General features: G+C 44.1%; 2 protein-coding genes and 2 long non-coding RNA genes across 4 annotated transcripts; all 4 read left to right on the top strand.

Annotated features, from left to right (window-relative positions):
* The first annotated feature begins 24,396 nt into the window (after positions 1 to 24,396).
* Positions 24,397 to 27,207, top strand: LOC134619422 (uncharacterized). The gene is made up of 3 exons (XR_010091975.1): positions 24,397 to 24,549; positions 26,906 to 26,993; positions 27,160 to 27,207. It is a non-coding gene; the product is annotated as an uncharacterized LOC134619422 (long non-coding RNA).
* Positions 27,208 to 38,046: 10,839 nt separating this feature from the next.
* Positions 38,047 to 41,750, top strand: LOC134619416 (focadhesin-like). Its single transcript, XM_063465260.1, has 4 exons — positions 38,047 to 38,317; positions 38,414 to 38,541; positions 41,087 to 41,213; positions 41,325 to 41,750. The coding sequence occupies exons 1-4, from the start codon at positions 38,249 to 38,251 to the stop codon at positions 41,490 to 41,492; spliced, it is 492 nt and encodes a 163-aa protein (XP_063321330.1). The 5' UTR covers positions 38,047 to 38,248; the 3' UTR covers positions 41,493 to 41,750.
* A 14,329-nt stretch (positions 41,751 to 56,079) lies between these two features.
* On the top strand, positions 56,080 to 57,413 carry LOC134618441 (protein NLRC3-like). The gene is made up of 3 exons (XM_063463828.2): positions 56,080 to 56,287; positions 56,428 to 56,579; positions 56,718 to 57,413. The coding sequence occupies exons 1-3, from the start codon at positions 56,080 to 56,082 to the stop codon at positions 57,411 to 57,413; spliced, it is 1,056 nt and encodes a 351-aa protein (XP_063319898.2).
* Positions 57,414 to 68,229: 10,816 nt separating this feature from the next.
* On the top strand, positions 68,230 to 70,458 carry LOC135932271 (uncharacterized). Its single transcript, XR_010573384.1, has 3 exons — positions 68,230 to 68,286; positions 70,033 to 70,079; positions 70,241 to 70,458. It is a non-coding gene; the product is annotated as an uncharacterized LOC135932271 (long non-coding RNA).
* Positions 70,459 to 71,818: the final 1,360 nt, after the last annotated feature.

Genomic DNA, 71,818 nt, shown 5'->3' with positions numbered 1-71,818 from the left:
GTAGTGCTGGAGCGGAGACTTCTATATCTTTTTCCGGAGGGCAGGAGGCTGAACAGACAGTGCGCGGGGTGGGTTGCATCGTTGACAATTGTGATGGCTTTGCGGGTAAGGCGGGTGGTGTAGATGTCTTGCAGGGAGGGGAGTGGTACACCAGCTATCCTCTCAGCTGTTCTCACAATGCGCTGTAGAGCTTTTCTGTTATAGTCAGTGCAGCTACCGCCCCACACAGTGATGCAGCTGGAAAGGATGCTTTCAATGGTTCCTCTGTAGAATGTGGTCAGGATGGGTGGTGGAGCACTTGCCCGCTTGAGTTTGCGCAGGAAGTAGAGGCGCTGTTGTGCTTTCTTGGCCAGTGATGCTGTGTTGGTGGTCCAGGAGAGGTCCTCACTGATGTGCACCCCCAGGAACTTGGTGCTGCTCACCCTCTCCACCGCAGCGCCGTCGATGGTCAATGGGGGGTGACAGGTGTGGCCTCTCTGGAAGTTGACAATAACCTCCTTGGTCTTGCTAACATTTAGCAGGAGGTTGTTGTCTCTGCACCACGTGGTCAGGAGCTCAACCTCTTTCCTGTAGTGGGTCTCATCGCCCTTGGTGATGAGCCCCACCAGCGTTGTGTCGTCTGCAAACTTCACAAGGTGGTTGGAGCTGTAGGTTGGTGTGCAGTCATGTGTCAGCAGGGTGAAGAGCAGAGGACTGAGCACAAAGCCTTGTGGAGCCCCCGTGCTCAGGGTGATGCTGTTTGAGACCTTGTTGCCCACACGCACCGCTTGAGGCCTCTGGCTGAGGAAATCCAGCAGCCAGTTGCAGAGGGAGGTGCTGAGGCCCAGTCTGTCCAGTTTACAGATGAGTTGTTGTGGTATTATGGTGTTGAATGCTGAGCTGAAGTCTATGAATAGCATTCTCACATATGAGTCTTTCTTGTCCAGGTGAGTGAGGGCTGGGTGGAGGGCAGAGCAGATTGCATCTTCTGTGGATCGTTTCGCTCTGTATGCGAACTGGTATGGGTCCAGGGTGGGAGGCAGGGTGGATTTGATGTGTGACATGACTAGTCGTTCAAAGCACTTCATGATAATGGGTGTCAGTGCCACGGGGTGGTAGTCGTTGAAACAGGCTGGGGATGGTTTCTTTGGCACAGGTATGATGGTGGCAGTCTTGAAGCATGATGGGACAGTGGCTTGCCTCAGGGAGATGTTAAAGATGTCTGTGAAGACATCCTTCAGCTCCTCTGCGCAGTCTTTCAGCACACTACCAGGGATGTTATCTGGACCCGCTGCTTTCCGGGCGTTGATGGTGATGAGTGTCCTCTTCACGCTGTCAGCAGACAGGCACAGAGGCTGGTCGTGTGGAGGTGGTGGTGTTTTCTGTGGGCGTGTGTTGTTCTGTGCTTCAAATCGTGCAAAGAAGCTGTTCAGGTTGTTGTGGTGTCGCTCTCACAGCTACGCGCTGCAGGCTTGTAGTCTGTAATAGCCTGGATGCCTTGCCATAGGCTTCTTGCGTCCTTGCTATCATTGAAGTGGGAGGTTATCTTGTGTGTGTAGTCCTGTTTCGCTTTCCTGATGCCACGGGACAGGTTGGCTCTCGCTGTTCTCAGGCCTATTTCATCCCCAGCTCTGAAGGCCTTGTCTCTGGCCTTCAGCAGCCTGTGGACATCTCCTGTTAGCCATGGCTTCCGGTTGGCTCGGGTTGTGATACTTTTCATTTGTGTAACATCATCAATGCATTTGGTGATGTATGAGCTCACCGTGTCTGTGTACTCCTCAATGTCTATGATGTTATTGTAGGTGGCTGCTTCCTTGAATATGTTCCAGTCAGTTGACCCAAAGCAGTCTTGAAGAGCAGAGGTGGCCTCCTGTGGCCACACTCTTACCTCTTTCATAACAGGTTTGATGACCTTCACTCTCTGTCTGTATGCTGGCATTAGCATAACAGTGAGGTGATCAGAGGTGCCGATGTGGGGGAGGGGGATGGCTTTGTATGCTCCTTTTTCCTGTGTGTAGACCAGGTCCAATGTGTTGTCTCCCCTTGTTGGAAAATGTACATGCTGATGAAACTTTGGGAGAACAGTTTTAAGATCAGCATGATTAAAGCCTCCTGCGAGGATGATGAAACCGTCTGGGTGTGCTGTTTGTTGCTCACTGATGGCCTGATACAGTTCGTTCAGCGCCGCATTTCTATCGCTGTTGTTGCTAGATGGAGGTATATAAGTAGCGACCAACAGGATCGAACTTATCTCCCTGGGCAAGTAGAAAGGGCGACACTTCACGATCATGAACTCCGCCAATGATGAGCAGTGTTTGTGTACTACAGTGGCATCACGACACCATTCGTCACGGATGTAAACACAGACCCCGCCACCTCGGGTCTTGCCTCCGTCTACGAGAGCCCTGTCGGCTCTGTAGCATGCTAGCTGCTCCAGTTGTATGGCCGAGTCCGGAATGTTGTCATTAAGCCATGTCTCAGTGAAAACTAGCACACAACAGTCACTTACTCTGCGATTCGCTGATCTCAGAAGTCGAATGTTATCCATTTTATTGTCCAGAGATCGTACGTTGGCCAAGAGGATCGATGGTATGGCTGGGCGAGTTGGCTTAGCCTCGAGCCTGACTCGGACACCGCCGCGCTTGCCCCGCTTCCTTGTCCTAGCGCACCGCCTTCGACGCCTCCTTGCCCGGGGAGGGGTAGCAGGCGAGTCCGGTGAGTTGCTAGGCCAGCTAGCAGGCTGTCGCAGGAGTCCTATCTCCCTTAGCATCTCAACGTTCGTGTTCAAAACTTGGCAAATCTTGCTTCTCCGAATGTGTAAGAGAGCCTGACGACTGTACACATATTCCGACGTGGACTGACGAAAAACACTTGCAGAAAGACACTTACTTGACGAACAAAACACCGCATTTTCAGGAGACCGTGAGGTCGCTGCGTCTACACGCGCCGCCATCTTTTCAATCATCAATAGCCAATAGTTACAAAAAATGTGCTTAAGCATTTAGAAAAAACTTAGAAAAAACTGTATATAAACTGTATATAAAGTAGACTAGTGTGTTCCCCCTGATCTGAAAGTGTTTGCATATGATGCAAGTATGTGTCATTTTGTCAACAGAGTTACATTTTGACAAAGGCATGTTAGGTTTTGATAGCAGAGTTTAGGTTTTGAGAGTAGAGTTTCAATTTGGCACAAATGTGAATGGTATATTTCCCAGTGTTGTGTCATGTTTACTTGTGTTTAGAGTTTTGGCACAATGAGCGAAGTTTTGCAAAATGTGTTCAAGCAACGGGCAAAAACTGTAACAACGTGGTGTTTGCTGTACAGTGCAGCGAGGAATGCCCAGACCTCTACATCGGAGAGACCAAACAGCCACTTCACAAGCGCATGGCACAACATAGAAGAGCCACCTCCACGGGACAAGACTCAGCAGTCCATCTGCATCTAAAGGTCAGAGGTCACTCTTTCGAGGATGCCAACGTTCACATTTTGGACAGAGAGGACAGATGGTTTGAAAGAGGAGTGAAAGAGGCCATCTATGTCCACTGTGAGCGACCATCTTTGAACAGAGGCGATGGTTTACGACACCAACTGTCTGCCATCTATAATCCAGTTTTGAGATCCCTCCCCAGACGCCTTAACACCCACTCACATTCTGGGCCATCTGACCTCAGGAAATCACATGATAGGGTGGGGCCAGGTTTAACAATGAGCTCACCCGAAACTCTGGCTGATTAGGACCCACACCCAATTTCACACCTTGGCTCATGTGATTAGGTAGAGGATCATCAGGGGGTCCTTTGTCCCTCTTTGGGGTGGAAACTCCCACTAGGTTTAAATCTGGGACTCTCCACCATTTGACCCTTAGAACTGAAGAAGCTTCTCGGATGAGAGGTGAAACGTCTTCAAGCAACTTAAAGAAGTCCAGACGCTTTTCTTTCCAAGCTCCTTAGAGTACGATGACCTGGATGACTGAGAACCTTCACAGACATAAGCTGGTCTTCGTTGCCTCGATGTGTTTTTATAATCAGATTTAATTCCTGCATCTTTGCACTGAGCTGTGGATTCAAACTGTCTCACTTCTGATTCTCTCCAAAAATAATTTCACATGTGACAGTTTCTACATGTGTGTTTTCTATTTTTCTATTCATTTATGTATTATTAGTTTTTTTATTTCTTTATCTCTCTCTCTCTTTTTTTATTTACCTTTCTGTTGCGATGCTCTGGATGTTTCTAAACCCCACAAATTCAGCCTCAATGTTCAACCCAATTTTCCTGCTGTCACTTTAACACGTCCAGCCTTCACCTCTCACCGGTCCTCGTCCCCTCTTCTCTCAACTTCCTGTGTGGCCTCCAAATCAAACACAGGCCCAAATCAGCCTTTTCTTCTTCTCTCTTCATCCTCTCTTCCTCTTTTCAGTCTTTTCTTGGCGCTTAACTCCCAGCATGGCAAATATGAACTCAGACAGTCCCATCAAGTGCTTTTACACAGTCATGTCACTGGTACACTCTCCAGCTTGTAATTCAGAGTGCATGTTTCCGTCAACATACATGCTGCTGGACCCTTCAGTGTCTTTTTGCCTGCTGTGAATTCTTCAAGTCCACGGTGTTGTTCTGTCTGTCTTCTGTCTTCATCAGGAGATTAACTGCCCTTTAAGCTTCTTCTCAGGATAAGGACAGGATGAGAGGTGAAGCTGTGAAATTTTAAACCAAAGCCTGGCCTGTTTTCGTCCCAATTCTGTTAATCTATCATTTTTCTGCTGTATTCTTCCAGGAGGTTGAGAAAGTCCATGGGCTGTATTAACACACTAAGACATTTATTTAATATCATTTTTATTACTATTACTTTGCACTTTCATTCTCTAATTCCTCTGTTTTCATTTTGAAACGTCTCTCACAAGCTCACAAGCTATATTCAGACTTCCTGCTTCACTTCCTGCCACACACACACCCACAGACTCTTCACTTTGCTGGATTTTCATCCGTTTCTACAGCCTAATCGAGCACTTATTTTATGTTCACACTCTATATACCCTCTGTAACTCTACTAATTTTAATATAAAAAGAATGCACCCTCAGCACACACACACACATATACTAAGCTCTTTGCATTTGCAAACATTAACCAAACGACATCCTTCACATCAAAATCCTCAGCGTGGTAAGCAGAATTCTTGCACACTTGCGACAATACACAATAATCAGACAACCCAAGTACACACAGACACAAACACCATGATGCCTACGGGGGTTTTCTGGCATCCAACGCCCGGGTCCAACCCTTATACCCCCTTCTGCTAATACCAGACTTTTCTTACACAATTTCGACAAATTTAAAAGCCTCTAAGCCCAGGTCCAACCTTGCTGGTCAATCAACCCGCTTCGGGAACGCCGTCACTGATAACGGTCAAATTTCTAGGCCCTATAGTAATTTAAAAGCGCTCCCCGCAGCTTGACCGGAAGCTCCACTTAACCAGCATCTCAGTATTTAACTGGCGCCTGAAGCTTTACTTAAAGCTCTACCTGTCACCCGCATTGAAATGGTCACGCCTGAGCCAAGCTCTTCGCTCAAACAGTGCAGAAAAGAAGTGATCCTCGACCACTTGGTTATTAACGGGAGTTCAAATCCCCGCGGGAACCACCCGGGCTAACTGGACGTCGCCAGGCCTGACCGCGCGTCCACGATCAGGAGTTGTTGCCACACGCTGAACACTGCGCTCCTAGGAGTCCAACCCCAGTCCTAGATCAATTTAAATACATTTAGAAGCACCACTGTGGACTGTAATCGCCAGTTTATTTATCTGATGCTCGGGTCCAACCCTAAAATCAATTTGGGAATTAAATCCCTTAACCGAATGTCCTAATCTAATCTCTTTTCTTGGCTGACGTAACACAATTGACACACATAACACATCAACTTTAAGCACATGTCACATCAACTTTAAAATTCACCCCAGCATTAACAACAATAAGTTTTCATCAAATATTCCCCAGACTTTACTTTTTATTTATCACAAATTACCCAAAATCACCATGGGCATGTCACCTAAAATCTACTTAACAGATTTTATAATTTACTTTAATTTCACCACTACTGAGCCAATTTAATGGTGAAGATCATCAGCTCGGCGAACAGATAATTTAGAATTCATCCAATGTGCACAATTGGCTTTTTTCTTTGAACAGGCTGTGCCTACCTTTAAATCTTTTTAGACCGGTCTCCTGTTCGCCTCATCGGCTTGGTTTATAAAGGCCTCTCTTATTAAAATACATAAAACAATCTAATCAGAAAATAAGCACTAAGAATATATATTTATCTTGTAACATTGTTTAAGTTAATGAACAATTGTGTTGAAAACTGAAATTACTATATCAATCGAGATAATTATAATTATGGTTTTTGCTGTAATTAAATGGAAATGTGGCAACCACAGAACTTTAGAGGCCTTTTGTTCAATTATGTGTGGACTGTTTCTTTAGTCTCATACACAAATTGTTCTCAGTGTTTATGAGACTGATGAAATATCCATGTGTGCTGAAAGAGACTGTGCCGGTGTGACCCCCTCAGCCTAGGTATTGTGGGTAATGAAAGAGCAGATAGGTTGGCTAAAGCAGCTGTTAAAAGTAGACATAGATGTGCAGATACCATTGTTGAAATCTGAGGGAAAAGAATAGTTTGGACACAAAGTAAGAATTTCTGGAGAATGGCATGGGATAATGGAACAAAAGGGAGACATGGGGTACAAAACACAATAGAAGTTAAGAGGAGTAGTGGGTTAAATAGGCAACAGGAGAATACAAACAGGTCATTGCTTTCTGAATGGTTCTCTTTTTATGATGGGTTATGTGATGGTGTAATGCTATGGAGACGGTTGAACATGTGCTTATTAGTTGCAGGAAGTATAGAAGTCAAAGGAGAGTGTTGAGGGTAGGAACTGGTGGTGAAATGGAACTTACGTTTGAAAAAGTGGTTAATCAGTTAAGTCATGATGAGGTGAAAGGAGCGGTTTTTCATTTTTGAGAAATACTGATGTCATCAAGAGGATCTGAGGATCTGGAAGAGAAGTAAGAGTAAAAGCCAGGAGATGGCAGTAGTTCAACATCTTTGGATGCAAGCTGCTGTTAAAAATGACAGAAGAAGAAGTTTGCTTGATCATTGCTCAGCTCGTCTGTGTGAAGCTGAGGGCCTTTCTCAATATGCGTACTTGTGCGTACTTGCGTTCTCGTGTACTCGTGATACGTCATCAGTCGGAGACCAAGTACTGTTCCAATTCGAAGTACGCATCAAGCCGAGAACGCGAAAAAGTCCCGGATGTGTTCTCGCTCCGCCCATTTTATCGAGCATGCATCGGTGTGGACTTGGTACAGCTAAATATCCCAGAATGCATTTGGTCCAAAACTCAAACGCGGCAATGGCGGACGAGCGGGGCTAAAAACCTTTAAATATTACTCTTTCTGGGTCACAAAATAAACTTTTAAGTTATTTTCAAGCGAGAATGTAGCTGTGTAAACGTTTGTGACCCGCCAGCTCCATAGCAGACAGCGAGGTCGAGGATTATTAGAGCCGGCGAGAACAGCGGACTCCCGGCACATCGTTTTCACCCCCCCCCCTGCCCGTGGTCTTTTTACTACTCAGAAACCCCACCAGCTGTCTATAGTATTGAGTGTCCACTAAAATAAAAATAAAAGCGTTCTAACATCTCACCTGCTTGTTTTTATTAAGGTATGTACACGTATGTACATGTATACTATTTTTATTAATAGAGATTTCACTACTGAGGTTAAACATGATATATAAGTCACGTAGATCACTTCTAAATGTTAATGTTTGGTTTATTTCAGTGTTTTATTTGTTCCTAACTAAACCAGTTTGGCTGTGATTAAAGTTAAGCTTCATAACATGTTACTCACAGTTAAATTAAAAGGGGAAGGCAGTAAAAACTCCGGACCTGTGACATCATCACGTACGCAGGTGTTCCAATTGTACAAATCGCGAGTCCATGCTCGCGTTCTCGGCGAGTCTCCCGTGCGTTCTCGGCCAGTACGTACTCGCGTACTTGAGAATTGATAAACGGCCTGAGTGTAAAGAGGTTCCTGCTGTTAGAGAAACACTCTGACTGTTTAACAGAGTCAGACATGTTCAGACTGAATTTCAGTCAGAAACTCAGCATCACATTGATGAAGCTGCAGATTAATTGTGGTTAATTTCTGATTAATTTCTTTGTAGCAGCTGAAATTTAAATGTAATTTAAAAGAAGGATTCAAGGTTATTGGGTTTTTTGAACATAGAGATCACATGAATGTATATGAATTGTATAATATGTCTCTTCTATTTTTCCATCCATCCGTTCGCTTCCGCATATCCTTTTCAGGGTCGTGGGGGGTGCTGGAGCTGTCATCTTCTTCTTCTATTTTTCTATGATCATATTTTGATGTTGATTGTGATTGGTTTTATTTGTTTCTTCATTGGTTGTAGTGTTTTAATGTTGAGATTGTCTTTTGTTCCATTTTGTAATTGTGTATAAAGTTTGATTTGAATGAAAGTTACTCTCAAATACTTTCAGTTTTGCTGTGTTGAGTGTTTGCATGTTTAAAGTTTGTATGGAAGACACAGAAAGACATGTGACGAAAGAAATCTGTGCTAGAGTGACATTTAAAAAATTAATAAATAGTAGAAAAGAAAACAGATGTTGAATTCTTTAGAGAATTTTCTAAAAATCTTTTTCTTTCTAAACAGAATTCAGAATATTGATCTTTGACATGGAAGCTGTTTCTACAGGATCCTGATGGACACTCAGAGGTTTAGAAAATGTTCTCTTTAGTTGTTTACAGCAGAATTGTATCTGAGAGCAGGGACACTTGTGTTCAGTGACTGTAAGTTCAGGCTACACTTGATTTAGTTGTTAGATGTTTTTAAACTGTGTTTATTTTATAAGGCTGAACTAGAGATGGACCGATCCGATGTTGCGTATCAGTATCAGTCCAATACTGACCTAAATTACTGGATCGGATATAAGTAATAAATAAAAAAAGATGTAATCCGATCTACTAAATATCACAAAAGCTCCTCACAAAACTTGCCACATGGCGTAACCCAACACATGATCTCAGCACATAGGAGCAGTATGTGTCACGTGATAGAGGGGCTGTGGTGTGCGAGACCTGTCGGCGGTCTGGTGGAGCATTTGGAGCCTCGCTTCCTGCTTCCAAACCGGCCGACGTGGTTTCTTACGGACTCATCTCAGACCCAAGACTTTGAAGGCTCGCCGGCTGCAAATCGTCTGTAATGAGACGCTTTACATGTCTGAGCTGAAGTTTGTTATCAGTGTTCAGTTTAAAAAGGCTGCATCTCTGATGGTTGGCATTAGATCAGTGCCTATGCAATTGGCACCTTGCACATTTGGAAAGGAACCATCCAGACTGAATTATATACACAGGTTTTAGAGCAACATGTGCTCCCTTGGAGATGATGTCTTTTACATGTTTAAGGAGGATGATGCTAAGCTGCACACTACAGCAGGGCTTTGTAGTGGAAGACCTCAAGTCCTGAACCGGCCTGTCTGTGGTGCAGATATTTGTGACATCACGAGATGAAAAGCCGCAGGACTGTTGAGCAGCTCTGTGTCTTATATCAGACAAAAATGATGCTCTCCCAAAAGTCCAGCACCTGGTCTCCTCAGTTCACAGGTGTTTATGGACGGTTGTTGAAAGCAGAGGTGATGTTGGAAACATGGCCATGCTGCAAGCTTTTTGGGATGTTGCTGCCACCAAATTCACAATGAGCTCATATGTTTTCTATGTTGCATTATGAATAAAGTATGGGTTCATGAGATTTACAAACCATTCAATTCAATCTTTATTTACATTTCACACAGTGTGTCAACATTTTGTCATAAAATAACATTAACAACGAGAAACAATGACAGCAACAACAACAACAACAATAATAATTGCAGTGCTCTGGTAAATGTGCTGAAAACATGACCTCAGCCTGCGCGTGCTGTGCATGTCTGTGATGTAATGGCGTCAGACAGGCCGTTTCCTGTCCTTTTTGGCCCTCGCTGCTCGCCGTATTTCCGTGCGGGTTTGCTGGATGAAGGAGGTAAAGTTTTTTGAACAGCATGTATAACTTTAACTGAGCTTAGTCTTTCTTAGCCTGCTGCAGTTACAGTTACAGCCGCGTATCTATTACTGTGAACCTGCCGTCAGCTGTATCACGTTAGCATTAGCTTGTGTTGATGCTAAGCTGCTATTAGCAGGTCCTGTTCAGCGCTAAGTTGTGTCCAGACGACTTTACAGTTTAGTTTTCTCCGTATTACGATCACCAGATATTTGTGGATGGCCTCGTGTGTACGGAAGCTTTGTGGTGAAGCGCTTTGGCCTGTGGGAAATGTAGGAAACATCAGGACGAGCTGCGCACCGCAGGAAACCGCTTTGACAAATCAACCTTATTTTCACTCACTTCATTAATAAAAGTATTGTCACTTGGAAAACTGCAGTTTTCACACATCTCGCCGTTAATGTCGCCCAGCTAACGGTGTAGTTTCAAGAAACAATGCAGAGTTCCTGCCATGAACATCACAACGGAAGCCCTGCAGGGTCGATCTGTGCAGCGGCTCTGATGGAAACGTCACAGATAGTAGCACATCCTCCTTCTTCCGGTTTCTCCTCTTAGTGTCTCCATAGCAACTCATCTGCCTCCGTCTCACCTGGTCCCGAGGATCCAGGTCTGTCACCTGGTCTCAGGTTCACCCTGAGCTGGTCCTCCTCGTCCATTTTATGTTTTAATTTGAAGTCATTGTCACCATCTCCAAAACAGACACTGCAGCAGGTCTAACTCCTGTTGCATCCTTTACTCAGTGACCCTTAACAGCTGTATTCACCCACTCATCATGTAACACCACAGTTCCTCTCCTGGTTTCTCTGACGTGTCCAGTTTCTTGTGGCACACTTCATAAACATGCTGCTCTGTCTTGGCTGGTCGGCTTTGCCATTTCTAGATTGAGCATTGTTATATATCTGGGGGACGACTCTTGATTAATTATTTGAGCTGTCACGTACTATGTGGCTGTATCAGTCTGAGTGCAGCTCATCATGGTGTGTTGCACTAATTTAATAACAGTAGATGTATTTAGCCTGATGTCCTCTTTAGAGACCAACAGAGCAAACGCTGCTGATTTTATTTTGTATTTTATAGTTTGAAAGTGACACTTGGGACACAATGAGTGTGCGTCCCAATGTATTCTGCTCCTTCAGACACAGATCCACACAGCATGTGTATATAAAACCATGGAAGAAGCAGGAGCTTTCATTGTGACACACTGCTTAGCTTCACAGTGTGTGTGTGACACAGGTGGGTCACTTGGATTGGCAGAGGTGAGGCCTGGTAAAAAGCTACAGCTGTAAACTGTAACAGTGCTCATATAGCGGGCTGTTGGGGTTGTCTCACTTTTGGATGCAGGCTCCAGAGGCCGTTAGGGGAATTGCAGTTTTTGGCACTTCTGCACAGGTTTCAGTTTTCAGCCCTGGAGGTGCCGCCTGATATGAGGTGACACTTTTGTCTTTGTCCTCTCACCGTCTGTGAGAGATGTGTATCCACCATGTGAGTCCCTCCCTCTCCACCAGTCGGTCAGACGTCTGCCCGTCCTCGAGTCTGGTTCGGTTAAAAGGGAGATTTTCCTTCCCGCTGTGGCCAAGGGCTTGCTCATTGGGGTTGACCGGTTGGTGGGATTTTCTCTGTACTTCGTGGTCTGTGCCTTCAAGTGATTGTTGTTGTGATTTGGTTGATCACAGAGACCTAAAAGACCTGGTGACCTCTAATTTCCTGCTTCTAAAGTCAGACAGAGGCTGTTGTGCTCAGCCCTAAAACTCTTAGAAACAGCATCATCGTGGCCTCCAGTGAAGCTGTGAGGAGCCATCTTTGAGCAGAATATATCACTCAGTGTGCACAAACAACCATGTAGGTCTGTGAACGGCCACTAAGCTGAGAGTGATTCTAGCTGCATGATTGTGAGTCAGTGTTATGAGAGAAGCGCCATGAAAAGCCTCAAAGCCTGCAGTTAACCTGAAACGCTGCAGCACGAGTACCAACAGGAAGTAGAAAGAGAGCATATTTGTCACATATTAGCTCCTCTTCACTGACTCCCTGTTAAATCTAAGATTTAAAATCCTCCTTCTGACAGACGAGGTCTCGAATAATCAGCCTCTGTCGTCTCTTAAAAAGCTTGTAGTACAAAGTTATACTGGTAGAACACTCCCTCCTCAGACTGCAGCCTTATTTGTTGTTGCTAGGTAGAATAGGAGGCAGTGCCTTCAGCAGTGCCTTCATCTCTCAGTGGCCCATCTCCTGTGGACCAGCTCCCAGCTTGGATTCATGAGACTCCCGATTTAGTTTTTGTGTTTTTCTCTAAAGCTTATTGTTAGAACTGGATCAGGTGTCTCTGAGCCGTATCCCAGTAACACTGCAGTAGGAGGGCTGCTGGGAGACTTCATCATCTATCACCACGTGTTCTCTTTGAAAGCTACATATTTGTTATATAAGATAACGTAATCAGGCACTGTTAGCATCACTGTTTGAACACTTATTAATAGATATACATGACAACACACTGCCACAGTACTAAGATAGTTTAGCAAAATGTATTTGGAAACAATAATGTACACGTCATGTAAGTTCATATAAAGTTTCATCCAGAAACTTTATATGAACCTAAAGTGTTGTTGAGTTAGTGGGTGGATGCTGAATGGTAATCTTGGTTTCCTTTGTTTGGGACAAACGTTTGGGAATGTTTGTTTGAGAGGAAGAATAAACTGTTTGGATCAGTCAGGGGTTCGATGTCACGTCCCTGAGCTAAAGTCTGATTTCCCCTGATATGTGATCATCTGTAGTTTAACAGGAGAGCTGTCTTTACTTTGATCAAACCTCCTCCTCTTGTTCTAATGGAGATTCTGGATGTTCACAGGTTTGATCCAGTGACATGATGGAGAGTTTAAAGACGCGGCTCGAGTTCCCCAGCCCTGTCGTACAAGCCCAGGTAAGAGGCGGACTCTGCTCTGTGACTCCTCCCATCCAAATGATACAAATGATCCTTCCCTTGTCTGCAGAGATTCCACAGGTACCAGTGATTTGTTAATGATAGAGGTAAACTAGCAGCTCACACAGGCAGAAGATCTCTACCATTAACAGGAATTCAGCAATACTCATAAAAAAGTATCCTGATAAGACAGAGTAATCAGTAACTATTTGATAGAGTAACATGACTGTAAGGTACATTGATACATGTGTGCAGCTGCTGGAGGATTTTAAAGAGACATGAGGTGAGTTTACAGTGTAACAATATCACAGACACAGAGTTACTTTGTATGTTTGTTGGAACCACAAGAGTTTGTGAGTCCCTCACACTCGTGTGTATAATATGTTTATGTAGAGGGGAGGCAGGTTTTACTGAACACACACAGACTCAGGTCCCTGTAGGCTCATTCATTCATTCATGCATCCATTCATTCATTCATTCATTCATTCATTCATTCACACTGTACTGTTGGTTTCTCTTCCTCTCTTTGTTATTGTGAATAATGGTACAGAAGAGTGATTTTCTTGTGTTGTAGATGGTGAGAAGTCTTGTTGCAGCTGTCTTAAAGGAAAAAGGGTCAAATGGGCAAATCAGCTGGTCCTGTGCTCAGGTGAGTTCCTGTAAGAGTCACATATGATCATTTGTTCAGTTACATGAAGTATAAAAGGTCAGGAACATCTGCTTCATGTGGTCCTGTGTTTTATCCTCAGTTACTTTGACACATCTGCTGTGAGGCTGACACCTCTGATCTCACAGTGTCAGCTTTGTTTTTATACACAGATATAAAATATGGATATGCTCTGATAAACGATCATAGTTAGAATATTTCTGACTGTCTGAGTCCAAATTGAATCAAACCTTGTGAGTTGGGATTGAATCAGGGCTGAGCCCGAGTAGCAGGACTGAGTGGGACAGATTGCATTCTCACCTGCACCTCTGTCTTTGTCCGTTTTCATTCAGGGCTTCAGTGCATGTGTGGAAATGGCACAGATAGTTGTGTTAAACTTCTGAAACACTGACTGCATCACTGTTGTCGTTCAGGGCCCAGCACTGGAAGCTTTGTGGCAGCAGTGCTGCAGTGACTGTGCTGTGGTGTGTTCAGCGTGCTGTGACACCTTGGTGTTATTGGTGGACCAGGGCCATGCAGACCTGGACTACATCCTCAATGGTGTCCTCAACCTCCTGCCCTCTGCAAGGTATGCAACGCGCAGTTATTGGATGCCTCAGAAAGCTCAGCTCAGCTGTTTGTCACAGAGTCTGATAGAGGCTCTGTAACCTGGCATCCATGCAGCGTTACAGCCGCTGCACAATGGCACAACATGAAAGATAGACCTCAGCAGGACGAGGTTGTGTATCAGCAGGACAAAGAAGGCTCTCTTTAGCATGAGAATGCTAACACTGTGAACTGAGAAGAGGTATGAAGAAGGCCGTGTATGTCCACTGTTACTGGCCATCGTCACCTACAAATTCAGCCTTTAGATCCCTTTAAAGGCCCACTCACACCTCAAAGGTCACATGATGGGTCTTGGTAAGGTCTCATAGTGGTTTAACCCTTAATCCTTGGTGTTGACAATGACCTACGCTTTTGTTCATACTCATGTGACGACGCACATGACAAATAGCTCGATGACCATCTCCAAAGAGGGCAACGCCCTGTAGGGTTTAAATATGTGGGTCTCTCCACCTTGTATAAGAAGTGAAACATCTTTAAAACCTAATCAAGTCCAGTCGCCTTCTTTTCCAGCTACCAGTGTGTAACATGGAGTCAATGCTTCCAGTGCAGGAACCCGACTGACAGTCTACAAACTGAGTTAGACACATGGAGGTCATAGCTTAGTATGTGCTGAGGATAAATCCACGATGTCATTGCTCTCCATTCTCAGGGCTCATGTGAAGTAAAGAAAATAGCTTTGAAAGGTTAAACTGGAAACATGAAAATGTTAAAGGTTCCTGTTCCACAGTTCAGACCTGGATGCTCTCTAATCTGGACGCTAACCTAGTTGTGCAGCATAATGTAACTATTTGAAAACATTTGAAGCAATGAAAACACTCAGACTGTTAGTTTTTTCAGTTAATCTGACTCTGATATCCAACAGACATACTCAAGAGTTGATAAAAGTCATTCGACGATTATTGGAGATGCAGGCTGACCAGAGCGGAGACGGAGAGTGACGGTGTTCATTCTGCTATGATATCACACCTAAGATGTGATTTGATACTGGTAAGTTAAACAGATGTTAATGCAAGTTAGTGTGAGTAGATGGGGAAAGGGTGTAGCGGATTCTTATCTGGTGTGAAGTTAATACAGCCACGGAGTGATGTCGGGGTCGCGGTGGAGCTGTCCGTCCACGTACAGCCGGTCCACAGCGATGACAGCGCGGGAGCCCTTCTGGATGAAGCCGCGTCGGATTGGGAAGAGGACCCTGCGTCGTTCCAGGATCTCTTTGGGGAACTGGTCGTTCACGCTGAAGTCCGTTCCTTTTAATTCCCTGCCGCGGCTTTTCACATGTTCCTTTTGTTTGAAGTGGCCGAATTTGGCCACGACAGGACGTGGTCTCCCGGCCGCAGCCCAAATGGGGCCGAGGCAATGTACCCTATCGAAGACGATGTTCTTCACCGTGTCCTCCAGCAGCTTCAGGTGGGTTTTGATGAAGCTTTTTACCGTGGTCTCCGCGTCCTCTCCAGCGGCTTCTGGAATACCAGAAAATACTAGATTATCACGCATGCTACGAGCTTGTAGATCAATAACTGTTTCTTTTATTTTTTTATTTTATCTATTGAGCTGGGTAACATTTTCTGTGAGACATTTCACTGACTCTCTTAGCGTGGCATTTTCAGTAGCGAGCGTTTCCACTTGCTGCTGGCTGAACTCCAGGGATTCTCGCAAGCATTTAAATTCCCGGTTAAGATTCTCCACCAAGGACAGCCTTGCGTCGAAACTGGACAGTCGCTTGTCGACTGACTCCAGTATGTCGGCAATATCTTTGCCGGCTGGCGATGTTGTGCCGGGGGAATCTGCCGGGCAAAATCTTTTCGACGACGGCGTCTCAGATTTAGCCGGGGAAGCTGCACAATGGGCCTTCTTCATGACGAGATCCTGAAAGCACTGATAAATGTAATCTTGGAGAGCCTCTAAACTCTCCCCGTTGTTCTCCAGGGTGTTGGAGATTATTTAGAAAAATGATGTTAGTTGTAAGACAATTGATAAGTGTATTTGGTAATACTGAAGCTTAAAGGAATTTGTTCAAATCTAAACTACCATTTGCTTTAATTTTCCGCCAAAATCTCCGGCGTCTGACGTCAGTTACAACATGAGTCGCTTACCTTGTCCGTCACTTCCGTCACTTCCGTCACTGGTAGCCTGGCTGCCCCTGGGTGGATCCGGGACGGGCGTGAGGTTCTGGGGGCGCTCCGTCTCTGGGCTGGGGCCCTGGCCGGGCCTCAGGGGTTTGGGTCCTGGTTGGTGTGTTGCCGGGGGTTGTGGGCGGGTGGGTGTATGGGGGCCCAGCCCCGGCGCAGGGTGCCGCCGGTGCATCGAACAACCTGGGGGGCTCTTCAACTGGTGGAGGAGGTTGTCACATCTTGCAGGAGCTTTCCTTTCTTCAGGAACTCTCTCTGCAGGAGGGGGAGATACAGGAGAGGTGGAGGAAGATCTCAACCTGGGCGTCTATTGGCTTGTGTAGTCTGGAAGATGAGTGGATGATGGGGTGGGTGCAGTTTTCTCTGTGGTGGGGTCGGGTGGACCATCCCGGGCTCTGTGGGGCCGGGCGGCGCTGCTGCACTGGGCCCCGGTCCGGATGGGCCTGGGCCCCCTTTCCCTGGCGGGTTGCGGAGTATGGGGGTGCCTACTGGGGTCAGCGGGGGAGCTGACCTCAGGGAGGGATCACTTGCCCCTCCCTTCCTTCCCTCCCCATCTCCAGCTGCCTCCCTCTTCCCGCTCCACCACAATCACCCACACATGCAGGGCCTTGGGGTAGGGGTGTGTCACCAGGGTGCAGAGGAGGCAACCCCCCCACTCTGTCCCCTTCTGGCTGCCTGTGCCTCAATTTTATCCCACGACTTAGACATTCACATTACTCACACTCTCATTACACATACATATAGGATCTTGGGGGTGGGCACGCCACACGGAATCCAAATTACCAACAGGGTGTACACCTCACCCCTGGCGTCGTTGCCCACCTCTCAATTTTAAATACACGTAGACATTGAGGGCTAGCAGGAGGGGCTATGCGCTTACCTGCTGCTCTGGCAGGTAGCTCCATGCCCTCCTGGGTTTTAAATGCACCTTAGAACACACGTACATCAACACTACATATGAGCGGGTGGAGGGAGGTTTGGAGTCTTCTCACACCCCCGTTCTCTGCGGCCTGCTGGAGCGGGGGGGCTAGGAGGAGTTGGCCGTCCGACTGGGGTCTGGAATGTGGGGCCTCCCTGCTGCTGCGGCCTCCCTGCTGCTGCGGAGTCGGGGCGGTCTGCTTCTCTCCACCGCAGGGAAAAGGGTAACACCACCTGGGTCTGGGCACAAGGGTACCTAGACCCGGTTCTTAGAGTACGCTTGGGGAGTGTGATTGTGGGTACAGCGTCTCTTTATGTCTGTCTCCACGTTGGTTGAGTGTGAGTAATTGCAATTGAGAGCATGAGGGTGGGAATGGATGTTTGTATCTGTGTGTGCCTGTATGTCTGTGTCTGTATGTCAGGTTGCGTATCAGACGCCACCTCTCTGGGGACATCTCAGGCCCTCCAAGGTTTGGAGGCCTATCTCCCCCCACCACTTGGTGCGGTGGTGGACGCCTTCAGACATCGGTGCATTGGTGGTTCTTTGTGTCCGGGGATGGGCGCCCAGGTACCCACCGGCTCACTCCTTGGCGACTGCTTGTCGGGGCCTGGAGCCTGGGGCTCGCTCAGGCCACTTCGGGGATGGGGTGCCCTCGGACTCTCGGCCCGGGGCTCGGTCACTCAGGCACAGCTGGCTGCCGGCGGAGCTCACGGGCACGTCACTGCAACCCCCCCTGGCTTCTGCTCCGCGGCTGCTGAGTGACCCCTCATCTGGGACTCTCCTCAGCTCTTTCTTGGATAGTGGCGCGGCTGCCCCTCTGTTGGTCTTCCTTGGTCTCTTGTGTTCTGGGGGCCTCTGGATGTCTGGAGTTTTGATCTCCTCCACACCTGCTTCATGCCCTGGAAGACGGGGCAGTGGCCCCCCACACCCTCTAGCAGATCATTACATGAAGGAACCTTTTTTAAAAAAAAAAAAAAATCAAGCGCGTTCATGCTCACAGGTGTACACACAGGTGATCACACACACAAACTACACCCATTTTGGCTCCTACCTCAAAGCACACTGTGCGCTGTCAATCTCACGTGCTGCACAATAATGTTTAACATTTAGTATTTACTGCCATATTCCCATATGTCATTGTGATGTTGTTTATTCTATTACTCTTGTTTTCTTCTGCTTGTTTTCTTTTTTCTTTCTCAACAGGTGATCCAGGTGGTCAATATGTATTTTTTTTTTTGTCTGCTTATTCTGTTGTTTTTTTGTTTTTTGCCCTTTTCCCCCGTCCCTCTTCCCCACTGTTTTTCTTTCCCTCCTTCCTTCTCCCCTCTCTTTCCCCCAGTAAAGTCTGTCCCGCATACAACAAGTGAAAATAAAAGAAACAATTAAAGGTGAATCAAATAGACCATTACGGCAAGGCTAGGATGGTCCATTTGGTAAAGTAAATCCGTTGGGCATCTTTCTTCGCCTTTAGACAATAATTCTAATGGCAAAAGAACCAAACGGGACAGGCAAAAAAGAAAAAAAAAAAAAAAAGAAAAAAAAGGGATGGGTATTGATAAGATTTTCATGATTCCGATTCCATTTTTGATTCTGTTTAACGATTCGATTCTTTATCGATTTTTATTTTTAAAAAAGGAGAACACTAAGGTCGATTAGCTTAGAACTTTGTTTTATATCTTCTCTTTGAACAAGATAGAAATTTAGGAGTAACATGGCCTTACAAACCCAACAGTGAGATCTTAAGAGATCCACAGCCTACGGCTCTTCCATGGGGTGTCACAGGGTCCCCAGGAAAAAAAACTGTAAATGTAAAATAATAAAATAAATATTCTTCTGTAGTAATAAGAAAGTATAACATAAATTATTCTGTAGCAATTACACAAGAATATCCAGTAATGTCCCTGCCTACAATTAAACACATTCACTTACTGAAAATCGGGGGCATCTGCTGTGGCAAATGGGTGCAAGCCTTTGACCACAAACTTAGTCACTGCTCGGTGACACTCGTCTATCCTGGCCTGAAAGGAGACGCTACCGGTAGACTGCAGCGAGAACTGCCAGCGAGCGCCAGCCAGACTCTGTCTCTCTCATCATGGTCACCTAAATGCACAGTAATGGCAGGTTTTGTAATAAGGCAGATCATGCTAACATAATATGCACTGTTAGTTGATTATTTACCTGCCGCATTAACGGGAGAGGACGTGCAAACGTTACCGCTGCTGCTGCGTTGAGATTCACGAGTCTGGAGCGGAATTAAAAACACGACATTCATTTAAGGTCATCGCGTGTTTTGTGAGCAAATGCTTTTGCATATTCGTAGTGTTTCCTCCCTTAAATGCAATATCTACTTTGCAAGTATTGCAAGTTGCCCTGTTGTCATCCGTTCTCGTAAAGTATGACCAAACTTTTGAGCGTTTGAGCCGCTTAGGCGCCCTGCCAGGTAAATGACGCTCCGCAACGTGGTGACGTCATTCGGGGTGACTGGAATCGATAAGGGAATCGTTTGCAAAAATGGCAAACGATTCCAAGGAATTGAAACAGTGGGAACCGGTTCTCAACAAGAACCGGTTTGCGATACCCATCCCTAGCCCTGGTGCTTCAGTCCCAGCTATAAACTGGCTCTTGGAGCATGAGAATCCCAAACTAGTGTGTGATGTTGAAAAATACTGACAACATGTAAAGAGTGAGAGGTGGCAGGCAGGGAATGGGTACGTTTGTATCTCCCTGATTTGATGCCAGCATTTAGAAGTTTCCCCTGGTGGACAGGACGGTTGCTTCCCCGTGCCGTCATGTTGGGAACAGGTGCCGAGAGTCATTTGTGCACATGTGACTAACAGTTGTTTAGAGTACTTTTTAGAGTTGCTGGGTGAAGTGGGTACCCCATCTAGCAACTCTATAGTCCTACTGGGGGACTTTAATGTGGTGGGGGCAATCCCTGAACCAGAAGATAGACATTCGAGGTTCAGGGAGCAGCAGGTTGGAAGCGTCCTGTTAGGCTTGGTTATCTTCTGGCAGCTATCGACAGGATGAGTGTTACTCTTGCAATAGCTGAAGCAAAAACTCAGCTGTACGAGGAGCTTGGTGAGGGAATGGAGCAAGACTTTTTGAGCTTGGTCCGTTTTGCCATCACTGTCAGATCTATTCCTGGTGGGTGTTGTTATCGATGCTGTTTTGAGTCATTCTGCAGCTGCGTGTGAAACATTGGGAATGAGAATCAGCACCTCCAAGTCTGAGGCTGTGGTTCAAAGCTAAAAAAAACAGTGGAGCACCCACTGTTGTTCAAGGACGAGCTGGCGCCCAAGTTGGAGGCGTTTAAGTATCTGTGGGTGTTGTTCACGAGTGAGGACAGAGTGACAGACGGTGCTGTGGCTGCAGTGATGGGGCCGCTGTAAGAACGAACAGGGTTTTAACATTAAAAGTGATGTTTTGGTCCCAATATAGTGAGCTCTCCTCTTTTTAGTGTATAAAATCTGTCCTGTGGATGAATGCAGACTTCACCTGAAAGTCAAAGACACTCGTGAACATCCATATAAAAATCAGCGGTGCAACAGAAAGATCTCCCCTGTCCAAATTGCTCTGAAACACCAACAGACTTTGAGTCACAATAAACAGAAGAAACTCCTGATTGTTTGCTTCCTTTGTGCTGAAACGTGGGGAGTGCTCTGATAGGCTGACGAGGTGGCGCTGTATTGAAACTCAGGGTCTGGAAATGGCGTGCTGAAGGGTGACACATATGGTCAGACAGGTTACGTCATGTGAAGACTGGAAACACGGAGGACTAGACGTCTGGCCCACAGTGCAGGCTGTCACAGGCACACAGCACTTCATTCAAAGGCTGGATCTATAATGGTATTAGTGGATGCATTAGTGTGTATGGAACTGCTAACGTTTAGTCTCTCAAACTCGACTCTGGTTAGAGGTGCGTGTGAGTACACAATATTTTTAAGCATGTTTTCATCCTCATAGGTGGCAGCTACGTGACATTTTGCCTTTAGATTGTCACTGTGGGAGTGGGTGTATAAATCCAGTTTGTGTGTAAACAGTGTGGATGTTGGAGGACTATTTATATGACTACATTTTGCAAAAGTGACGATGTGTAGCACTTGGCCAATAGTAAAGGATCGATGCTTTAAAATAACACTGTCAATTATGTTATGGCCCGTCTAGGCGCGGCCAGACCACAACATAAAGGGTGATCCATCCCCATCCAACCCCAAGCAGCACGTCACACACTTACTATTTTGTGACAGTGATTTATTTACAGTGAGTGCAGTTAAACAAAGGAAGGGAGCATATCATAACTTCAGGGTGAACCCAAGGCCAAAACAACAAACAAAAGGTAGCCTATCTCAAGAATAAACACAACTTACCTACTCAAAAGAACTAAACCAAATGACAATCACTTTCCTCCCTGCCTAACAAAAACAGGAGAAAACTGATCAAACAAAAAGGCGGTCCACCCCTACATGCTCTAACATCAAATCAACATAGTGACATAGTGAACGGTCTGCCGGTTGGGTTGGGCCGAGGATGAATGAATGGCAGTCCCTATCGGTCTCTTCTTATCCGCTGCCTCCCGGTCCTCAGCCAATCGGTGCGAGCCATCCACCCTGGATGCACCAACCACGGAGGAGCACCTGCACACTCAAATTTGCATATGATTACGATCCCAGTCGTAACAATAGTTTTTAGTGTTAACAATTTGCACTTGTTCTTTGGAGAACTTGTAATTCAGTTTTGTTCATACAGCAACAAATCACAACAACAGTCACCTCAAGGTGCTTTATATTGTACAGTATATCCTATAATAATACAGAGAAAAACCCAACAATCGTATGACCCCCTATGAGCAGCACTTTGGCGACAGTGGGAAGGAAAAACTCCCTTCTTTTTTTTTTTTTTTTTTTTTTTGTCTGTCCCATTTGGTTCTTTAGCCATCAGAATTGTTATCTGAAGACCAACAAGGATACCAAATGGATTTATTTTGCCAAATGGATCATCATGTCATTGCCGTATTGGTCCATTTGATCAAACTTTGTTGTTATTATTTATTTTATTTTCAGTTGTTACAGATGGGACAGACATGATTGAGGGATAGGAAAGGGAGAAAGAAAGAGAGGAAGGAAAAGAAAAAACAGAAGGGAAAAGGGACAGTGAGAAAGGGCACTTACAAAGACAAAGAGAAAAAAAAAAACTCCTGGATCACCTGTTGAGAGAAAAAGAAGAGAAAACAAGCAAAAAAACCCAAAACAAAGCCACATACTAAACACAACACCATCACGTTAATCTAGCTAAGTGTGAACAGCAGTAAATACTAAATATTGAAAGTTGTTGTGCAGCACGCAGGACAGACAGCGCACAATGTGCTTTGAAGTAGCAGCTAAGAAAGGTGTAGTTTATGTCTACGAACAGTGAACACCCGTGTGCACACCTGTGTGGATCAACGCGCTTGTATACCAAAGGTTTCCCCATGTAACGGTCTGCTAGAGGGTGTGGAGGGCCATAGCCCCGTCCTCCAGGGCATGAAGCAGGCATGGAGGAGATCCAGGCTCCAGACATCCAGAGGCCCCAGAGTGCGAGAGCCCAAGGAGTACCACCGGAGGGGCATACGTGCCACCTTCCTAGGAAGGGCTGAGGACATCCCCAGACGAGGGGGTCACCCAGTAGCCACGGAGCAGAAGCCAGAGGGGGCTGCACCGGCGTGCCCGCCGGCTCTGCCGGCAGCCAGCTGTGCCAGAGTGAACTGAGTTGCAGGCCCCGAGGCCGGAGGCCCGAGGGCCCCCTTTGCCCCGGAAGAGGCCTGACTGAGCGACAGGTACCAGGCCCCGCCAAGTAGCCACCGGGAGTGAGCTGGTGCATACCTGAGCGCCCAGCCCCGGACACCAAGAACCACCAATGCACCAACCCCTGAGGGCATCAGTTACCAGCAGGGAGTGTGGTGAGGGGAGATAGGCCTCCACACTTGGAGGGCCTGGGAGTACCCAGGGAGGTGGAGTCTAAGACCCGACCTGACATATGGACACCGACAAACAGGCACACACAGACATAAACATGCTTTCCCACCCTCATGCACACATATACAAACACTCAGCACTCACCCAACGTAGGGATAGACATACATAGACATGTACACACAATCATACTCCCCAAACATACTCTATGCCCCAGGTCCAGGTACCCTCGCCCCCAGAGGGGGAAACGGCACCCAGACCCAAGAGACGTGACCCTTTCCCCCGGGGTGGAGGCAAGCAGACCGCCCCAGGCTCTCCCTTTTAACAGGAAGAAACCTCCGACAGAAATAGGCTCAGGGAGGGGCGGGGCCATCTGCTGTGATTGGTTGGGGTGAGAGAAGGAGGGCAACAGCTCTTGTGTGGATTGAGGCCTTCTTAGTTTGTCTTCGTTGTAATAGACTGACTCAGTGGTTTGTTGGGACCATGATTTGAATCAGAGCTGGGACACTGACCCGTCCCATTGCAGGAGCAGCCCTCACCCGTACGTCACAGCCCTGGAGAACAGAGCGGACTGCTGGCCGACTCTGCTGTTCGAGATCGATGACTTTATCCAGAAAGCTGTTGACAGGTAAGTCTTACTGGTTCCTATCGTAGCCTGTTATGTTGTACACTACTTTGAAGACACTTGGACATTATGAGATGATATATTTTCAGAGATTCTTATGACTCCAGTGTGTGTGTACGTTACAGAGATAAAGCGGCTTATATCACCATGCTGGCCCCCTTCCTTCGGTACCTATACTGCCAACCTCACAGGCAACCCGAGCACGCGCTGCTTCGACAGAGTCTTCTTAGGGTGATGCTGCCCATTCAGGGAGGATCCAGGTCCGCCCCCCAGAACAAGGAGCAGGAAACGCTGTCCCCAGTGTCTGACAGGCTGCTGCTCTGTCTTTGTCAGCTGGTTCCACACATGCAGGTAACACACTGAAGTCATGTTAGGTAACTGTACAAAGACACGGAGCAGGATGGAGCTACGTCAGCCTCTCCTCTCTGTCCCTGCAGGTGGACAGCGTGGAGGCAGTCCTGGAGCTGTGTGCGTTTGTGGGTGCTCTGCTCCAAGATCTAACTGGGACCTCTGGTGACCAGTGGAAACCAGAGAAAGCGGCGCTGGCTCTGCAGCTGCTGTGTGCGTGTCGGCGATGCCTCGAGTTAAACGGAGACTGCAGACCGATAATCGGCTTAATACAGCAGCTGGTTCCAGCCTGTCAGGTGATCACTCTAAACAATCAGACACCAACAAAAATAAAGAAGCCGCGCTGCTGTGCTAGTTAACGTGAGCGAGCCTAAATATGGAAGAAAACAAAAGTGATGCTTTTTGTTTTACATGTGCAAATATCTCTGTTCCAAACCTGAGCCTGGACTCACAGCAGCTGGTTATTTGGCATTAATGCTGATCAGCTTCTTCACTCACTGCAGCGGGCTGACATGGACATGCACACATGTGAATATCTGACATTCAAACACACTTTGTAGAAATGTAGCATTTTTGGGTTCAGTGTTTTCATAAAAGCCTTGTTGCTACCAGGGAGAGCACACCTGAGTTTAAGGCCTGAACAGGTGTGAAACCTTTTGTCCTCCATGATGGCTGAAAACTCACTTTACCCCGTGTCTCTGGCCGTTTCTCAATTCTCAAGTACGCGAGTACGTACTCGCGTTCTCGGCGAGTACGTACTGGCCGAGAACGCACGGGAGTACGGACTCGCCGAGAACGCGAGTACGTACTCGCGATTTGTACAATTGGAACACCAGCGTACTTGATGATGTCACAGGTCCGGAGTTTTTACTGCCGTCCCCTCTTAATTTAACTGTGATTAACATGTTATGAAGCTTAACTTTAATCACAGCCAAACCGGTTTACTCAGGAACAAATAAAAAACTCAAATAAACCAAACATTAACATTTAGAAGTGATCTAAGTGACTTATATATCATTTTTAACCTCAGTAGTGAAACCTCTATTAATAAAAATAGTGTAAATGTACATACGTGTACATACCTTAATAAAAACGATGTGCCGGGAGTCCGCTGTTCTCGCCGGCTCTAGTGATCCTCGACCTCGCTGTCTGCTATGGAGCTGGCGGTCACAGACGTCTCCGAAAACGTCGGAGCACGTTTGGAAATATATGATATCTTGATAAATCGAGCAGATATTTGACGTTTACACAGCTACAATCTCGCTTGAAAATAACTTAAAAGTTTATTTTGTGACCCAGAAAGAGTAATATTTAAAAGTTTTTAGCCCCGCTCGTCCGCTATTGCCGCCTTTGAGTTTTGGACGAAATGCATTCTGGGATATTTAGCTGTACCAAGTCCACACAAGTCACCACCGATGCATGCTCGATAAAACGGGCGAAGCGAGAACACATCCGGGACTTTTTCGCGTTCTCGGCTTGATGCGTACTTCGAATTGGAACAGTACTTGGTCTCCGACTGATGACGTATCACGAGTACACGAGAACGCAAGTACGCACAAGTACACATATTGAGAAAGGCCCTCTGTGTCCCTACACTCCCCGTTCTTTCTGTCACATAATGGTATGATCCCAGACACTCTGCGTGTGATTGGCTGCATGGTGTGCCCATTAAAATACAGTCCCACCCCTCCTACATGGCTTCTCAGCAGGGTTGAAGATTCGGCTCCTACGTACTGACGAGCCGTTAATAACACGTGAATGATCTCTGATAGAAGTACATGTGGCCTGTGTGTGTGACAGCCCTGCACTACAGTCTCTGCCTCTGCTCATTTTCATGGCTGTCATCAGGTTTGTTTACACTAACTTATGTGATGAAGTCAGGCTGTGCACCCTCAGGCTACAGTCACATGAAAGAAAGCAGTGTTGGAGACGCTGTGTGACCAGAATTAGTGTGAAAAATTAGTTTAGACTAATTTTCACTGAAGCCATCAGAACTATGAACATGTGTGGAAGGAAGTAACTCAGCACATGTTTTAGATTCTTCACCCTTTGCTTTATCGCTGCTCTGCATCCTCTGCATCCTCTGGATGAGCTCCATGATGGGTCACCTGAAGTGGTTTGTTCCCAGGGATGCTGAGCACTTGTTGGTCTCTGCGCTCCATCTCATCCAAACAGCTGATTATTGAAAGCTGACTGAAACTCTTCATCACAGAAACAGCTGTAGTGACGGTTACAAAGATCTTCTTACGTAGGGATTAAATGAACTGCTCTGCAGTGGTGATTGGTTCATGTAAATACAGAGTCTTCTTCACACACTGTCTCCATGCTGGGACCGATTCTGTTTACACGTTTCACCTTATTAACATCATTCACATCCTGCAGTTGGAGCCTCTCTGAGAGGAAGCCTGACCATCGATCCTGTCCACGCTTACAAAACCAAACATGCTGACTTATTTATTAGCTGTCAGTCTGCTGGTGATGTCAGTGAATGGAACAAGATGCCTTCTGGCCTATAGAGAGGTTTACACATGTGGGTCAAATGTCCCCCATTGTGAACCTTGTCAGTGCTGTAATGTGTAAGCCCTCGGGCCTCTGTGGCCTGGAGCCTGCGGCCTGTATTGACCTGTTGGCATCGCTGTTTGTTTTCTGTAGGAGTTGCTGTTGGATGAGCTGATGATGGGCGTGGCCTTGCTCTTGTTGGAAGCCCCTTCAGATCAGCTGACCAGCCTTCTCAGACTTGGTAAAGTGATTATTTTGGACAAAGCTCTGCTGGCTTTAGCTTCCTTTAAGAGACTCTGAAGCAGTGAAAGAATTAGTGGGAACAAAACTAGGTTCTGTGTGCAGGTCATGGTTGGAACCTCACAGAGCTTTGTGTCCTACATGAGATATTCTTTCTCTCAACACAGCACTGAGTTTGGTCCCCGAACAAGCGGAGGCTTCGCCCTGGTTGAGTCTGGTCCTGATTCTTCCCATGTTGCAGCTCCTGTCCTGCTTGGGTCTCACTAAGCCGCTGTCTGACCAGAACACACACAGCACCAACCACAGGCTGGCGCACAGCCTGCTGCGCAGCATTAGCAGGCCCACAGATAAACCCCAGCAGGTAACCCAGCAGGTAGCCCAGCAGGTAACTCAGCAGGTAACCCAGCAGGTAGCCCAGCAGGTAACCCAGTAGGTAACCCAGCAGGTAGCCCAGCAGGTAACCCAGCAGGTAGCCCAGCAGGTAACCCAGCAGGTAACCCAGCAGGTAACTCAGCATGTAACCCAGCAGGTAACCCAGCAGGTAGCCCAGCAGGTAACCCAGCAGGTAACACAGCAGGTAACCCAGCAGGTAGCCCAGCAGGTAACCCAGCAGGTAACCCAGCAGGTAACCCAGCAGGTAGCCCAGCAGGTAACACAGCAGGTAACCCAGCAGGTAACTCAGCAGGTAACACAGCAGGTAGCCCAGCAGGTAACCCAGCAGGTAGCCCAGCAGGTAGCCCAGCAGGTAACACAGCAGGTAGCCCAGCAGGTAACCCAGTAGGTAGCCCAGCAGGTAACACAGCAGGTAACTCAGCAGGTAACCCAGCAGGTAACACAGCAGGTAACCCAGCAGGTAACACAGCAGGTAACACAGCAGGTAGCCCAGCAGGTAACTCAGCAGGTAACACAGCAGGTAGCCCAGCAGGTAACTCAGCAGGTAACACAGCAGGTAACTCAGCAGGTAACACAGCAGGTAACCCAGCAGGTAACACAGCAGGTAACACAGCAGGTAGCCCAGCAGGTAACCCAGCAGGTAGCCCAGCAGGTAACACAGCAGGTAACACAGCAGGTAACACAGCAGGTAGCCCAGCAGGTAACCCAGTAGGTAGCCCAGCAGGTAACACAGCAGGTAACTCAGCAGGTAACTCAGCAGGTAACACAGCAGGTAACCCAGCAGGTAACACAGCAGGTAACCCAGCAGGTAGCCCAGCAGGTAACTCAGCAGGTAACACAGCAGGTAACTCAGCAGGTAACACAGCAGGTAACACAGCAGGTAACACAGCAGGTAGCCCAGCAGGTAGCCCGGCAGGTAACTCAGCAGGTAACACAGCAGGTAACCCAGCAGGTAACACAGTAGGTAACACAGCAGGTAACACAGCAGGTAACACAGCAGGTAGCCCAGCAGGTAACCCAGCAGGTAGCCCAGCAGGTAACCCAGCAGGTAACACAGCAGGTAACACAGCAGGTAGCCCAGCAGGTAACACAGCAGGTAACCCAGCAGGTAGCCCAGCAGGTAACACAGCAGGTAACACAGCAGGTAACACAGCAGGTAACCCAGCAGGTAACCCAGCAGGTAACCCAGCAGGTAGCCCAGCAGGTAACACAGCAGGTAACACAGCAGGTAGCCCAGCAGGTAACCCAGGCCTGCTTCTTACATTCAGTTCTTGGAGTCTTTCTTTGAGGTGTAGCCACATAATTCAAACACTGTTACAATACTGCAGGTAGCTGTTAGGTGGTGAGTGGATAGAGCTGTCACGGCTGCCCAGGCGAGCCGTGTGGTGTTGGAGGAAAAGGAGGACCCAAAATGCAGGCAGTGACTGCTGATTCGAGTGGCGTTCATTTAAAAGTGGTGGAGTGGCAAAAACAGGCAGTGAGGGAAGAGAATTTACAGAATAAACCTAAACTGGGAAAACTAAATAATAAACCGGAGATCATATGAACGGGGTGAGAGGCAGAGAGACGCAGAGAGACGCAGACGAGGAACAGGACACCGTTGAACACAGACGAACCGGCAACATGCAGGAGAACACACAGGGCTTAAATACACATAGCAGCAGTCAAGGGATGAGCAACAGGAGGGGAACACACCTGGGAGAGATCAAAGCTGACGGGACAGGGGAACGTAAACCGAACACACTCACATGAGACAGAGACCTTCAGAATAAAACAGGAAACTCACAGACACAGAACCAGACTGAACAGGCAGATTCACAAACAGACAGTGTGACACCATAGACAGACAGAACACAGAAGTGGGAGCAGAATAAACAAAAGCATAAGGAAACACAAAACACTGAGTCGGCAGACACAAGAGCATTAAAGCATAGATGACATCCATCCAAAAATACTGTTTCCCTCTCAGTGTCATAGCAACAGGGCTTTACCATGGCCTCTTCTTCAGGGTCAGCATCCAGTCTCTGGAGTGTTGTTCCTCTGGGATGCTTTGCTTGATCCTTAAATTCCACTTCATTAACATTCATGGTGCATCTGTAGCTTTGCTCTTTGTTCTTTATCATTTGTTTCTCATGAATCTGTCTCCCCTCAGCCTGCCCCATCACTGCCTCTGTCTCTGAGTTCCTGGTATAGTGAGCTCAGCGTGTCTTTGTCGGTACTGCGCAAACTGGCCAACAATCCAGCAGCAGCGACCGATTGGCTGTTGGCGGTCAGCTCCGCCCTGTCGTCCAGCCAGCGCCTGTCCTCCTCTCTTGTCCTGATTGTGACTTATCTCATCATCACGGGTCAGGAAAACATCTGCCAGCTGGCTTTGAAAGCAAGCCAGGCTGTCGCTGCTGCCGACCCCTGCCAGGTAGATAACCCACACAACTGGTTCTCTTAAATCTGTGGACTGAATATAAAGTAATGCATGTTCCCTCTGACATGTAGATATATTGTATGTAAGGGAGCTAGCTTGTGTTTGTCTTTCTAAGTAAACACATGTTGATAACCTGGTATTTTGGCACCAACACATGACTTTGAAATGGTTCAGATCAGCAGGAAGATAAAAGCTGTCAATGCTGTGTGATTGCTGCTAATCTGCTGCCGTATAAAGGGAGTGCTTAGGGAGTGCTGTAAGGGGACAGACCTCCCTCTGGACTTGTGTTGGAGTTACTAGCTCCAGATGAAGTGTGAAGTTTACCCCTCATTACTCAAGCGTGCACCGGGCCCCAGAGGATTCACCTTCTGCTCTAATTGCTCCCAGAGTGCTGCACACACTGGTGTTTGGATGCACTGGTTGAAGGTTGTTGGCATATTTGAGTCCTCTGGAGATCTCTGCTCGCTCGTACTTGTCATCTTAAATCTGCCTACGTGCAGCAGCAGGTCTTTGTTACAGGAAAAGCCAGAAGCTAACCACTATGAAACCTTAATGATGATTTACTGCAGTGATATTGATTCAAAGTGATGTTTTTGGCCCGACAGCATTAAACGTGTCATCGCTCAGCTTTATTTTCTTTGCCCCTCCCTCTCGCTCTCGGGCCGTGCAGGTGAAGCGGTCGCTCTGCAACAGTTAAGGCTGGGTGTGCCATTAGGTGTGTGGTGGTAATTAAGAGCTGTGACACTGCACAGCAGCGTGGTGTATCTAAGGACCGTGATGCTGTCTCACTGTTTCCTTATTTGTAACCTGTCTCATACTAAAGTGTCAGGACTTCATGTGTGATCTATGAAGCTTTAACTGACTGCAGAGTACAAGATGGGCACAACACATTTAGTATCACGAGGGCAGACTCGACCCTGCTTTATCTGTTTATGCTGAACATGCTGTGAAGCTGTCAGTTTGTGTACACGTACAGGTGGATGATGCAGCCTCTGTAAGGTCTGACAAAGTGCATTTAATGTTTGGTTGGTGTGTTTGCTGATGTGGGCGTTTCCCTCTGCAGGCCCCGCCCCTCGTGCTGCTTCTTTTGTTCAAACTGACCAAAGAAAAGAATCCCGTCCCAGCTCACGCTGTTCTCACAACCCTGCCAAACCTCGGCACTCATAAGGTACGACTAAGAAGAACCTGTACTGACTGTGAGCGTCTGGAGACGGGGCTGGAACATCAGCAGCACCTTTCTACTTCATCTCACAACAGTTTGTTTGTGACTGTTGTGAGTCGCGCTGAACCGAGTAAGTGGAAAAAAGTGGAAAAAAGGGTGTTTTTCAGGTGTTTTTCCTGATATCGATATTTTTGACACTGGTTAGCCAACAGTTTACATTACAAAGCTGCAGAAAAACTAGCTAATCACTAGCAACTGCCACAACTAGCTAAACGTAAGCTAAAGTGGCAGTTTTTCGTTGTTGACGCTGTCACTGGTACGAGATTTCGGAATGGCACCACTTACCTCAACATCCGGTTGTGAAAGCTGTGTCAACCTGAGCCAAAAAGTGATCGAGCTGGAGCAAAGGATATCCACGCTATACCAAATCCAGGGGGCAGAACGCGATCTTGACACGATCCTCCTTGGCAAAGCTCAAACCACCGCTACTAGCGCTGAGCTAGTCGACACAGTGCACCACTCAGCTGTTGTGTCCCAAGATCCCGCCAACAGTCAACCCAGGCTCCAAACTTGTGTCGCTGGTGTTTCTGCCACGGACGAGAACTGCTGGTTTCAACTAGGGGCCAGACCCAAGGCTCTGGTCAGCTCCACTCCACTCCAACCAGTGCCATGGACCATGGTTGGGACGCGCGGTGGCTGCAGAGGGGCCAGGAGGATCCGTCTCTCGCACCCTCACCCCTCCGGTGCGGTAGTGCTGAAGAATAAATTCAGTATCCTGGATCCTTTGGACCTTCCTCCTCTGGCCGCTAGCCCTCGCCACCCCGCTGTGTCGCTGAAGTCTGCACCATCTCCACCACTACGTCCCCGGAGCCGTGGCGGGCAGCCCGGCGCTGTGGCGCAAACTCGCCGTGGAGAACTGTTCTTCACCCCGGCTCCTCGGAGACCCACGGCGCAGCTACCTGGGAGTCACGCACGCGGTCCGGCTGGTGCATCTCCATCTGAACACCCCCGGTGCCGTGGCGCAGGCGTCTCAGATGGCCAGCAGTCCCCGGTGGAATCTCCTCTCTCCACGCTGGTCCTCGGAGATTCCATCGTCAGGAACGTGCAGATGAGGGGGGCGCTCACGCTGTCGTTCCCGGGAACCACCGTTGTCGACATAGTGGACAGAATTCCCAACATCCTGGCGTCCCACCCACAGGCCAACCGGCTCATCATCCACATCGGCACCAATGACATCCCCAAACAGCAATCTGAGCTGCTGAAGCTGGACTTCCTCCAACTCTTCAGCCTCCTTGGTCAGTTGCAGGTGAGTGCTTTTATCTCCGGGCCCACCCCCACCTGCGGCAGAGGGATAGGCCGTTTCAGCCGGCTGCTCAGCCTTAACACCTGGCTCTCCTCCGCCTGTGTCTCCCACGCCGTGGGTTTTATTAACAATTTTGATGCCTTCTGGGAGAGGAGGCATCTTTTTGGGGCAGACGGACTCCACCTCAACGCCTGGGGACGCCGTTTGCTGTCCGCCAATTTGATATTTGGCGTACAGCACTCCCGCACACGGCCCTGTCATTACCCCAAACCGACACTACCCGCTGATCTGTCCTCCACTGACTGATGTCCCCCTGGTCCCAGCTCCTATATTTGTTCCACTTTTAACAGTAATACACAAAACTCTTGACTCGGACCTCTCTCTCCCACAGTCAACACAATACCCATCATAATCACAAACAGAGAGCAACACAATTATCATAAATCCAGTAACTCCAAAAACATTAATAACCTCCGGCCTCTTCAAAAATCTCAGACTTCATTGAACTCTACTGTCAAAAATCCACCAGTCCCAATTAGTATGGCACTTTTAAATGTCCGCTCTCTGTTGAATAAGTCTTTTATTATTAATGATTTAATTTTAGATAATAAACTTGATTGTTTATTTTTAACTGAAACATGGCTGGGTTCGGATGCACCAGTTGTTCTCACTGAGGCCTCCCCACCAAATTTTAACTTCTCCTTTTCTATTAGAAGTGGTAAGAGAGGTGGTGGGACTGCATCTTTAACCAATAACACACTCACCACCAAACAAATTTTATTTGATCATTTTACCACTTTCGAATTCCACGCTATTGTTTTTAGCAGCCCTCCAGTTTTATCTGTCACAATTTATAGACCACCTAAAGACAGTGCTGCTTTTATCAAGGAATTCTCAGAATTTTTAACAAACATACATTCAAAATATAACATGATAATTCTAACCGGTGATTTTAATCTGCACATAGATAATCCTTCTGACCCTGCATCAAAAGAATTCTTAAACTTTCTTCACTGTATGGATTTTACCCAGCACGTCACGCAGCCGACTCACAACAGAGGACACACTCTGGACCTGGTCATCACCCATGGGCTGTCCACCAGTGTGTCCTCTGTTGTTGACTTAGCTGTCTCTGACCACTACTGTGTGTTTTTTAACATCACCGGTTTTATTCAGCGGGAGACCTCGGTGCGAACTGTGAGGAGGCGCTATCTAACCTCTGAAGTGGCTGCAAATTTTACCAGGGTTTTAGACAAATGCCCCCCTGCGATTCTACCTGCACCCTGTGATTTTATCTTTAATCATTTTAACCTCAAACTGAAGAAAAGCCTTGACTCCGTTGCTCCACTCACCACCAAAAAGATTAACGTAAAACGTGTATCACCCTGGAGAAACGAAGAAGTCAAAAAACTCAAAAGAAATTGCAGGGCAGCAGAAAGGAGATGGAGGAAAAATAAAAATTAAATCAACTATCAAATACTTTGCGAGCAACTTAAAATTTACAATAGTACACTAAGGGATTCAAGAAATTCATACTTCACCAAAATAATCAGTATTAACAAAAATAATCCCAAGGTCCTCTTCTCCACCATAGATCACTTATTTAACCCTGATTTTAACAGCTCCCAAAGAACCCCCACAGACTCACTCTGTGAGCAGTTTGCAGACCACTTCAGGGGAAAAATCAACACCATCAGATGTGATATTTTATCTTCTCGTGATATGATTTTAAACACATCTGAGGGCTCGACTGTACCCGAGGAGACACTGGACAGCTTTGTCCTGGTTAATGCTGAGAACCTTAAGAAAGTTTTCTCCACAGTGAGACCCACCACATGTCTTTTAGATCCAATCCCCTCTCCACTTTTTAAAACACTTTATGGATTTTTTGAAGCTGAGCTTTTATACATGATGAATTGCTCTCTTCAGTTGTGTGTCTTCCCTGTTGCCTTTAAAACGGCAGTGGTGAGGCCCCTTCTGAAGAAGAGCAATTTGGATTGCAATAATTTTAATAACTACAGACCTGTATCCAACTTACCATTTTTAAGTAAAATTTTAGAAAAACTTGTTTTTATTCAGATTAATGATTTTCTGAATGATAAACAGATCCTAGAAATATTTCAGTCTGGATTTCGGGTGAACCACAGCACAGAGACCGCTCTCCTAAAGGTTTTAAATGATATTAGATGTAACTGGGATGCCCAGAAGCTCTCAGTCCTGGTGCTACTGGATCTAAGCGCAGCCTTTGATACAGTAGACGACGCTATACTTTTAAACAGACTGAAACACATGGTGGGCCTCTCTGGTGCTGTACACAACTGGTTCACTTCCTATCTCTCAGACAGAACTTTTATGGTGAGTATGGATACATGCTCCTCTAAGATCCATAAAATGACATGTGGTGTGCCTCAAGGGTCGGTTTTAGGCCCTGTACTTTTTAATTTGTATATGCTCCCTCTTGGCGGCGTCATCAGGAGGCATGGAGTGAACTTCCACAGTTACGCTGATGATACTCAGCTGTATATCTCCGTGTCTCCTGATGACACCAGACCAATGGATGCCCTTTTTAACTGTATTTTAGATATAAAATCTTGGATGGAGGAAAACTTTTTACAGCTTAACCAGGACAAAACTGAAGTTTTAATCATCGGTCCTGAGGCTCAGAAAGAGAAACTCTAAACTCTAAATTACAGGCATTTTCACTATGCCCTTCACTACAAGTGAAAAACCTGGGTGTTATTCTTGACTCTGAGCTTGGTTTTATCCCACATATTAAACATGTAACCAAAATTGGATTTTATCATCTAAAAAATATAGCCAGAGTCCGCCCTATTCTCTCTCGGGCCAACACGGAGATGTTGATGCATGCTTTTATTACCAGTCGCATTGATTACTGTAATGCCCTGCTCTCTGGTCTCCCCAAAAAGAATATTTCACCTTTGCAACTTTTGCAAAACTCTGCAGCTCGTGTGCTGACGAAGACCAGAGGGCGGGCCCACATTACACCGGTTTTACAATCGCTGCATTGGCTCCCCGTGTGTTTCAGGATCGATTTTAAAGTTCTTTTATTGGTTTTTAAATGTCTTAATCAATGTTCCCTCTAAGCTGCGCACGTGCGCAATTGCGCACTGCTGGCACGGTCTCTGCGCACAGAAAATCTGTGTTGCGCACAAAAAAAAATCTAACCTGAATTGAAATTAAAATTAATACTTTAACAATTCTGTTTTGCAGTGTTAGTCAGTAAGTGACTGGCTGCTCCCGTATGGGTTTAGAACGATGCCACCTTATCCCATAGTCCAGCCAATGATGCGATTCACATTCGTATATACGCAGCCAATCAACGTCGTTGACAGGCTATGACAGCGTCCTTATGTGCCGACACTGGAGTTTTAGAGGGCAAAGCGTGGCTGATGTGGAGTGAAGCCACGTTAATGACAACGTGTACAACCATTGAAGAGGTGAGCAGGACAGATGGAACAATTGAAAAAGGGAAAAGTGTGGACTTATACCAGTTTTTAAATTGTGTTGATCGGCCACGTAAAACCAGAGTTATGATAAAAATATATACAATGTTTGGTTTTCTTCCTGAATACTGTCGTTGTTTATATTTACTGCGGGAAGAAACGGTAAAAACGGTGTTTTATAAGGAAAACGCTCGAAAGCGCTCTCCACCTGTGAGCAAAAACAAAACCAACCCCCCACCCTTTCCCATTGGTCGAAAAAAGTACCATGTCGACCAATCAAAAAATGATATGGCAATGTGGCATCCAGTTGTTAAGAAACATGAGGAAGTTTTAGGAGTGACGGTGGTGTTTTGAGATATGAGAGATTTGAGACGTTTAGCGCAAATATTGTGTAGTTAGTGTGTAGTGTAGTCAATAGTTGTGTTGTGTGTGTCAGAACAATGAGGTGACTGCTGAATGTTACAGGTGTTACAAGAGTGATACATCTCCTGTTGTCAGGGTTGTGTTGTTCTCCTTTATCTCATAGTGGACAGAAATTATTTTTGGGAGTGGCACAAATAATTTGTGTGGCATCAAATTTGATGCAGAACAGCTGATTGTTCTGTAAATAGTTTGAAATGTTTATTTAAAAACACCTTGGCTGCATTAAAAAAATAGCTGCAAAAAACTTTGTTGTTTGCCAAACTGAGTTACTTTTTTTGAAGAAGTAACTATATAATTAATTGCCCAACATTGGTCATTATTTACTGTATTTGGCAGACAGAGTTACAGGACTCTCTCCCAGACCACAGACTCATAATAGAAGTCAGAGCTTTTTTTAAAAGAAAGAAAGTTGTGTCTTCAAAATTGGAGTTCAAGTTATTCATACTTCCAATAGTGTTAACATACTACACAGGTCATGAACAAGGTTTTTTAAATTTTCATTTATAAGTGGGCTAAAGCAGTTAATTAAAAGTAGTCTAACATAAATGTAAATGCTGTAATTTAATTATTTTAATAAACCATGTAACTTGGATGGATTTGATGCTGGCGTGACCACAGTGCACACGTATGATGTCGCTCACAGTGGTCCAAGGGGTCGCTCAGAGAGTTTGTGTGTTCGCTCAGACACATGAAAAATTAGAGGGAACATTGGTCTTAATGGTCTTGGGCCTTCTTATCTTTCAGATCTGCTTTTACCATACGAACCCTCGCGGACCCTGAGGTCCTCTGGTACTGGCCTTTTGATTGTCCCTAAAGTCAGGACACACAACTCACGGAGAGGCAGCTTTTCAGTGGTATGGTCCTCGACTGTGGAACAGCCTGCCGGAGGAGCTCAGGGCCGCAGAGAACGTTCATGTTTTTAAAAACAGGCTCAAGACCCACCTTTTTAATTTAGCTTTTAACTAACGCTTATTTATTTAATGCTTATTTATTCTATCCTGTTATTCTATTTATATTATTCATTTAGTTTTACCTAATACCTATTGATTGTATTCTTATTCATTTTTTTTTTTTCTTACTCTGTTTATACTTATATTTATATTATATCCCACTCTTATTTATTTTATCTTTTTATCCTGTTTATATTCTTATTAGGTCATATCTCCAGTGTTTTCCTCGGAGGGGGCTCTCTGCACCGGGGCTGTGATCGACCGTGGCTGCTGGGGCCCTGTGGGTCCTCTGAGCCTGGCTGGGGGGCTTCTTTGCCTCCCTCCTGCTGTGTGCCCAGCCTGGAAGCTGCAGTCTGTGACCGGCTCCCGGTGCAGACAGCTCCCTGTGATAGTGTTTCATCACTTGGCTAATGCGTACCCAGCCCAATTTTACTCTTTAGGTGTGTGTGTGTGTGTGTGGGGGGGGGGGGATGTGTGTATCACGACCGCTTCTGTTAATGACAGTGCGGGGAATGAGTAGGAGGGTGGGGTGGGGTGGGGTGGGCTGCTTTTAACCATGTAAAGCACTTTGTGCTACAGTTTGTATGAAAAGTGCTTTATAAATAAAGATTGATTGATTGATTGATCTGAGCGCTCACAGTGGGTTTTAGTCCATCATACACACAGATGAGCTTTTATCTGTGTGGGTCATCCAGGTCATGTAGTCTGAGGAGCTTTTCTTCATCCAGGAGGCTTCTAGAGTTTAAAAACCAGTGACCCGCGTGTCCCAAATACCAGCCTGTGAGCACAATCCACCAATAACAGTGAATAACTGAAATGCTCCCCTCTCCATGTTTAGCACTTTGACAAAGGAACAAAGAGAAATTCCCACGTCTTCCACACAGTTTTCTCTTTGTGAACACGGACAGTGTTTCTTGTACCCAGTTTGTAGGAGCTGGGATTGGACTCCACCACAGCAGCCTCTGTGTGGGATAGATGCAGTGCTCTGTAGTATAAAGCACTCTGTCAGTGAGCTGGACTCTCCATCGTCTAACATCTGCCTTCTTCAGCTGTAACCGTGTGTTTCTCTTGTAAACTTGGCTCTGATCATATGTGCTGTAATATTCCAGCTTTGCTTCCCGATCGTGCTGCACAGTCTGCACATGCTGGCCGGCTCCCCCAAGCTGAGAGCAGTGGGACTGCGCCTCATGACCGCTCTGTGGAAGAAACAGGTTTGCAATAATAACGCATTACTATAAATGTCATATTCATGTGTTCAAAGCTTCTGTTTGTCTGTGATTGTGTGCTGCTTTGGTCATGTCTGTAAGGACCGGGTCTACCCAGAGCTGCAGCGTCTAATGAGCCAGCAGGACAGCAGGGCGGTGCTGGGGAGGGACGCCCAGTGGGAGCAGATCCTGGCCAGGGCCGCCTGTGTCAGGGACATCTGCAGAGAGAGGTGGGTCCTCCCATACTTACAGAAACAGTGGGCACTTCATACATTCACTGGTTCATTCATTCAGTGGACTTTGCATGCACAGTGCAGACAGTGTGAGCTTCCAACACCAGGATTATTCATCTTCCCTTCTAATGAGTAACAATCACTGACTGGACTCTTCATAGATGTTTCTGCTCAACAAGCTGATAAAAGTTCAGAAAAATAGAAATATTTGTTTTTTCAGTCACATCACATCTGACGGACTTGTTAAGATAAATGAATGCACTTTGTAGCTTTGCAGTGATGAAGCCTCAGCTCGACGCTCAACTGAGTCCCTGTTTCTCCAAAAATCAGCAGGAGTCCAGTTTTAAATATTTACGAACAAATGTCCAGAGCAGCTACACGTGACTGAATCCAGAATGATCAAAGTCTTACAAAGTAGTGATGGGTCGTTCGCGAACGATATGGCTCTTAGAGCCAGGTCTTTGACGTGAACGACGCCAGCCGGCTCCTTATCGCGAGCCGTGGGTTTTTTTTTCTTTCTCTCACCCACTTTTTTTCGGCTTCACTCCGCACGCGAGCCTTGTGCTTTGCGCTGAGCAGAGGGGGGAGGGGCGGTAGTTAAACTCGAACAGAGCGGGAGGGAGAGAGAGAGAAAGAGAGCCAGGGACAACAACGTCACATTAGAAAGGTATAGTAATCATCCACAACTATTTTAAGTTGCAGATGATAAAGGATTCAGAAAGTTTATTCATGCAGGCCAATATGACAGAGAATGTGCATCTTCTTTTTGTTTTCATATCTTAATTTATATTTATTTGTGTTGTGGTTTGCAGTGTTTTGTGTTGTTTCATTTTAAATTTGTTTAAAAGGAAAAGCTGAAAATTTAAAAATTTTTACGTTAAAAGTTGAACAGTGACTAGTTGGTTTTTGTATTATTTGATTTATTTATTACATTTTATGTGGCATGACTAAATAAAAGTATATTTACGGTGGCCCCTAGAGACAAAGCAGCACGTACAAACTTCAAAACACGTAAAAACTCAGAAGCACGTAAAAACTCCAAAACACATAACTCAGGCTACGTCCACACGTACCCGGGTATTTTTGAAAGCGGAGATTTTTCTATGCGTTTGCACCTTTAGTCCACACGTAAACATCGTTTTCGGTCACTGAAAACGGAGATTTCTAAAAATGCCTGTCAGGGTGGATATTTTCGAAAACTCCGTTTTTGCATTTACGCGTGGATGAGGAAAATGGAGAAAACCCAGCGTCAAAGATGTGCGCCTTTTTTGATGTCACACTGTGCGCCACGTTTTGTTTCGGTGAAATGAATTTTTACAATACTGTTACTGTTGAATGTACTCTCTGCAGTGTTTAAATGCTTACATATACACACACAGTTACTGTCCCTCCACACATACGACTCGGTTCTGCTTCTACGCCCCATCTTTGTTTACTATTTCCCACTGAGGCTTCTAGACTTCTGATTGGCCAACATTTCTACACGTTTAGGAATATATCGGCACCTGTTGCTTTGGCATGCTCCTAGCAGCGTTTTCCTTCATTTCTGCATTTACGTGTGGACGGGATTATTTTTTTAAAAGGAAAACGGAAAATCTCTGTTTTCAAAAATACCCGTGTACGTGTGGACATAGCCTCAGAAGCACATAAAAACTCCAAAACATATACAAAAGACAACAGAAGTGCTCCAGAATGCTAGGCGCAGTGTTGAGCTTTTGTTACCTAGAGGCTACACAAGCCAGCAAGTATCAACGACCGGTGTGTGGTAGTAAGAGGTAAATGAACTTTTTTTTTTTTTTTTTTAATTATTTGAATATATATGAGTGCTTGTGTATAAATACACAAACAATACACATATGCTTTCAATTGTGTAATTTAGGTGATCTAGGTAGCTCTGTTTTGGAAGTTCAGTTAACGCTAGAAATGTGTTTTAGAGTTTGTACGTGTTTTGTCTCTAGGGGCCACTGTATATATTTATATATAAACATATATAAATAAAACCACTTTTTTTTACATTAGTAATTCCTTTTGTCCATAATTTTATATTATTGTAATAATAAATTAATTAAAGCAACAAAACAACCTGAAGAGCCGGTTCGGAGCCGAAAGAGCCGGTTCTCTAAAAAGAGCCGGAAATCCCATCACTATTACAAAGATCAGTTCAAACAGAGAGACTGAGAGGCAGCTAACTTCCTGTCTCTGCCAGACTATCAAAATAAAGGTCCTGTTACACCTGCTAACATGTGCATGCAGCTTTTTTAGCCAGCATTAGTGAAAACCTGGGAAACCCTCTGGATGGATGCTACAGTACAAATTTAGCAAATCATTGAGCTGTTTCGTTGTTTTCACAAATGCTTACGTTTGCTTTTATTGTAAAACATTTGCAGCCATAAGAGTTTGCAATGATAAGAAGCTGTGTTTGCATTTACTTACTTAAACATGTCCTGGCCCTTTTAATGCTCTTTTTCTTTGATAAAAATGGTAACAAAATGAGAAGAAACACATTTTCCACTTTGTCCACGCTGATGTGTGTGTTAACCAGGCCTTACCAGCATGCAGGGGACATGGTGGCTGCCATTTCACTCACTTTAAAACAGTGCAACAGACCAGACCTGGCATCCCCGGCTGCTCTCGTCCTGCAGGGACTACAGGAGCTGTGTCGAGCAGAGGTACCTCGTCTGTCTCCATTTGTCTCTTTAAATTCATGAATCATGTTTCTGGATCATAACGTTTGAATCTTTTCCAAAGTTCTACTCTTAAACTAAATCTTTCTTTCTCAGGTGGTGGATATTATCTCAGCATGGAGAACTGTTTGGCCTGAGCTCAGCTGTCACTCACAGCCAGGAGTGGTTCAAGCCATCGCTGAGCTTTTGGCTCTGGTGCGTCAGCTCACAGTTAAATCAGAGCAGTACGAGGTGCGTCGTAACGTTCATGTTCCCCTGTGTTGAGGAGCTAACAGAGTGACACAGGAACTCCACCAGGTTATGTTTTTCTCTGTGGTTCTGTCTGTAAACAGGACTCTCACCAGCTGTTTGTATATTCTAACCTTACTGTAGAGTCACATCTCTACATCACTGTGTCTGGTAGCTAAAGTTAGCACATCAATGTAAAGTTGGGTAGAAGCACAAAGTACAGACGTGTGAGGGTCCAGTCCTCAGAGTCCTGCTCTGGTCGGACTTCACAGGGTCAGTAACTAATAAATGGATCAGAGAGTGTGAGCATCTTTTTAAAAACACAAGTTTTGGTAATTTGTTGCTCTGGAGGATTCAACACAGCGCAGCAGTGGCCGTCCCAGCAGATGAATCCTAGAGCATGCAGTGCTGCTTGTTGGAAAGCTCTCCTCCTCTCTAACAATGATATGGCAGTACAGCTTAGGTTTGCAAAGTTGCATCTAAACAAACACAAGACCAAAGGCCATCATGCACAGCTTCACGTTTGTTGAAAACCAAACATACCATATTAGCACAGGACGCCTGATAGGGATGCTTTTGGGTTGCAGCCACAGGACCTGTGCACCTTGCAGACATTGAGTCAGCCACAAATTTCTCTGCTGTGTGAACTTAAGCTTAATGAAAGTCAGTGAATATAAACTGAAACCAACGGCTAAACCTCCTTAGGAAACTCAACTCCTTTGACGTCAGCACACCCATCATGATGACTTTTTACTACGCCTTCCTGGAAAGCATCATGACCTTCTCCATCACCTGCTGGTTCCACTCCCTCAGCCTTCATACAGGAACAGACTGCAGCATCAGTGTGCTCTAAAATATGGCCTTCCTGTCAGAACTCTGGCTCAGGTTTTCATCAACAGGCCCTTAGACAGGCAGCCAAAATCATCAACGACCCCTCTCACATTCTTCACCCAGCATTTCAATGGCTCCCCTCTGGGCGACGCCTCCGCTGCATTTCCTGCAGGACTGAGAGGAGGAGGAGCGCCACCTTTGTCCCCAAAGCCACTCTGCTTTTTAACTCCAGCCGATAAGAACATTTCCCACACCAGAAACATAAACTACGCTCTAATACTACCAACACTTTATTCACTTTTAGTCACTTACAGTTATTTATTCACCTTCAGTCACTTTAATTTTAAAACTGTGTAATTTTAAAACTGTATATACTGTGTATTTATTATCTCACTCTTATTGTGCTTATCTTCAACGTCATGCTGCTCTGTTGTTGGTTAATTGCCCCTTGGGGATAAATAAAGTCTCTCTGATTCTGGTCTTGTTTATTTATATATTGGTCGTTTGATAGGTTTTGTATTTGTATTCTTTTACATCATATTAAAATGTATAAATATATAGATTTAAATATATTTGTGTATTCATGTCTGGATTGTGTTTGGTTTTCTTTTATTTATTTCTGCAGTGGTTGTTGTGTATTACTATTTAGATTGTCTTTTTTCCCCCATTATTGTAATTGTGTACAAAGTTTGATTTGAATGAAATTTACACTCCAATGCTTTCAGTGTTGCTGTGTTGAGTGTTTTCATGTTTAACGTTTGTATGGAAGACACAGAAACACATTTGGCTAAAGAAATCTGTGCTAGAGTGACTTTAAAAAATAAATAAACAGAATGTAAATAATGATGTTTAGTATTTGAGATAGAAGCTGATTCTACAGGATCCTGATGGACACTCAAAGATTTTATAAAATGTTCCCTCGCTCTCATTAGTTCTTTACAGCAGAATATCAACCAATGTGAACCAAAACAATACAAGTGCACAGGTGGTGTGTGAGACTACAAATTATAGAATCAGAACTGCTGATTTCATTACTCTTAACTTCTAAAGGCAGGTTTTGTATCTGAGAGCAGGGACACTTGTTGTGGTCAGTGTGACTCGTCTCTGCAGAAGGTCAGGGCTCCTGATAGTTACAGTTAGCGGGTGACTTACTGGGCAGGTGGATCCTGAGTGTCTTTTGCAGTCAGGGTTCATTATGGTCCTGGTTGCTGCTGGAAATAAAGAAACAAAAGGAGGCTGTGTTGTTCAGGAAGTACAGACTGTAGCTCAGCAGGTAGAATTACTAACTGGAAGGTTGGAGGTTTGATCCCTGGCTGCTCCAGTCTGCACGCCACGGTATCCTTGGGCAAGATATGGAATCACGACTTCCTCTCTGATGCATCCATCATAGTGTCATTGTTAGAAAAAGAAGTGCTTGTGTGAATGAAGCACGCTGTATAAAATGCTTTGAATGCTCATATTGAAAAGCAGCTTATAAGAACTGGTTCATTTTCCAGATAATTCCACTATTAAGACAACAGACATGTGGGAGGATTTCTCCTGAGAGTCACACTGAAAGTCTTGCTGCTCCTCCACAAAATGAACTCTTCAGTTTAGATTTGATTAAAGACACAGCTCAGCTAAACACAACTCAAACTAATCTACACTATTTTTCTTTATTACGCAGCATTTTTATAACTATTTCCAGATGTTTCTAAAGATGAAAACAGAATTAAACTCCAGCCTGATCCGTTTCTGAGGTTCCTGACTCTGAACGTCCCTCAAAAGCCTCTCTGATCATTTCCTTGCGTCGCTTTTACTTTCGCTTTCGTGAATGTTGTGGCGCAGTTGATCGTCTCCATGTTAAGGTAACGTTAGCAGTCTGTACTGTTTCCTGGCTAACATCAGCTGTGTGCAGCTTAGTTTCAGCATAAATCTGCTTCGTTTGATGTGAGATCAGAGTCTAGGAACGAGACAGAAACAGTTAGTTGATGATCAGCAGCTGAACTCAGAGTCGATGTTACTGTGGATCCACTGACTGCTGACTGTAGGCAGCTTCACCTGCCTCCAGCAGTCTGTGGATGTTCATTAACTGCTGACAGTGAGACAGGAGTGTCCTAAGAGTTGCTTTTCGGACGTCGCTGCCAACATTTCATCTATAAAATGCATTTCTCTGCTGTTGTATTTGTATGCAGGTTATTTTCCTTTTTCAGTTTAACTGGTGATATTCATTCGTGTATTGTAGGTGAATGCGCTGATGTTAGTTCATAAATTCTGCAGAGTTAGTAAACTGGCCGTTTTTGCTCAATAATTCCTGTTTCATGTTCAAAACATCAGACAGAAACTCTGCGTTTGTTTTTATGTTCTTCAGCCTGTTGTTCTTGAGGTAATCAGTGCTGCATTTAATGACCCTCCACATGCTCTGAGGGTCGTTTGAAGAGAAATAGAACTTCATCTTTAGAGCATAAGTGGGTTTTTGCCCTCTTTATGCCCGCGGTCAGGCTCTGTTTATTGTAGTATAACACTCATAGGACACAGTGTCCTGCTGCACACACACTGCACACAATGACAGCTGCAGAGTTTGTGTCTGATGTATGAAACATTGTTGGGTTAAAATCTGGTCAGAATGAATCCAGGTGCAGGTGTGTCAGTTTAGGACTGTTACAACCCGGCTCAAAGGCCGCAACATAAAAAAAAAAGGAGACGAATAGAGTGCAGGTGAGAAGAGGCTTTTAACTTAAAATGGCACAACAGGTTCGCTAAAATGGCTGGTGCCACCAAGGCAAAGACAAGTGAGCTCCCGGGAAGCTTGCCTCAGGTAAGCTTTTATGCACACCTGACTAGGTGTGGCCAATTAGCACCAGCTGAACCCATTTAGATGATTAGGGGCTGCAGAGGGACGTAACACCTCCCCCCTCAAAAGGGTTTCTCTAGGACCCCTAAATTTATTAAAAGCCCCTCTGAAGCCTTCAGGTCCTTGACCCACAAACCTGAAATAAAAGTAAAAGCTAACAGAAGCAGTGTGTTCACATTATAGTCGGCATCTTTAAGCATGGATGGGCATGAGGATTTGAAGTTGCCACACTGAACACACAAAGTAACATGTGACCAACACAAAGGAGTACAACAGTCACAAACCCAAAATGATTATTCAGCCTGCTACAACACAAAATGAGAGCAGCCATGAATAATCACACACACACACACACACACACACACACACACACACACACACACACACACACACACGTGATCTGTGGTCTCCACCACACAAACGGTCACATACAAGTGGCCCTATACCACAACAAGTTACTTTAATCCAAAAAAAGTTCAGTGAAGCAAGCACACTAGTGACCAACCACAAAATGGAGAGCTATGGCCACACAATGATCACATTAAGGGTGTCTCAGCACCCCTTAGTGTTATCGCCATCACCTGGCCAGCAACACTCACGAGTGATCCAACAAAAGTAGCCATATTCCCCACAACACTAAAGGTCACAGCACAAAACACTCACCTCATGAGGATCTCATTAGCATCCATCAACACTGACATATGCACACACAGTACACATTATGCCAACTTAAAAACAGCCTACCTGCCTCAGCTACAGACCATAATTAATAAATGGTCTCAAACCTCCTACCAAGTTTAGTGCCACTGGTTCACTTTGAGCATCTCCCATCCTAAAACACTAAAAAAAAAAACCAATAAAACTTTACCTGTCTAGTCTTCAGTGGCGTACCGGGCTCGAGGCAACTTTAAACGCAAACTCAAGGGTAGGCAGTAGACCAGGGGTACAGTCTCCCACCAAACCCTGAAGCGTACCCCCACCCAGGATAACCACCAAACACAAAAAACTAAAACAACAAAGCAAAACAACAAACAAGTGCTCCGATGGAAGGGCAGCACAGCCACCCAGCTGAAACACACTTACTAAAGGGAGTCAGCCCAATTACAGTGAAAACCATCACTCACCCACTTAAAAGCAATACAAAAAAACTGATATTCAGCCCCCACTAAAATGTCCAAACGATCCCGGACGAGCCCCCACCTTATGTTACAACCCGGCTCAAAGGCCGCAACATAAAAAAAAGGAGACGAATAGAGTGTAGGTGAGAAGAGGCTTTTAACTTAAAATGGCACAACAGGTTCGCTAAAATGGCTGGTGCCACCAAGGCAAAGACAAGTGAGCTCCCGGGAAGCTTGCCTCAGGTAAGCTTTTATGCACACCTGACTAGGTGTGGCCAATTAGCACCAGCTGAACACATTTAGATGATTAGGGGCTGCAGAGGGACGTAACAAGGACCACTGGACTAACATCCAAGTGCACACAATATAAAGTGTATTCTGTAGTAACATCTATGGTGTTGCAGCAACAGTCCCACATGAAAACGTCAACAGTCAATGTCAAAATTCAATTCAATTCAATTCAATTCAATTTTATTTATATAGCGCCAAATCACAACAAAAGTCGCCTCAAAGTGCTTTATATTGTACAGTAGATCGCACAATAATAAATACAGAGAAAAACCCAACAATCATATGACCCCCTATGAGCAAGCACTTTGGCGACAGTGGGAAGGAAAAACTCCCTTTTAACAGGAAGAAACCTCCGGCAGAACCATGCTCACGGAGGGGCGGGGCCATCTGCTGCGACCGGTTGGGGTGAAAGAAGAAAAACAGGATAAAGACATGCTGTGTAAGACAGACAGAGATTAATAACAGACATGATTCGATGCAGAGAGGTCTATTAACACATAGTGAGTGAGAAGGTGACTGGAAAGGAAAAACTCAATGCATCATGGGAATCCCCGGCAGCCTACGTCTATTGCAGCATAACTAAGGGAGGATTCAGGGTCACCTGGTCCAGCCCTAACTATATGCTTTAGCAAAAAGGAAAGTTTGAAGCCTAATCTTGAAAGTAGAGATAGTGTCTGTCTCCCGAATCCAAACTGGAAGCTGGTTCCACAGAAGAGGGGCCTGAAAACTGAAGGCTCTCCCTCCCATTCTACTTTTAAATACTCTAGGAACAACAAGTAGGCCTGCAGAGCGAGAGCGAAGTGCTCTAATAGGGTGATATGGCACTACAAGGTCATTAAGATAAGATGGGGCCTGATTATTTAAGACCTTGTATGTGAGGAGCAGGATTTTGAATTCAATTCTGGATTTAACAGGAAGCCAAAACAGGAGAAATCTGCTCTCTCTTTCTAGTCCCTGTCAGGACTCTTGCTGCAGCATTTTGGATTAACTGAAGACTTTTCAGGGAGTTTTTAGGACATCCTGATAATAGTGAATTACAGTAGTCCAGCCTGGAAGTATTAAATGCATGAACTAGTTTTTCAGCATCACTCTGAGACAGGATATTTCTAATTTTAGAGATGTTGCGCAAATGGAAGAAAGCAGTCTTACATATTTGTTTAATATGTGGATTGAAGGACATGTCCTGGTCACAAATGATTCCAAGGTTCCTCACAGCATTACTGGAGGCCAAGGTAATGCCATCCAGAGTAAGAATCTGGTTAGATACCATATTTCTAAGATTTTCAGGGCCGAGTACAATAACCTCAGTTTGATCTGAATTAAGAAGCAGAAAGTTAGCGGCCATCCAGGTCTTTATGTCTTTAAGTCATTCCTGCAGTTTAACTAATTGGTGTGTGTTACCTGGCTTCATGGATAGATAGAGCTGCGTGTCATCTGCATAGCAGTGAAAATGTATGCTATGTCTTCTAATGATGCTGCCTAAGGGAAGCATGTATACTGTAAATAGAATTGGTCCTAGCACTGAACCCTGTGGAACTCCATAATTGACAAAATTATTGTTGACAAAAATCTCTTTTTGTCAACAATAAAATGACAGCAGACCAATTTGAACAAAGTTGGTAAAATGCTTCAGACATTAGTAAAATATTAAAAAGTGTCTTGATGCTCAATCATCCAGTAAATCCCCAAAAAGTTGATTGTGTTCATCTGGATGTTTTCAGCAGCATGGATCAGTGTGAGGACAGAGAGGAGGGAGTCCCTCCCTCTAAAAGCACTCTGTGTGGGGAACATGAGAGCCAGACCAAAGCTCAGAGGTGAGATGACCATCTCTAACTGTCCATGACTCTTCTCCATGTCACAGCTCAGCACTCACATCACTGCTCCATCATTATTCACACTCATACCTCTGTGTGTGTTGTTTTAAAGCCCAGAGCTGTGGGGCGTACCAGGCTCAGCTGGACATAGCCCTAAAACTAATCCAGAACCTGGACCTGAACCCAGCTGTGTTTCCTTAAAGAGCAACATGTCGAAGGATGTTATTGAAAACTTTAACAAAAGACTGTTATGTGACAAAGAGTAAGTACATTATTTTTATGAGTTTCAGATTGTTCATCATGTCTTTAATTTAATATTTCCAGTTTTTCCTTCCTATCTCATGAAGCTGTTACATTTATTGTTTTTCTTTTAGGATCAATAAGAGGCCAGAATCTCCTGGACCTGAACCCAGCTGTGTTTCCTTAAAGAGCAACGAGTCGAAGGATGTTGATATAAACTTTAAAGGCTGTTCTTCTTCTGCTGAGAGGTAATGTGTGTCTAGATGTTGTTGCTGACTCTGTATTTTTGAATAAATCCTCATGTTTAATATCAGCTCAGCTCATTTCACAAACATTTCTATGTTGGTATGTGAAGCGGTGTGTGTTGGAGTGTTTCCACAAACACAGCAGTCAGAGTGGAAAGAGTGGATGTTGTAGGAGGTGTTTGTGTAGTGAAGAGGCTGAGTGTCTGTAGGACTCCAGCTGCTCCAGCAGGTGTCTCCTTTGTGCTTTGCTTCAAACACAGTGTAGGGAGGAGCTTCCACTCAGGTGTTTCAGGTGTTGCTGGATGGAGGAGGACAAATAGTTTTTCCCTTCAGTGACACTTCAGCAGCTCAATGTTCTGGGGAGATGTTTGTCTTTATGAAGGTTTATGTTCTTACTTTGGTTAAACTGAGCAATACATTTTCCATCTAACATTTAAAGTAAATTTCCAGGTGAAACAAAGATCTGCAGCTGCAGCCTCTGTGATGTTTCACAGTCTGAAAGTAACAAATTCAACCAGAGTTCAAACAAAGGCTTAATATACGTGTTTGTTTGATATAATGCCAACAAGTACAAATAGGTGTTCTTACAGGTCTTAATCACAGAGCTCTGATAAGTCTGGTGACTTTCACAGTCAGTGATTTTGCTGCCTTTTATTCAAAGTCTCCCACATTCATACAGAGCTTTTAACACCAAACTCCTTTACAGTCCTTCTCCTCTCACACACCATCACACGACTGATTTGTCTGCAGCAGCTGTGTTACTGCTAGTATTTTATTATGTGTGTAATCTCCTCATATTGTTCCTATGGTTTAGTTTGACTTCCTTCTGCAAACTCAGCTGCTCTGTTGCTGATACACGTCTCCATCAATATGATTGATCAGATGCTGCCAACACCATGTGTTTCATGTGAACGCTCAGCTGAAACCCTGGGTTGACTTATCGAGTTAATAACAAGCTTCACGTGACTGTGAATGCTAAAGTGAATCCAGATAAAGGAAAGAGACCCTGCTAATGTTGGACTCACTTCTTAGTGTAGATCCCAGGAGGAAGTTCAACATAGCAGCCATTCTTTGTGCGAGCTCGACCAAACCTGAGACCACAGTGCAGGATAATGATTATCATCTGTCTCTGTCAAGCACATTTAAAATCCACAAATAACAAAAAGAATTATATTTGATCATTAAAAATATGTTTTCAATTAAAAAAGCATGAGCACACTGGTGGATTACAGAAACATGAAAACTCGTTAACAGTAAAGTTAATTTAGGCGTAAACAAAGAGGCAAACATACTTAAGTAGAAGGCAGGCCCGGCCCTAACCAATCTGGCGCCCTAGGCAAGATTTTAGGTGGTGCCCCCCTACATCGGCAGTGTAGTGTATGTACTCACAAGAAACCGAATAGCTTTGTCTTTGACCTTTTTTTTTTACTTAAAGAAAGCAAATTCACAATCAGAATAATTAACAAGATAAAAAAATATATGAATAAATAAATGAATACAAAAAATAAAAAATGAATATATGAAATACAATAAATTTTACATACATAAACACAATAAAACGTGTCAACAAGTTGGTTAAAATAAATTAAAAATACAATATAAATAAGGCACTGCACAAAACAAGATATTAAATAAACCAGTATGACTTTAACAACTATATTACAAAAAAGGGGATCCTACAGAGTTCTCTAGTTGTGCTTTTTAATACTGCATTAACTAGAATGACTTACAAATTACTGTACACCACCCCCTCATCAACCTCACATCACCTGCTACAGCATTACTCTCCTAGTCTTTCTTGCAGCAAAGTCATCTACAACATCATCATATGACAACTGATTTGAGACCACATGATTTATGCTTATGATGGAAAGTCCACTGAGACGTTCTTGCATCATAGTAGATCTCAGGTAGGTTTGCTGAGGTGGAGGCAACAGGAAGACCGCTTGATGCTGCTGCATCACTGGTGGGTTGTGCTGCTGAAGTGGAGGCAGCAGCGGTAGATGTGGTAGATGGCCCAGGGGTGGGATTTAGAAACTTCAACAGTGCATCTGAAGAGAGGAGTATGTGACACCACTGAGTATTAAAGTCTAATAATAAAAACATATGATTCCAGGAATAAAATGAAATGATATAATATAAATGAAAAACCAAACAGATATATGTATGATGTTAACTGATATGCAAATTAGATTAGATTCAATTTATTGTCATCATTACAGTGAAATGCTGAATAGCAGAATGCAAAGTAACAGTATAATATCATATGAGAATGTTATGTTATGATTATCTTTGACCGAATCACAGCAGTGCTCATATTAAAAAACAGCATTCCCTCTCATGTGATATTGCTTAATTAACATTAATGATGTGCACTTTAACAACTAGGCTTACAACTATACAGGGGTGGAAAAGTGACTATTACCTGCAGCGTAAACGTTAGCTAACCAGAAGGCAATAACAATGTAAACAAAAAACACCTGCTTAAAAGATGAATACAAATGAGGAATGGTGGGAAAGGTGGGAGTACTGTAATTACCTAACGTTACATTATTATTTTCCATAACAATTTAGCCCCCTCCACAATATTAACTGACGTTAAAACAGTTAACTAGCTATTTATTGATTAGCAATTAGCGAATCATGTAACATTAGCTTAATGCTAAAAATTTAGGTTACTATCACATTCAGACAAATAATTTCATGTAGGCTAACGTTACCTACCTCTGTCTTTTTCTCGTTTCTCCTCCTCTTCTTTTCTCTTTTTTCTTCCCTGGGCACCTGACAGTTTTGGCCGTTTTGACATCTTGTGTTGATTTTTTGATGTGGTGACGTCCAAAAGGAACCATGATACGGGAAGGGAGGGGGCGCACCGTGCGGGGAGGGGGGGGGGGGGTAATGTTGTAACAAATAATATTTCTATTAAAATAAGCTTTACTTTGAATTTTAATTAACGTGGGATTATTTTTTGTATTTAGAAATAATAGTACCAACTTCTTTTTTTTTTCAACATTTGTGGCACTGGCGTGGCGCCCCCTGATGGACGGCGCCCTTAGCATTTGCCTATACGGCCTATGCCACGGGCTGGCCCTGGTAGAAGGACTGATGTTTGTGTTAAAATAGCCTCTTAAAGCTGAAATACTGATTCAACTTCTTTACTCAAGTAAAGGTAAAAGAGTCCAGGCTTTGAAATGTACTCACAGTATTAAAGAAAAAACTCCATCTTTGAAGGAAATTTCTGCCAGTTTTTGTGCAAAGTTACCTGAACTTCTACCTCCAACATTAATATGAGAAAATTATCTGAACTTTTATTCTAATGAATTTAATCAGCTTGAACATTTTGTAGCACAAAAGTAGAAAAAACCCCAAAGGAATAAAAAATAGCTCCATTTGCTGTTGCCTGCATTGTAGATTGTGGCTTTGCCTCAACACCTGAACAGGAAAATGAATTTAGTCAAGTATTAAAGTGGGATTGAAGAGGTCAGGAAACCAGAGATCAGGTGTTGTGGTGCAGCATGGTCACAAGAATCATTTAGAAATAAAATATTTTCTCTTCTAGATTTTCTGCACACAGTCTGATGTGCTGCTGCTCTGAGGTTTACTGCTCTCTGTGTACTTAGAAAACTGTGAGGTACAAGTAGATTTGACACAAGTTATAATGGCTGATTTCCATATAACGGTGGAATTCAGTGACGTAATCGTTAAGTAAGAAGAAAGTTTGAAGCCTAATCTTGAAAGTAGAGATAGTGTCTGTCTCCTGAATCCAAACTGGAAGCTGGTTCCACAGAAGAGGGGCCTGAAAACTGAAGGCTCTGCCTCCCATTCTACTTTTAAATACTCTAGGAACAACAAGTAGGCCTGCAGTGTGAGAGCGAAATGCTCTAATAGGGTGATATGGCACTACAAGGTCATTAAGATAAGATGGGGCCTGATTATTTAAGACCTTGTATGTGAGGAGCAGGATTTTGAATTCTGGATTTAACAGGAAGCCAATGAAGGGAAGCCAAAACAGGAGAAATCTGCTCTCTCTTTCTAGTCCCTGTCAGGACTCTTGCTGCAGCATTTTGGATCAGCTGAAGGCTTTTCAGGGAGTTTTTAGGACATCCTGATAATAATGAATTACAGTAGTCCAGCCTGGAAGTATTAAATGCATGAACTAGTTTTTCAGCATCACTCTGAGACAGGATATTTCTAACTTTAGAGATGTTGCACAAATGGAAGAAAGTAGTCTTACATATTTGTTTAATATGTGGATTGAAGGACATGTCCTGGTCAAAAATGACTCCAAGGTTCCTCACAGCATTACTGGAGGCCAAGGTAATGCCATCCAGAGTAAGAATCTGGTTAGATACAATAACCTCAGTTTGATCTGAATTAAGAAGCAGAAAGTTAGCGGCCATCCAGGTCTTTATGTCTTTAAGACATTCCTGCAGTTAAACTCATTGGTGTGTGTTACCTGGCTTCATGGACAGATAAAGCTGGGTGTCATCTGTCTTCTGATGATGCTGCCTTGGTGATTTTAACATCCACGTCTGCTGTGACTCTAAACTTCTGGTCAAGGACTTAAATATTATTGACTCTTTTAACTTGACCCAGTGGGTTACTGGTCCCACGCATGAAAAAGGTCACACACTAGGCTTGGAGCTTTCCCACGGGCTGGATATGTGCATCACTGAAATATCTGAGTTGGGCATCTCCGATCATTTTCCTGTGTTGTTCACTGTAACGCTGCGCTGCTCGGTAGATAAGCCGTGCGCCTCAGCGCTTAAAAAGTGAGTGCTTAATGCTCTAACAGCGCCGCTTTTTCTGCTGCCTTTATGGACTCTGGAATAATGAACTCCAACTGTAAAAGTGTTGAGGACCTTTCGGACATTCTTCATTCTACCTGCACTGATATTTTGGACTCTATTGCTCCGTTCAGGACTCTGCGTGCTAAGCATTTATCAGATCAGTGGTTGAATGAACATACGCGCTCCCTCAGACGTGACTGTAGACGCGCCGAAAGGAGATGGGAAAAGGACAGATTGTATGCTTCTCTGCAGATTTTAAGGACTTTCTGTCTTTCTTACCAAGAAGCTGTAAAAACACAGTTTGTTTTAAACTTATTGTCAGTAAACAGTCAAAGGCCTCAGGTACTTTTTAATGTCCTCAATCGTTTTCTTCGGAGTCATTTCTTCACCAAGTATTTGTGATGATGTTTTAGCATTTTTAACAACAAGGTTCTATCTATTAGGGCTCTTGTCTCGCCGACTGCTGCCTCAGATCTGAGTCTTTCTCCTGTGTGCTCAGCTGTCTTAGAGCAGTTTGATCCCGTCTCCCTTAATGACTTGACTGCGGTAGTTTGTAACCTAAGATCATCACACTGCCCCTCTGATTGTCTCCCCCCAACTACTCTTCCAAGGATTGTCAGGTTGGAGATTGGCCTATAATTAGCTAAGACAGCTGGGTCTAGGGATGCTTTTTAAGTAAAGGTTTAACTACAGCCAGCTAGGGATGGGTACCGTTTAGATTTGAAAACCTGCTAAATCAGAATCAGTTGCTGATGATGGCTTTTTTCTTTTCCATTAATCATGTATAATCTTAACTCAAAGTGAACATAGACTTGATTGAACTAACTCAGATCAGCCAATTCAAAATGCTAATTCAATCAACTCTGAGTTTATGGCTAGACTCAGTTTGTTGGCCCTGCACCTTAAAACTATTCCCTGTTTGTCCCTCATGTTTTTTGCATATTGTTTTCACATCTTATGTCACAGCTAGCGGGGCGAGCCACGATGAATTTAATAAAGGACCCAAGATGCCGACACTGCTGTGAAGTGAGCTTTATTGAAACGGTGAAGTGCAGTGGAGATGGCCTGTGCAGAAGCTAAGATAACCTCTACTGAAAAAACTAAAAAACTAACCTGAAAGCTTAATCGGAGACACGGGGAGATAACACAGACGAACCAGCAACAAGCAGGAGAAAACAAAGGGCTCATATACACAAAAGAGCAATCAGGGAATGAGAAAAGGGAGACACAGCAGGATTAATTGGACATAACCAGACAAGGGGAAGCAAACTAGACACTAACATAGGACATGGCACTGTCAAAATAAAACAGGAAGTGAACACAGAGACACAATACTAACACAGTACAGAGGGAACACAGAAACCAAAACCTCAGAACTAGAAAATCTTAATCAGGATGAAATTGTAACAAAAGACAATAAGAATCAAAACAAAAGCACTGAGTCCACAGACTCGGGACATACATCGGCTCAAACTGTGGTCATAAATATTTTGTAAATCAGACTGTGTAGTTGTGAACTGAGTTTTGTAACATTGTAAAACAAAATATCTGAAAAGTTTATGTTTTTGCGTTCATTGATTTGTGTGTGTAAAAATGTAAAAAGTGTAATAAACATTAGAACTACTTTTGCTGACACAAAGTTTGGCGAGCACTGCAAGTTGTCCCTTTAAACCAGTCACTGATATAAAGAGAGCACCTTTTTCCAGGGCATCTGAGCATGGAGGCAAAGCTTTATGCAGGAGATGGTAAGAGCTGTTGGGACTAAAGAAACTGAGCAGAAAACTACAGACATCTGGAAACTGAGTTGTTAATTCTCAGTGGGATCACCGGGACTAGCAAAGCTTCACCATGACAGTCATCTGATTGACTGAACCCATCCAAACATCACTCCATGGACCTTTAGCTTGTGTCTGTGTGTGGACAGACATAACATGAGCTAATTATTCATTACTCCTCCACAGAGTGGAGCAGGAGAGAGCAGAGGTTTCCACTGGTCAGTCTGCACAGCAACATCAAACACACCTGGACTCTCTGGTTATGGTTTGTAGTACTACGTTTACATTTGTTCTTTTCAGTCACCTCTATGCTGCACTTTGTGGACCAGAGGATTGTCAGTGTGTCCAACATAAATCAGAGTTTGGGCTCCATAATTTCAGTCAGATTGGGGTGACTGTAGCTCAGGAGGTGAGCAGGTCAGCTACTCGTCAGAAGGTTTGTGAATCAAACCCTGGCTGGCAAATGTACTGGGTAACGTATTAAACCCAAGCTGCCCTCTGATGCATCCATCAGAGTGTGAAAGAAAGTATTTAAGCACAGAACAATGTGTTTGGTTGAATGAGGCATGTTGTATAAAATGCTTTGTGTGCACAGAGTATCACAGACAGCTGTATAAGAACCAGTCCATTTACCACTGGGTAATTCATATAGTCTTCATTTCCAGCGGCTGGAGGATAACATCACCATGTTTGTGAAGAACGAGCTGAAGAAGATCCAGAAGCTTCTGAGTCCAGATCACCCAGAAACTTTAAAGAGCCAGATGGAGGATGAGGAGATGTTTGAAGGTGAGGATGAAGATGAAAGAAAGAGCTGCAGAGAAGCATTTCTGAAGATCACACTCCACTTCTTGAGGAGACTTAAGCAGCATGAGATGGCTGACCATCTGCAGAGCAGTAAGAGAATTTCTCTAAAGACTGAATATTGATCTTTCCTAATAGCTCAAGAAATGGACCAATAGACATTCATCCTTTCAGGGTACTGAAAGGCTGTGATATTTATTATATAATAGTTTTTCTGAATTTCTTATTTTCAGAAATATTTGCTCCACTCTATAAACGTGAACTTAAAGCCCAACTGAAGAAGAAGTTCCAGTGTGTGTTTGAGGGCATAGCTAAAGCAGGAAGCCCAACCCTTCTGAATCAGATCTACACAGAGCTCCACATCACAGAGGGAGGGACTGCAGAGGTCAATGATGAACATGAGGTCAGACAGATTGAAACAGCATCCAGGAAACCAGACAGACCAGAAACAACAATCAGACAAGAAGACATCTTTAAAGCCTCACCTGGAAGAGACGAACCAATCAGAACAGTGCTGACAAAGGGAGTGGCTGGCATTGGGAAAACAGTCTTAACACAGAAATACAGCCTGGACTGGGCTGAAGACAAAGCCAACCAGGACATCCAGTTCATATTTCCATTCACTTTCAGAGAGCTGAATATGCTGAAAGAGGAAAAGTTCAGCTTGGTGGGACTTGTTCATCACTTCTTTAATCAAACTAACCAATCAGGAATCTGCAGGCTTGAAGACTTCCAGGTTGTGTTCATACTTGATGGTCTGGATGAGTGTCGACTTAATTTGGACTTCAACAAAACTAAAATCCTGACTGAAACCAGAAAGTCCACCTCATTGGATAAGCTGCTGACAAACCTCATCAGAGGGAGCCTGCTCCCTTCTGCTCGCCTCTGGATAACCACACGACCTGCAGCAGCCAATCAGATCCCTCCTCAGTGTGTCGACATGGTGACAGAGGTCAGAGGGTTCACTGATCCACAGAAGGAGGAGTACTTCAGGAAGAGATTTAGAGATGAGGAGCAAGCCAGCAGGATCATCTCCCACATCAAGAAAGCTCGAAGCCTCCACATCATGTGCCACATCCCAGTCTTCTGCTGGATCACTGCTACAGTTCTGGAGGATGTGCTGGAAACCAGAGAGGGAGGACAGCTGCCCAAGACCCTGACTGAGATGTACATCCACTTCCTGGTGGTTCACGCCAAAGTGAAGAGACCAGGAAGATGATTGAGTCTCTGGGAAAACTGGCTTTTGATCAGCTGCAGAAAGGAAACCTGATCTTCTATGAACCAGACCTGACAGAGTGTGACATCGATATCAGAGCAGCCTCAGTGTACTCAGGAGTGTTCACACAGATCTTTATAGAGGAGAGAGGACTGTACCAGGACAAGATGTTCTGCTTTGCTCATCTCAGTGTTCAGGAGTTTCTGGCTGCTCTTCATGTCCACCTGACCTTCATCAACTCTGGACTCAATCTGCTGGAAGAACAACAAACAAGCTCTCAGACAGAGAAATACTTCTATCAGAGTGCTGTGGACAAGGCCTTACAGAGCCCCAATGGACACCTGGACTTGTTCCTCCGTTTTCTCTTGGGTCTGAAGACTAATCAAACTTGTTTGCAAGGCCTGATGACACAGACAGGAAGTAGCTCACAGACCAATCAAGAAGCAGTTCAGTACATCAAGGAGAAGCTCAGTGATAATCTGTCTGCAGAGAAAAGCATTAATCTGTTTCACTGTCTACATGAACGGAATGATCGTTCTCTACTGGAGGAGATCCAACAGTCCCTGAGATCAGGAAGTCTCTCCACAGATAAACTGTCTCCTGCTCAGTGGTCAGCTCTGGTCTTCATCTTACTGTCATCAGAAAAAGATCTGGATGTGTTTGACCTGAAGAAATACTCTGCTTCAGAGGAGGCTCTTCTGAGGCTGCTGCCAGTGGTCAAAGCCTCTAAAAAAGCTCTGTAAGTTATAAAGTTTTTATTATTTAATTTATCGTTTTATTTTATTTTATGATAATGTATATCTTTTTTTAGGCTGAATAGCTGTAACCTTTCAGAGAGAGCATGTGAAGCTCTGTCCTCCACTCTTCAACTAGAAGACTGTGAGCTCAGAGCTCTAGACCTGAGTAACAACAACCTCCTGTACTCAGGTTTGACAATACTGTTTTCTGGACTGAAGACTGGAAACTGGTAACTGGAAACACTCAGGTCAGATATTGTTGTTTGTGATTTGACTTGAAATTTGCAACTTAAACGTTACATTTATTTTTATATTGACATATCCTTATTTTGAAATCTTTTTCAAAGGATTTTTGTCTAAAACCATTTAAAGCCAGATTATTAGTCAGTTAAATCTCATTGATTTACAGTAGTTACACTATCAGCTGCTAACAGTCTACATTTGCTTATGCAAGAAGTTGAGAAAGTGTCAGAAATAAACAGATAAATAACTACAGGTCAGGATTGATAAACTGCAACAGTGGGGTTTGACAGAGATCTGGTCAAGTTATTCAATTCTCAAAAGGAGGAACTTCAGGGAAAAAAAACTACCAAGAGAAACTGCTTGTGATTGGTTGGTAGATCTGTCACGGAAAAACACACTGCCATCAACTTCTGTTTTGTTTTTGTCAAAATCACTGTAATATAATCACTGTACCTTTATATACATGTGACTTGTATTAATGTTGCTGCCCTCTTGTGGCTAAAGTGTAATTATGTTATTGTTATTAGGGAAAACATTTGACAGTAACATGCCAAATGAGTCAGCACTTTGGCTTTAGCTTAAGAAATCCTCATTTTTATGTAATCAGTTATAGTTGCATGTATTCATTATCATAATTTAACCTTTAATATTGATTTCTTAAATTTATTTTTGAGTAAACTAGCAAAAATTTTATGGATGTATTCAATAAATACATCACTAATTAATTAATTATTTCAGTAATTAATTAAAAAATGTACATAATCAATTAAAAAATATTGATAATGAATTATCCATTTATTTCATTTAAAATGTTTCATTATTTATTTATGTACAATTCTAACTAGTTAATGACATATTTAATCAATTATTGGTTTGTTTTCTATTTTAATTATTTTACTGACACATTTAATGAATTATTTAATGATGTATTTATTTAATTCACGTTGCTACTCCTGGCCCTGCATCGCTGTTCATAAATGATGAGGGGAAGGAGGACCCAAATGCTCGACTCTTTCATGAAGTCAGTGCATTTATTTACAGTGATGCAAAATAATCCAAACAACAATAAATCCCCAGTGAGTTCCCGACTCTGACATGTCCTCTTGCCAGTGTTAGTGTTCTTTGTCTCCGCTCCTCAGTGTCTGAGCACCCCGTGCTCGCTGCCCTCTCGTCTCCACACTCCTCCTGGGGAATAACAAAGAGGCAGCCGTCACCAACACCACAATGCGGCAGACTAACCTTAACTAACTCGCCAAGAGATTAACGTGAAGTCACGCAATGATCTAGCGTCGAAATGAGCTCCACCACACTCCTAAGTAGGGCTGCCACAAACGATTATTTTGATAGTCGACTAGTCACCGATTATTTTTGCGATTAGTCGACTAATCAGATCATGGATCGTGAATTGGACATACAACATACAGCTTATTGTACCAGCACGCATCTGCTCTTATATAACTGTCATTAGCTTACAGCTGTAAGGGTTTAAAGTATGTGTTAACTAAAAATAAAGACAAGATTATAGTCTATTGAATTTAAATGACATTTGTAGATTGTTTCAGTGGAGTTTAATAAACTCAGCCATCTGCTCCTTGCTATCTAAAATATAACAGGACACCGGAGTATATTCTCGAGCATCTCACACTTCTGATAATCAGTTATCTGCTTAACGTTTATTCAGCTGTGTGAAAACTATAACTTTAATCTTAGCCAAACTGATTTACTCAGGAACAAATTGTTGTAATAGTAATTTTACAATGTATGTTGAAGGGATATTACTGCCCTCTGTTGGTGTGTCTGTGCCTTAAATGCAATAAAAGGTGTTCGTTAAAAACATCAGGTTATGGGCCCAGAGGTCGCCAAGGGAAGCTACTAACACGTTTTTTGGGAGTCATAAACAGAATTGTGGGATTCACAATGGAAGATAGACTGTTTATTGACAAGCTGAGCGGACCGGAGAATTGGGCAACATGGAAATTTCAACTGTGGGGTATGGTACAGGAGACGGAGCAGCTAGCTGCAGATGCTAATGCCCAAGCACGAGCTGAATTTGAACGGAAGAAGGAAAAGGTATTTTCAGTGCTGGTACTGAATGTAAGTACACCCCAATTGTACTTGATAACAAACTGTAAGACCCCCAAAGAAGCATGGGAGATGCTAAAAGCACAGTTTGAAAAAGATACTGTTGCTAACAAGCTATTTCTGAAGAAGAAGTACTTCCGGTGTGAAATGAAGGAAGGAGAACATCTCAATGATCATTTAAAAAGGATGAAGGAACTTACTGATCAGCTAGGGGCAATAGGTTCTGTAATTGAAGAGGAAGATCAAATTGTCACCCTTCTAGGTAGTTTGCCACCCAGCTATGCAACTGTTGTTACTGCTTTGGAGACAAAGATGGACAGTCTGACACTACAGTTTGTTCAACAAGCCTTGATAAATGAGGAACAAAAGCGAGTGCTTACTGACAACACCACTGTGTCCAGTAGTGTATCAGCCATGTCATCTCAGATGCATAGAAATGAACAGAGTGGATCAAAAACAGTGGGAGCAAACAGCTCCGACTCATGGAGATGTTACAAATGTGGGAAGGAAGGACATATCAAGCGTGATTGTCCAAGCATTAAAAAGAAATATAAAGCCCACAAGGCTAAAAGCGTGGTGTATAAGGACAAAGAGGACTCATATGAGGGAGTTTTTGTTGTAAATGAGTCATGTAAAAGTGATGCACAACAAGAAGAATGGTTAATTGATTCAGGAGCATCAAAACACATGACATGGAATAAAGAAGCTCTACAAAACTACCAAGAGTTTTCAGAACCACAAACAGTGAAACTCGGTGATGGCAGAGTAGTTGAGGCTTTAGGTCTGGGCAATATAACAATGAAAATGTCATTCAGAGTTAGTGATGGAAAAGATGTCACAATGTATGATGTGCTGTATGTTCCCAAATTATCAATGAACCTTTTCTCAGTGGGAGCTGCTGCCAAGAAGGGAAACACAGTGAAGTTCAAAAGGACTCATTGCTACATAAGAGGAAAGAATGGAGCTCTCCATGGAATGGGAACACAAAGATCTGACGGATTGGATCCGCTGGATATCGAGGGAAACTGCACAACTTGTCATGGAGCGTCAACTGCATCAGTTCCAGCAAGTATGTGGCATCAGCGCCTAGGTCACACTACACATCTGAAAAAACTCAAAAACTTGGTGAAAGGAGGTAGCTTTACAAATGAAGAGGAGGACATTTTTTGTGAAGCTTGTGTTGAGGGCAAATTATCAAGAAAACCTTACAAATCAGTGGGAGAAATACGAACAAAACGCAAGTTGCAATTAGTGCATAGTCACGTTTGTGGTCCTTTTCAAACTGAGTCACTAGGAGGAAAAAAGTACTTTGTAACTTTCATTGATGACTACTCCAGATGTTGTAAAGTGTATTTCATAAGAGAAAAAACGGAAGTCCTGAGCAAGTTCAAAGAGTTTGAAAGAACCTTCTCAAATGAATGTGGACAGGGAGTAATAAGACTCAGAACTGACAATGGTGGGGAATACACATCTAAAGAGTTTCAAGAATATTTGAAAGCTCAAGGCATCCACCATGAAATGACTGTACCACATACACCACAGCAAAATGGTGTTGCAGAGAGAAAAAACAGAACTCTAGTGGAAACAGCTAGAAGTATGCTGTCACATGCAAAGTTGCCAAACACATTCTGGGCAGAAGCTGTTGCTACTGCAGCTTACATACAGAATAGGCTCCCAACATCTGCTTTAAAGAACGAAACACCCTTTCAGAGATGGTATGGAAGAAAACCAGACATTAGCCATATGAAAGTATTTGGTTGTGTTGCTTATGCTCATAATCCAGACACAGAGAGAAAGAAGCTGGACAAAAAGGCAGTGAAAGTTTGTTTCCTGGGATACAGTGGGGCAAAAAAGTATTTAGTCAGCCACCGATTGTGCAAGTGCCCCCACCTAAAATGATGACAGAGGCCAGTAATTTGCACCAGAGGTACACGTCAACTGTGAGAGACAGAATGTGAAAAAAAAATCCATGAATACACATGGTAGGATTAGTAAAGAATTTAGTCGTAAATCAGGGTGGCAAATAAGTATTTGGTCACCTCAAACATGGACAATCCCTGGCTCCCACAGACCTGTAACGTCTTCTGTAAGACGCTTTTCTGTCCCCCACTCGTTACCTGTATGAATGGCACCTGTGCGAACTCATCATCTGTATAAAAGACACCTGTCCACAGCCTCAAACAGTCAGACTCCAAACTCCGCCATGGCCAAGACCAAAGAGCTCTCGAAGGACATCAGGAAAAGTATTGTAGACCTGCACCAGGCTGGGAAGAGTGAATCTACAATAGGCAAGCAGCTTGGTGTGAAAAAATCAACTGTGGGAGCAATCATCAGGAAATGGAAGACTTACAAGACCACTGATAATCTCCCATGATCTGGGGCTCCACGCAAGATCTCATCCCGTGGGGTCAAAATGATCATGAGAATGGTGAGCAAAGATCCCAGAACCACACGGGGGGACCTGGTGAATGACCTGCAGAGAGCTGGGACCAAAGTAACAAAGGTCACCATCAGTAACACACTAAAACGGCAGGGAATCAGATCCCGCAGTGCCAGACGTGTTCCGCTGCTGAAGCCAGTGCATGTCCAGGCCCGTCTGAAGTTTGCCAGAGAGCACATGGCTGATACAGCAGAGGATTGGGAGAATGTCATGTGGTCAGATGAAACCAAAGTAGAACTTTTTGGTATAAACTCAACTCGTCGTGTTTGGAGTACGAAGAATACTGAGTTGCATCCCAAGAACACCATACCTACTGTGAAGCATGGGGGTGGAAACATCATGCTATGGGGCTGTTTTTCTGCCAAGGGGACAGGACGACTGATCCGTGTTGAGGACAGAATGAATGGGGCCATGTATCGTGAGATTTTGAGCCAAAACCTCCTTCCATCAGTGAGAACTTTGAAGATGAAATGCGGCTGGGTCTTCCAACATGACAATGATCCAAAACACACCGCCCGGGCAACAAAGGAGTGGCTCCGTAAGAAGCATTTGAAAGTCCTGGAGTGGCCTTGCCAGTCTCCAGACCTCAACCCCATAGAAAATCTGTGGCGGGAGTTGAAAGTCCGTGTTGCTCGGCGACAGCCCCAAAACATCACTGCTCTGGAGAAGATCTGCATGGAGGAATGGGCCAAAATACCAGCTACTGTGTGTGCAAACCTGGTAAAGACCTATAGTAAACGTTTGGCCTCTGTTATTGCCAACAAAGGTTATGTTACAAAGTATTGAGTTGTATTTTTGTTATTGACCAAATACTTATTTGCCACCCTGATTTACGAATAAATTCTTTACAAATCCTACCATGTGTATTCATGGATTTTTTTTTTCACATTCTGTCTCTCACAGTTGACGTGTACCTCTGGTGCAAATTACTGGCCTCTGTCATCATTTTAGGTGGGGGCACTTGCACAATCGGTGGCTGACTAAATACTTTTTTGCCCCACTGTATGCAACCAATGCAAAAGGCTACCGACTGTGGGATGAGGAAAAAGGAAAAATACTGATTCGACGAGATGTGGTCTTCAATGAAACAGAGGTTAAATGCAAACAAAGTGAAAATGATCTCTGTTTTGGGAATGAGGTGACACTACACACGGGTGAAAGACAAACAAGTACTGAGGAGACTGTCGCCAGTGAGGATGCAAAAGGAGATCAGCGGATCAGAAGACCTCCAAAGAGATATGGATTTGAGGAGTTTGCTGATGTAGCTACAGTTGATCATTATGCAAACATCTGTTGTGTCACAGAACCAAATACACTGGAAGAGGCTATGTCAAGTCCAAATGCAAAGGAGTGGAAAGAAGCAGCTGATTTGGAATATGAGTCACTGCTGGAAAATGACACATGGGATTTAGTGGATCTACCAAAGGATCGCAAAGCAGTTGGATCAAAATGGGTCTTTAAAGTTAAGCATCACAGTGATGGACAAGTGGAAAGATACAAGTGCAGACTTGTTGCCAAAGGCTATTCACAGATTTATGGTGCAGACTATGATGAAACATTCTCTCCAGTTGTATGATTTGGTTCAATTCGTACATTGTTATCATTTGCTGTGCAAAACAACCTGAATGTGCATCAAATGGATGTTGTGACTGCATTCTTGAATGGACACCTGGAAGAGGAAATCTACATGGAGCAGCCAGAGGGTTACATCAAACCTGGGCAGGAACATCTAGTGTGCAAACTAAACAAGTCAATATATGGACTGAAGCAGTCTCCACGTTGCTGGAGCAAAGCTTTTACAGAGTTCATGAAAAGCATTGGTTTTACACAGAGTACTTCAGATCAGTGTGTGTTTGTTAGAACAGGTCAGGAGTTGGAAATATTGGCTCTGTATGTTGATGATCTGATTTTGATTACAGAATCAGCAGAGAGCATGAAGAACTTAAAGGACACTCTGAAGAAACACTACAAAATGAAGGACATGGGTGAGCTATCCTACATTCTGGGCATCTCAGTGGTCCAAGACAAGGACAAAAACCATGTTGTGCTTCATCAGAGACAGTATATTGAAAACATACTACAAAAGTATGGAATGGACAGTGCCAATCCTGTAGCAACTTCGGCTGACACAAATGTCAAATTAAGAAAGAGTGATGATGTCAGTCAACCTGTAAACCCAAGCATGTATCAATCAATGGTTGGAAGTTTATTGTATGCTGCAATGGCCACATGACCAGATATTGCACAAGCAGTGAGTGTGGTGTCAAGATTCAATGCAAACCCAAACACTACACACCTTACAGCTGTGAAAAGAATCTTGAGATATTTGAAAGGAACTCTAAACCTGGGACTCAAATATCAAAGGACAGAAACAGGAACCTTGGTTGGGTATTCAGATGCTGATTGGGCAGGTGATCAGGACGATCGACGTTCTACAACTGGAAACATCTTTCTACTTGCAGGAGGTGCAGTTAGTTGGCTTAGCAAGAAACAAGCAACAGTTGCACTTTCAACTGCAGAGGCTGAGTATATATTCCTTTGAGCCAAGCCGCACAAGAAGGAGTTTGGTTAAGACGACTACTAACTGAGCTTGGAATGGAGGCCACAGCAACAGTGATCCTGGAGGACAATCAAGGAGCAATTGCAATGGCAAAAAATCCAGTTGATCATGCAAGAACAAAGCACATAGACATTCGTTACCACTACATTCGTGAATGTGTGCAAAATGGACAAATCCAGCTGAAGTATTGCTGTACAGAAAACATGAAGGCTGACATCTTAACCAAACCACTGCCTAGACAAAAGTTTGAGTATCTCAGAGAGAAGATTGGATTGTGTTCAGTTTAAAAAGAGTTACCATATGCTTAAAATGCCTATTATATGCTTATGTTAAGATGGCGAGCATATAACTGTAATGTAGAATAATGGTTTTGTCTAAGATGGACACAGTACATTTTTTGTGTGAGTTCAAAACAAAAGAGAAAATGTTTATTTTCTAGTAACACTGTGATATAGGTGCATAATATTGTTTTTTGGGGAAAGAAATAAGCAATGGCAGTCAAGTAAGTGAACTCCATGGTAAAATTAAGTGGGTGTTGTAATAGTAATTTTACAATGTATGTTGAAGGGATATTACTGCCCTCTGTTGGTGTGTCTGTGCATTACATGTAATAAAAGGTGTTCTTTAAAAACATCACAAATAAAATACTGAAAAAAGCCAAACAATAACATTTTTAAGTTATCTAAGTGACTTATATATCATGTTTAACCTGAGTAGCGAAAGACGGCGGTGGGTTTGAAAACGATTTGCCGGGAGTCCGGTGTTCTCACCGGCTCTAGTGAGCCTTGAACCCCTGCTAGCTATCAAGCTGGTGGGTAACAGACGTCTCCGAAAACGTCGGAGCGCTTTTGAAAATATGTGGTGTCTTGATAAACTGAGCAGATATTTGAGGTTTACACAGCTACATTTACGCATGAAAACATGTTAAATGTCCACCAGGGCATGAAGCAGGTATGGAGGAGATCAAAACTCCAGACATCCAGAGGCCCTCAGTACACAAGAGACCAAGGAAGACCAACAGAGGGGCAGCAGCGCCACTATCCCAGAAAGAGCTGAGGAGAGTCCCAGATGAGGGGTCACTCAGCAGCCGCGGAGCAGAAGCCGGGGGGGTTGCAGTGACGTGCCCGTGAGCTCCGCCGGCAGCCGGCTGTGCCAGAGTGACCAAGCCCCATGCCGAGAGGTCCATCCCCAGACACAAAGAACCACCAACGCACCGATGTCTGAGGGCGTCTGCCACTGGCAGGGGAAGTGGTGGGGGGAGATAGGCCTCCATACCTTGGAGGGCCTGAGATGTCCCCCAGAGAGGTGGCGTCTGATACCCAACCTGACATATAGACACAGACAAACAGGCACACACAGATGCAAACATCCATTCCCACCCTCATGCTCTCATATGCAATTACTCAACACTCACCCAACGTGGAGACAGACATAAAGAGACACTGTACACACAATCACACTCCCCAAGCATACTCTAAGCCCCAGGTCTAGGTACCCTTGACCCCAGAGGGGGAAACTTCACCCAGACCCAGGTAGTGTTACCCTTTTCCCTGGGGTGGGGAGAAGCACACTGCCCCGGCTAGGCAGGAGCAGGGAGGCCCCACATTCCAGACCCCAGTCGGGCGGCCAACTCCTCCTCCTAGCCCCCCTGCTCCAACAGGCTGCAGAGAACGGGGGAGTGTGAAGACTCCAAACCTCCCTCCGCCCGCTCATATGTAGTGTTGATGTATGTGTGTTCTAAGGTGCATTTAAAACCCAGGAGGGCATGGAGCTACCTGCCAGAGAGCAGCAGGTAAGCGCATAGCCCCTCCTGATAGCCCTCAATGTCTACATGTATTTAAAATTGAGAGGTGGGCAACGATGCCAGGGGTGAGGTTGTACACTGCTGTGAGAATACCTGTAGGATACATACCAGTGGATATGTAAGCACATGCACAGCTACAGGGCTAGAAGTGCCAAAATGAATTAAATAAATAGATTTTGAATTATATAATTAAATGTCTCCATGAGTGATTAATTGAATATATTTAAAAATCATTTAATTTCTAATTAATTTATTGGAAATGTTTAAATGAAATTATTTGGCATTAAATCAATTATGTACATATTTAATTTATTAAGTATTTTGAACTGTAATTAATTCATGACATTTAATAAATTATTTAATGATGACTAATTGATCAATTATTGATGATTAATTAACCCTCCACATGATTTAACCTCTATAGAGATGATATTTTATCTAGATCATGTATTTTTCAAAGGTTCAGACCAGAAAGTTTAACATTATTATTTTTCTCATTGTTGCCTCTTCAGATTGAGTGTCTGCAATCTCTCAAAGAGAAGCTGTGAAACTCTGTCTTCACTACTCAGCTCCCAGCCCTCTAGTTTGAGACAGCTTGACCTGAGTAACAATGACCTGAAGGACTCTGGAGTGGAAGTTTTGTCTTCTGGACTGAAAAGTCCATATTGTGAACTGGAAACACTCAGGTCAGCGTTCTTGGTTTAGAGGTTTACAATCTAAGGTTTAGATTGACTAATGGGTATTTTTAACTCCTGTTTCATTCATGTCATTTTTTAAAATTCATTTTTGGGTGCAACTTCCTGTTTGCATTTAGCTATTTTGCTATTCTCTAAGAGTATTTGTCATGTCTGCAGGCTGTCAGGATGCCTGATCACAGAGGAAGGTTGCAAGTCTCTGGTCTCAGCTTTTAGCTCCAGTTCTTCCCACCTGAAAGAGCTGGACCTGAGCTACAATAACCCAGGAGAGGCAGGAGTGAAGATGCTTGAGCAGCTAAGACTGGACACTCTGAGGTATGTAGATGGCCGTTACAGCCACAAACAGTGTCTGATAGATGAGGAAACTGGCTCTGTCTGATTACTTAATGCTGGAAACCAGTGTTATTTGAACAATCACACATATAGGAACATTTTTCCTATTCTGGTCTAACATAAACAGTAGATGTCTGTATGTGGTCTCAAAGGACAAAATCTCTGTTAGCAACAATGGTGCAGCCTGTTCAAACTGGAAAGGAACTGACATTTCCACTCTTCATTTATTTTAAGTTTTATCTGTGTGCAGAGACCATGTCCAGGACATGCTTAGCCTGGCCCAGCATAAACTAGAATTAGGGGGAAGTTGTTTCCCCAGCTTAGAAAAAAATATTAGTAAAAATAAATGGATTACTAGATCACTCAACTTAACTGGTCACCTACTAAAATTTTGCACTGCTAGTTTGCTTGTTTGTGCTAAAATATCAAATTGATCTTCTGGACTTTGTGATAATAGTTAGTAGAAAACAATAGAAAAATAGAATGCAGTCAAAGTGAATAAACTTTGGTCGATCAACCTTGAAATTCAAATTATAATAAGAAATAATCATTCCAACAGAAAGCAAAGATTAAGAAACAAAGGGATGGAGCTGGTGGAGGAAACCGGGTCACCGGTTGGGTGTTAGGCCCAGACTAGTGGGTGTTTTTGACTGTAAAGTGGATGTAGCATTAACAACCACTGGTCCTGTTACCCTGCAGTCTGCACTGCAGGATATGTGTTGCAGCACTGAGAGCTCCAGAAAGAGCCTTCATGGTGGCCCTGCAGCAACCAGCACTTCAGTCAAATGCTGTCAAAAGTGGTCCCAGAGACACTGTTAGCTGTAACCATCAATGACCAAGAATTGTGTCATTTAATTCAGGGTTTCCCTCTATTATTGTTTGATATCATTTCTGAATAAATAAATCAAGATGACGAGCCTTTAAATGCACTTATGTTAGTATAAATATACAAATCTAAAAGATAATTTTCCTGTTAGGAGAATAAGAAATAAATATCTTCATCACATGCATCAAATCACAACCTCCTCCTGCAAGAGTGCAGCATTGTGATTGGTTGATGCTGTTTCCATCATTTATGTTTGTTTACCTTTAACAAATTTGCTCTACAGAGCATTTATTAATTAGAAGGATTATTAATAAACATCTTTCTCTGCTGCTTTTGGTGGAGTGAAACAATAACTCCTATCTCCAGAGGTCCACAGGTCCACTGGCACCTGGTCCTAACTTCACCCATGTCTGCACCCTCAGACATCCAACTGTGGAGGCATCCTGGCCTGGACCAGTGGCTGCCCTTGTGAGACAGACTTTATGGTCACAAACAGCCCTAATCTGAGAATGAAGGCTCCTTTACATAGAAAGCAGTATGTGGTGTGATGACCGCTGCATTAGCTCAAAATATGTGATGCACTGGCTGCTGCACTCTACCTGTACTGGATCAGTTTTTGTACCCAGTCCCAGTCTTTACATGTAATATGCAGCCACTCCCTGACAGCATGAATGTCACAGTGTGTTGAACCTTGACTGTGGCACATGTCAATGCTCCCTGGACATCGTGCTTAATAAAGGAGATTAAATGTGATGTGATTATGAGTTTTGCTCTTTTGAAGTTTAAACATTTATGTGTAAAAATGTTGGACTGTTCCTTTATCAGTGTGTAACAGTGTGTGTATGAGAGCCATGTAATGTCCATGTGTGCATGCTGACTGCTCTGACCCCTCCTCCTTTCAGGGCGGAGCCTGCTGGAGTCCGATGGTTGAGACCAGGTCTGAGGAAGTGTAAGTGTGTTTTTAATGGGATTCATGAAAACAAAGCAGCACACATTCAACCATCTTCATCATTCACATCTCTGATATCAGGAGTCATCATCAAAGTGTCAATCAATGAACAGATGATGGATCAATAACTGCAGCTGGATTGTGTTTGTTCTCTCCATCAGATTCCTGTCAACTCACAATCGACACAAACACAGTGAACACAAACCTCCAACTGTCTGACAACAACAGGAAGGTGACACGTGTGGAGGAGGTTCAGTCATATCCTGATCATCCAGACAGATTTGATGTTTGTGAACAGCTGCTGTGTAGAGATGGTCTGACTGGTCGCTGTTACTGGGAGGTCGAGTGGACGAGGAGGGCTTGGATATCAGTGAGTTACAGAGGAATCAGAAGGAAAGGAAGGAGTGATGAGTGTGTGTTTGGTCTAAATGATCAGTCCTGGAGTCTTTTCTGCTCTGATCATTATGGTTCCTCTGTGTGGCACAATAACAGCTTCACACTCAACTCCTCCTCCTCCTCCCCCTCCTCCTCCTCCTCTGTCTCTAACAGAGCAGCAGTGTATGTGGACTGTCCTGCTGGCACTCTGTCCTTCTACAGAGTCTCCTCTGACACTCTGATCCACCTCCACACCTTCAACACCACATTCACTGAACCTCTTTATCCTGGATTTGGGTTCTGGGCTCCATCGGATGGTTTGAGAAACACTTATCATTTTGAGTCTTCTTACAGAAGACTGCAGAAGACTGTAGGAAGATTTTTCCTTGACCCTGAGTCAGTGACTCTGTGTAGTTAGTCTTACCTGTTAGAGAAACAGTTCAGTCTGTACATGTCTGTGTCTTTTGTTACGGGTTCGAAATTGAGGATGAGAGTAAACAATGATGGTCCAGAAGAGGTCAGTCAAACAATTGAACGCCCCCTCTTGCGTTTACAGTCACATAATTTACATCTTAAGAACATTATTTGCCTCCTCTACAGATAATGATCAATTCTAAGAGATAAATGCAGACACAGAAGTTCCTCTTTCTGGCATCCTCTTCCGAATATGGTGATGATCTCAGGCCTTTGAGGTCACCATGGACTGGACCTCTCCTTCTGTCACCTGTTACTAGGCAAACTCAAATGCAATGAGAAGCTGAATACATTCAGGCCTTTGCTCAGACTAAACATGTTAATATGTGATTATGATAACCCCTGTAATACAAATTATAACATAATTCCAGCAACTTCAATAAATACTTGGATGAAATGATAATTAATGCAATGATAAAGATGATGGTTATGAAAAATAATCCCTGTAATTCCACAATTCCCTCTCTTGACGTTGTTATATATTTTTAATATTTCCTTATTATTTTGTCATAAAATAAATCAACCAAATAACTTAAGCTGTGTGACAGCACCTTGCGTTTACGCCAGGCTATGAGCTGCCCTGAATCACTTACTACACCCCCTTTCACCCAAATTAATTTCTCAATCTTAGTTTAAACTATTCCTGACCTTCTCCTTCTCTCATCTGATCATCTCAAGTACGTCCCGTACCAACTTTGCTTCCTCTTTTCAAGTCCCACATTTAATTACAAGCTCTAATACATTTGCCCTATATGGCTGTCTCGACGTGTTTCCTGTCAACTTAACAGAGTTATTCTCAAACTCAGAGCTGAAGTTCCCCTTTTCTAAGTCTGTATGTTCTACAAGAGAGCAAGTCGGTAAACAAGTTTATCATCACAAAGGTTGTTAGG

The sequence above is a fragment of the Pelmatolapia mariae genome, linkage group LG20, assembly GCF_036321145.2.
Source record: "Pelmatolapia mariae isolate MD_Pm_ZW linkage group LG20, Pm_UMD_F_2, whole genome shotgun sequence".
NCBI lineage: Eukaryota > Metazoa > Chordata > Actinopteri > Cichliformes > Cichlidae > Pelmatolapia > Pelmatolapia mariae.
The sequence above is the reverse complement of the archived record's forward strand: the minus strand, read 5'-3'. Positions and strand labels throughout refer to the sequence as shown.

Excerpts from the sequence above, each read along its gene's own strand:
- LOC134619416 (XM_063465260.1), top strand. The coding sequence starts at position 38,249 with ATGCTGGCCGGCTCCCCCAAGCTGAGAGCAGTGGGACTGCGCCTCATG. Across the intron at positions 38,318-38,413 it reads CCGCTCTGTGGAAGAAACAG|GACCGGGTCTACCCAGAGCT; the intron begins GTTTGCAATAAT and ends CATGTCTGTAAG. Across the intron at positions 41,214-41,324 it reads AGGAGCTGTGTCGAGCAGAG|GTGGTGGATATTATCTCAGC; the intron begins GTACCTCGTCTG and ends TTTCTTTCTCAG.
- LOC134618441 (XM_063463828.2), top strand. The coding sequence starts at position 56,080 with ATGTTTGTGAAGAACGAGCTGAAGAAGATCCAGAAGCTTCTGAGTCCA. Across the intron at positions 56,288-56,427 it reads GGCTGACCATCTGCAGAGCA|AAATATTTGCTCCACTCTAT; the intron begins GTAAGAGAATTT and ends TCTTATTTTCAG. Across the intron at positions 56,580-56,717 it reads CAGAGGGAGGGACTGCAGAG|GGAGTGGCTGGCATTGGGAA; the intron begins GTCAATGATGAA and ends GTGCTGACAAAG.